At 42.6% G+C, this 72,089-nt stretch overlaps 1 long non-coding RNA gene across 2 annotated transcripts; it reads right to left on the reverse strand.

The window, feature by feature from the left end:
• Window positions 1–24,974: 24,974 nt before the first annotated feature.
• Window positions 24,975–46,497, reverse strand: LOC142826716 (uncharacterized). Of its 2 annotated transcripts, none has more exons than XR_012900925.1 (3): window positions 46,359–46,497; window positions 28,079–28,212; window positions 24,975–26,612 (listed from the first exon to the last, which is right to left on the reverse strand). It is a non-coding gene; the product is annotated as an uncharacterized LOC142826716 (long non-coding RNA). The 2 variants fall into 2 exon arrangements; XR_012900924.1 differs by lacking the exon at window positions 46,359–46,497 and adding an exon at window positions 28,557–28,697.
• Between the last annotated feature and the right edge of the window lie 25,592 nt (window positions 46,498–72,089).

Below are 72,089 nucleotides of genomic sequence, written 5' to 3' on the forward strand. Positions count from 1 at the left end.
AAAGAATCCAGTTATTCAACCTAGTCAAGGTAATAGAAACTGCACGTCCATACTGGGCTTTTGCTTTATTTTTAAAAACAAAAATGAGGCCTTTTGTCTCTAGCAAAAGCCAGAAAGAACCTTGATTAGAAATTCCAGAAAAAAGGGCTGTAAATACTCAGAACTGGATATGGGTGAACTTTTTTGGTAGAATGGTACATTTACTGAAAAAAAAATGAAGATTTGAGGCAACTAAAACCGTTAATGAATTTAGGATTGAACGCGGCAAATAGTTTTGTCCCAATGAATACAAAATAAAAAAGTTTACATGCTGCCTTTAGATATTTTCAGAAAAAAAATTCATGTTTTCTTTTTTAAACAATCTTTCATTTCGATATTAAGCTATATTTGTTGAAAATTTACAATAGAGTAAAAAACACCCCAAACCTAATGAAATGAAAAACTGGTGAAGAGAATTATTCTGGGTTAAACAAAATGTTTTGTGTGTCCAAAATGATTTGGGGTTATTTTTAGTTTCAGAAAAAAAAAAAAAACCACAACCAAAAAAAACAAACAAAAAAACAAACAATTTCTAGTAAACACAAGTCATTTTTTTCTGATTTTTCAGTGCTTCACAAACAATAATTAACACATTTTTACAACGCCCCAGTGAGATAAGATCATATTATTACTCCCACATTACAGATGGGGAGCTGAAACACAAAAGAAATGAAAGTCAAAAGTCCACTAATTTTGGGTGCACAGTTTGAGATGCCTACCACCTGCTTTTTCAGAGTATTAATGTGGCTTGATATGGTACATTATATGTTGAAAGCGCAGCTTCCATTGACTTCAATTGCAAGTGTGCATCGTTCCTCAAATCAAATGCTAGAAAGGCACCCAGAAAAATCAGGAAAGCAACAATTAGTGACTACCTGAGAAAAGTTTAGTTGAAGTGACTTGAATAGCATCATACAGGGATGAGATTTCCCTTTCTCTTCCTGCAGTCCCCTGCCTCATTCACCACACCTCTTCCAACTTCTGCAACAAACGAGGCTGAGGGACTACAGACAACAGCTCTGTTCACTGCATAATCCTTATTCATCCCCAGAGTATAGATATGCAGTGCACTGAACGAGTCAGAATTACTTTGGAATAAATGTGTTCATGTAATTAAAGGCTGTATCATAATGCATCCACACAGGGGAGGCAAATTAAGATTGCACAGACACATCAGAGCTGTGTGAAGCTAGACATGCTGCTCTGTAAAGGTGGAATCCTTGGAGAATATTCCTGCTAAACTCTAAGTCTCATCTGAGCCTGTACAAACTGAGATTTTTCAAAGGTGTGTTATATATCTTGACTCAGTTTAGATGGGTTTTTTTCTCCAGAGGAATAGAAAAGGCAAAAACCCTGACCTCCACTTTGCCCAATGCCTGGCACTTCTGAAAGTGTGTAGATACTAGTGTGTCCCAATCAAACAGCCAAAAGACAGTTTTTAACATGGGAGAGGAAAATTTCCGCTAATCACATTTTTGGAAATAGCTGATCCATTTTTGTTAAAAATTTCCAAACAAAATTCAGCCTGGAGCAGAAACCCAGCAAGGAAAATTTAGTCCAAACTGTTACAGTTTAGCAAAGTTATAAGCAACTGAAAACAGAGTCTTAATGGGAAGTATCAGCATTAGCTAACAGTAACTCTCCCGCATATAATGAACATATAAACTAGAGCTTTTTTTTTTTTTTTTTTTTTTAAACAAATGGTACAATTATAGAACAACCTCTGAGGTGAAGGAACAGCAACAACTAGTCAGGGGAGAATTTTTGTATGAGACAACGATGGCAAGTTTCAGCTCTCATGAAGAATGACGTAAAGTCTTCATTGTTCACAGTACCTCAGATTATCAAAATCTCATCTGAAAGAGCCCACATAATGCAGTAGATGCAATTAATTAGCACTTTTTCATGTGTCTATCTGAACAAGGTTTCAGAAGGCCTAGGTATATTGCACCCATAGTTAGACAACTAAGCTGCTCCCAATGGGGATGATGTGTTTCTCTAGATGAAAACAAGCTCACAGAAGGAAGGATGGTGTGCTTACATATGTTGCGTGTCCAAAAATCCTCATTCTACTGGAAAATGATCTACTGTGGCTATCACACATGACTGAGTTTTATGAAAAGATAAAGAAGGTGACAAAGAGCTTTAAAGAAAACTATATTTAAATCAAATATCAGGAATGAGTCCACTATTTACATACCTCATTACTTGTTTATTCATTTATTATTGTATGTTGTTGAATGAGACTGTGGCGGGGTCCTCCCCACCCCGTTCCCTTCTCCCAAGATTAAAGCAGTGGCAACAGGCCCAGAGGCCGAGTCCAGCCTCCGCAACAGGCCCAGAGGCCTAGTCCACAGTCACCGCAGGCCCTGAGGCCTAGTCCACGCCCTGAGGGGTTGAGGTAGGGGGGTCCGGGCCCTCCCTCTCCACCAGACCCCAACCCAGGGCCCTAATGGTGGTGGGTGGTTCCCACCACTGGTTCAGCGGGGGGGAAGAGTCCCACTGGGGACTTCCCTGTCCCTTGCCCTGGGTTGCTTCCTACCCCGGCCATGTGGCCGACGGAGGTCCCACCTGGCGATGCTGGGCTGGCGGCAACGTCAGCTGGTCCTGTCTCTGGGGCAGCAGTGCAGGGGGTGTCCACTGCAGCGGGGTGGGCGGCCCCCCAGAGTTGGAGTTGGCGTTGGGGGTGTGCTCGCCCCGGGGATAGTAGCTGCAATAGCGGCGGCCCCTCCGGCTCTAAATCTGGCAGCAGGTCCGGCGGCGGGCCTGCAGCTTGGGCTGGAGCTCCTTCCTCCCCGGCGGTCTGCCCCAACTGAGCAGCCCGGCAGCCTTTTATAGTGAGGCTGCACTTCGAGCATGCCCAGTAGGGCTGTGGGGGAGGGGCGTGCTCTACCCAATAAACGGGCTCCTCTCCCTCCTGCTCAGTGTGGGGCAGGTTAGCCCCGTCACACACCTCCCCCCCTTAAAAGGTTTCTTCCCGGTAGTCTCTCCTCCCCCTCTTCCGGACCTATGCGTGAAAAAAAATCTACGTTTCTGTGTGCCTTCCCTGGCCTATGTGCCACTTGAAATGAATACGGCTGCAATGCTAGGTACCAGCACATGATACGAGCATTGGTGTCCTTCATTGTTTGCAACCACCTCAGAGGGGCGTGATCCGTCACTATCAAAAAGGTACTACCTAGTAAATAATACCTCAGCGTGTCCACAGCCCACTTCACTGCCAACGCTTCCCTCTCTATGGTGGAATACTTAGTTTCCCTAGGGTATAACTTGCGGCTAAGGTACAGTAGAGGGTGTTCTACCTCTCCCCACCTCCTGGGATAGCAAGGCCCTGAGGCCTACCTCAGAGGCGTCTGTCTGTAGGGTGAAGGGCTTGGAAAAGTCCGGCTGGGCCAATACCGGACCCTGGATAAGGTGGTCTCTCAAGGTCTGAAACACCCTCTCGCATGCTGCTGACCACTCCACCCGCCATGGGTGTTGGTTTTTGGTCAAGTCCGTTAGGGGGGCCGCTATGGTGGAAAAGTTAGGGATAAAGCGCCGGTAATATCCCACCAACCCCAGGAACTGTCTCACCTGTCGTTTCGTGGTGGGAGTGGGGTATTCTCGGAGGGCCTGAATTTTGTCTATTACGGGCTTCACCCACCCCTTCCCCACCGTATACCCCAAGTAGGTTACCTCTTCCTTCCCTGGATGACACTTGGCCGGGTTTGCGGTCAACCTGGCTTCCCCTAGGGCCCTTAACACCTTCTCTAAGTGGGTTAGATGTTCCTCCCAACCTTCGCTGTACACAGTGATGTCATCGATGTATGCTGCTGCATACTCATCGTGGGGTGCCAAGACTAGGTTCATCAGCCACTGAAATGTAGCGGCGGCCCCATGTAATCCGAAGGGCGTCATTGTGAATTGATAGAGCCCAAAAGGGGTTGGAAATGCTGTTTTGGCTTTCGCCATGGGTGTCAATGGGATCTGCCAATAGCCTTTTGTGAGAGCCAGTGTTGAGATGTACATGGCCCTCCCCAGGCGTTCCAGTAGTACGTCTACCCTGGGCATGGGGTAGGCGTCGAACTGGGAGATGGCGTTCACTTTGCGGAAATCGACACAAAACCTCACTGAGCGATGGGACTCCTCCATTCGCTTCGGGATTCTTCCACCACCCCTAGGGCCAACATTTCTTTTAGTTCTTGGCGCACGATGTCCCACATTTTCCTGGGCAGGGGTCGATGATTATCCCATACTTTCTGCCCTGGTATTGTGGCAATGTGGTGACTAATTAACGGGGTCCTTCCTGGTTTATCGGACAACACATGCGGGAACTGCGCTATGAGTTCTTGTAGCTGTTGCTGTTGTCCCTTCTCCAGATCTTGCCCAACATTCATCTGGGGGCGCTCCGTCGAGGTTCCCACTTGCGGTCCCAACTCGTCCTCTGGGGGAAAGGGGATGATCATCATTGCCTCCCTCTCCTTCCAGGCCTTCAGAAGGTTTACATGGTACACTCGTAAGTCTTTCCGCCGCCCTGGTAGCCTCACCTCATAGTCAACTGGCCCGACCTTCTGCATGACTTCGAATGGTCCTTGCCACTTTGCTAATAGCTTGGACTCCGAGGAGGGCAATAAGAGTAACACCCGGTCTCCAGGTTGAAAAGTCCGCACCTTCGCCTTCTGGTTGTAGTGGCGTGCTTGTGTTTCCTGCGCCGTCCGTAGGTTCTCCTGGGCTAGCCAGCCCAATTCTTCTAGCCGCTCCCGTAGTTGTAACACATAGTGGATGGCCCCCTGGGCGCGTCTTTCTTGTCCCTCCCAAGTCTCTCACTAGGTCCAGAATCCCCCGCGGTCGTCGCCCATACAATAATTCAAAAGGAGAAAATCCCGTGGAGGCTTGGGGGACCTCCCTTACAGCGAAGAGAAGAGCTGGCAGCCACCTGTCCCACTGCTGCGGGTCGTCATCAACGAATTTATGCAGCATCAACTTCAGCGTCCTGTTGAACCATTCCACCAGCCCATCCGTCTGGGGGTGGCACACGGAGGTTCTCAGGGACCGAATATTCAGTAGGCGACACAATTCCGTTATCAGCTTGGATGTTACATTAGTTTCCTGGTCTGTTAGGATTGTCTTCGGGAGGCCCACCCTGGCAAACACTTTTAAAAGTTCATCGGCAATGGCGTGGGCAGTCATGACCCAGAGGGGAATTGCCTCCAGGTATCGGATGGTGTAGTCCACAATGACCAAAATGTATTTGTTCTTATTGGCGCTTCACTCCAGCGGCCTGACCAGGTCCAGCCCTATTCGTTCAAAAGGCGTCCCTACCACGGGCAGAGGGACCAACGGGGCTCGGGGAACCCCACTGGGGTTAGCACGCTGGCATTCGGAGCATGATGCACAATAGTCCCTCATAGCATGGTGTATTCCCGGCCAGAAAAACCGCTGGGCTAGTCTGCATAACGTCTTTTCCCGGCCTAGGTGGCCCGCCCAGGGCACATCGTGGGCCAACCGCATCACCGTCATCCGAAGCCGTTGGGGTACCAGCAGCTGACAGATCTCGGCTTGGGTTTGCGGGTCTTGGGTCAGGCGGTACAACAGATCACCCTGTATCTCAAACCTTGGGCCTTGGGGCCTCTCTTGGGGTGGCCGGTCCATTGGCACCGGTCCTCCCGCCTGCTCCCAAGCCTGGCTGAGGGTCAGGTCGTTCCTTTGCTCTTCTAGGAAATCCCCGTCCAGGGCGAAGTCTGTTTCTTGGGAGTCTATGGGGGGTGTCGATTCTAGGGGGTCGTGGGGCTCCCCTCCTGGCCCCCCCTGAGGTCCCTTCCCCGGGGTCTTCTTCCGTCGGCTGTTCTGTTAACGCTGCTTGTGGCTGTTCTGGGCCTCCCTCACCAGGGTCCCCTCGCCTGTGGCCCTGCAGTAGGGCCCAAAAGTGGGGCCAATCCCGCCCTAACACCACAGGGTAAGCCAGTCAGGGGACTACCTCTACGCTGCACATCTCTCCGTGCGCCCCGATCGCTAACTTCACCTTAGCTGTGGGGTACGTCCTCACCTCCCCGTGAATACACTGCATTCTCACCGGGGGCCCCCATTGCTCTGGGTCGCCGACTAGGTCTTCCTCTATCAGAGTCTGCCCACAGCACGTATCCACCAAGGCTGTGGTCTCTTCCCCTTGCACCTTAACTGGGATCACTATCTTTGTCCCGTCTTCTGTCTGCGGTTGCACCCCAGCCGCTAGTACTTGCCCATAGCTACAGGCCCTGGGGGTGCCCCTATCTTTACCCGGGTCTCCCTGTCGGCTTCCTGGGCGACCGGTCCCCCTCCGGTCTCCTCCGACAGCCCAGTGCCCTTCCAATAGGGCTACAGTCTGTCCCAAGGTCTTGGGCCCCTGTCGCCGGATCCACTCCTGGTCCTCCTTGGGCAAAATCCTCAAGAGCTGCCCCATGGCCTCTCTACTACCTTTCCAGGGGGCCATTTTCCCCTAGGCCCCCTCGAGCACCAGCCCAACTAAATCCCGCTTTTCACCCCCGCTCTAAGCACCAAAAAAAAAACCTCTCTGCGCCCCTTTTTAATCGGGGGGGGGGATCACCATGCCCGCATTCTCCACCAGCTGTGGCGGGGTCCTCCCCGCCCTGTTCCCTTCTCCCCGAGATTAAAGCAGTGGCAACAGGCCCGGAGGCCTAGTCTAGTAGCCGCAACAGGCCCTGAGGCCTAGTCCACAGTCACAGCAGGCCCTGAGGCCTAGTCCACACCCTGAGGGGTTGGGGTAGGGGGGTCCGGGCCCTCCCTCTCCACCGGACCCCAACCCAGGGCCCTAATGGTGGTGGGTGGTTCTCACCACTGGCTCAGCAGGGGGGGGGGTTCTCCCCGAAACACACTGAGCCCACTGGGGACTTCCCTGCCCCTTGCCCTGGGTTGCTTCCTACCCCAGCCTTGTGGCCGACGGAGGTCCCACCTGGCGATGCTGGGCTGGCGGCGGCGGCAATGTCTGCTGGTCCCATCTCTGGGGCAGCAGTGCAGGGGGTGTCCACTGCAGCGGGGCGGGCGGCCCCCCAGAGTTGGAGTTGGCGTTGGGGGCGTGCTCGCCCCGGGGATAGTAGCTGCAATAGCGGCGGTCCCTCCGGCTCTGAATCTGGCAGCAGGTCCGGCGGCGGGCCTGCAGCTTGGGCCGGAGTTCCTTCCTCCCCGGCGGTTTGCCCCAACTGAGCAGCCTGGCAGCCTTTTATAGTGAGGCTGCACTTCGAGCATGCCCAGTAGGGCTGTGGGGGTGGGGCGTGCTCTACCCAATAAACAGGCTCTTCTCCCTCCTGCTCAGTGCGGGGCAGGTTAGCCCCGTCACACAGACCTAGATGAAATATGAAAGCCTTGAGGAATACTTTGCCCCCAGGAGAATCATCTTAGTGGTTGGCATTCTATGTGTCTGTGTGCGTCCATCTCCACATGTTCATGGAATGCTAATGCGACAAAAGGAAAGCAAGGGAGATCACATAACAACATACACAACAGTGCATCAGAAATGGCAGCAGACCCCACCTCTAAAACGTCATGCTTGGCCAAATTTCTGAGCAGCTTCAACTCAATGAAAAGTAAAATGAGAGAAGGAGGGAGTCTGGATGAATGCCTAGAAATTGATTTTCCCATTAATGCATGAGAGATTTAAGCCGATAGCTGCTATTAATGTTAATGCAAGTTATGCACATAGATCTCCATGCCTGTCATTGGAGGAATGTACCACATAATGTACTAAGATTCCAAACAAGAGGAATTTTCTATTGATTATATTAATATGAGGCCAGGTCTTTAGTGGGAAAAATAATGAGAAAAACCACAGAAGGAGTGATTAGGCAAGCGGTACATTTTTTTAACTGCACATCCTCGGTCCCACAAGATCCATAGGGAAAGACTACTAGCAATCCATAGAAAAGACCAGTTCCTCTTCTTCCTGGAGACACAGATCCTGCTGAAGGTACTCTAGCACTGGCTGTGTCCCCTGTAGCTTCTCAGCAAAAACCCAGCATGGTTTCCAGTAGAATTTCCTTCCACCTGGATTTCTATACAGAAATTAACACCAGGTGCAGAGCAGGACACAATAGTGCAGACAGCAGCAATTCCTCCCCACCTGAATAAGATCCTCCGGAAAAGGGCGCTTTTTCCGGAGGATCGGGGCCAGTGTAGACGCTCTTTTTCGGCTTTTCTAAAAGCCGGAAAAAAGCGGCGGACATTTTTATTTAAATGCGGCGGGGGATATTTAAATCCCCCGTGGATTTCCCTATTACGATAGCTGAAATTAACATGCCCCTTCCGGAAAAGGGGCCAGTGTAGACGTAGCCATACAGAGTTATATCATGTAACTCTAGGTGTTATAAACAGTGTTTTTATCCAGTAGCAGCATTTCAAAGTTGTACATCTTAGTATACTACAATATAAACATTCCAAAAGAGTTAATGTACTGGATAGCCCCATGATGTGATATGATAGAAGAGGGAACCAGGGCTACAAATTAGGCCCAGGTCAATCATGACCAAAATTTGTTACCATCTGAAGGTAATGAATGGGAATATAATTAGAATTTAGAAATGAGAAGAGACACACCGTATGATGCTCAGAGAGGGCTTAATGTGGTTTGTGAATTATGTGAGTTTCTTGATGTGACTCCATTTATTTCAAAAGGATTAAGCCTGAGATGAATCTGGCCCTTTGTATTTAAATATTTTCCTGAGCTTGACTATGATACACAACATCATTCTTACCCCCGCACTAGCCCACTTGTACTACTAATTCAATAATTCACCTAGAAAAGTAAAAAGTCACAGGTACGGTTCTAATGTAAGCCATAAGAGTGCTGACTAGGGAAGAGACCATAACTGATATCAGTAAATGGAGTGGATTTTTCACTTTATTCAGTGCTTTCTGCCTTGAGTATCTCCAAGGCAAGGACAGAGATCTACACTGGTAAGATATATCACATACTTGCCATATTGAATGATAGAAGGAATGAAGACTTGTTCCAGTCAAACAGACATTTCAGACAGACACAGAGACTTTTGAAAAGCCTCTCATGTTACATGTGAATATAGAGCATTGTGTTTATGTTTTACATTCAGTGGTGCTGGAACTATTTTTAGGGTGAGGATGCTAAATGGTGCCCTTTCCCATCTGCTTGTGCTTTTACCACCCCAGGTTGAGATTACAGCTAGGGTGAACAACTCTCCTAGACCAGACAGAAATGGTGCCTGGTCCATCTACTGTGGAAGATTTGGTAACTTAGCCGCAGCTAGAGGCAGCTCCGAAGCCCTGGGCCAGTGGCAGGACCCTGAGGGGCAGTAGAGCCTGCAGGGACAGTGGCCTGGACCTGGGAGATGGCAGGCTGCAGAGCTCTCAGGGATGGTGAGTGGCAAGACCCCAAGAGGTGCTGAAGCCACTGAGGCTGGCAGGGCTACAGAGGAGCCACTCGGAGGCCAGAAGCCAGTGCTGATGGAACTGATGGTCGATTGGCAGTGGGACCAGCACCTGAGTGTGGAGAAATCAGGTGTAAAACCTGGGAGTGCTGCAGCCTCTGCTTCCCGCACTTATTACATCAATGCAATGATCCCAGAATAATGAATTAGGTTTGTTTGTGACACAATGCTGAAGTTTTATGCAATTTCTTAGAACTCATGTGCACAAGTCAAAGCAGAATAGTTATTTATAGCCATTCATAGTGTTTATGATATTGCAACTTCAGCATAAAAAGTATAAACCGGGATATCAGTACATGAAGAAATGCAAATCATGAGTCCTAATGCACACAGTGACTGCATCTGAAATATTATAATTAACATGTTTATAAGTATAAAATACTTAATTGTCAAAGCCATCCAGAACAATTGTTCTAATGGACAGTTCTTTCTCATATGGATTGAGAAGTTTTTGATTTTATAGTATAAGTCCAACTAATTCTCTCTCTGATCTGCAATGTTATGATATAGGGTTGCTTGCTGGAAAAATGGCTATCGCTTCCCATGAAAGGCAACAGCTTAGCTTCCCGACTTTGCTATTTTCATCCATCAGATGAGAATCATGCATAAGGGAGCTCAAAGTGACCTTTCAACATATTTTATTGAAAAATGTCCCACAGTCTGCTATTTTTCACATGTATCATTAATGCTCCTTTTTTAGAAAATATGCAGAAAGTTAAACCCTTGCCATACAAACTGCAGAGCATGTGGTAACATTACTTTTTTCCTTAATATAGCTGTCGTCTTAGCTTATTATGCACAAACTTTTTGCTTCTTGATGTCTGCTATTAGTATTGTGTTTCTCTATGTTTTCGGACACTTGGGTGCACGGTTTCATATGACAAGGGAAAGATAGGGCTTGGGAAACAATAGTATAAATGTTTAATGCTCTAGGAACAGCTTCCACTATTTACATGGCTAAGAGCTAGGAGGTAAAGAACAAGAATAGAAGGTGTTCGGTTACTACTATAAAGAAGTCATGATCACAGCAGTGTAGAAAACACAAGTATTGTATCTCCAAATATGAGGATAGTATAATAGGGCATACATTTTGATTCGATTAATTAAATATTGGGATTCAAAGGGCAGTCTGCAGATGTCCATCTGGCATCATGAAGAAACTACAGACTTGTCTACATGGCAGTTTAGAATGTGATAAATCAGGCTGTGAATGAATAGCATACTAACTTGCTACACATTGACTGGCTCCATGGACTCGGCTACAATGCACAACAAGCTGCGTAGTGTGTCTTGAGGTACTTCCTTTTAAACAACAGAGTAACAAAGCACACTACAGACCTTTCAGTTCATGGTAGCAGGCTCCACATGGCAATTTAGGGCACAGCAAGCTAGAGCAATGTAGATTTACACCCAGACTTGCCATAAATTAAATCACCATGTAGATTTGAAATGCTGTAATTATAAGAAGGGATTAGCAATGCCAGAAATGATGATCCATTGTCAGCTGGAGCAAGAATTGTGTCACTTTTTTTTGGCGTGGCATATGAACTCTTTAGGTATTTTAATACACCTATACTGAGTGTATGCACATGGTCCAAAGCTCACTGATGTCATGGGTATCTTTCCTTTAACATAAAAGGGCTTCAGGATCAGACCTTATCTAGTCAGCACAATCACAGTATATTCTGCTGCAAAGAAAATGGAAACAGAGCAAGTGAATAAAATTATCTTGTGAAGTTTTCTGATTACAGAAAGAAAACAAAATACCCCTTTGTCATTAAAATGCAATAAACATCCATAGGTGATAACAGTTAGGGCTGTGCAGTGTTTTCAGGAAACTTCCAAGCCCTCACAACTTGTGGTTTTCATATTCGATTTTAATTTCCCAAATGAAGTTTTTTGGGTGTTTGTTAGAAATTGTAACATTAGTATTTTCACTAAAATGGTCCAACTTTCAGAGTATGAATGTAGGGGTAGGGAGGGATTTGCAAAATTCACAAGTGACTGTACACGAAGTTTCATTTTCTTAGGGTGTGTCTAGACTACATGCCTCCGTCGACGGAGGCATGTAGATTAGCCAGATCGGCAGAGGGAAATGAAGCCGCGATTAAAATAATCGCGGCTTCATTTAAATTTAAATGGCTGCCTTGCTCTGCCGATCAGCTGTTTGTCGGCAGATCGGGGCAGTCTGGACGCGACGCGCTGACAAAAAAGCCTTTCTTGATCGGCACAGGTAAACCTGGTTTCACGAGGCATACCTGTGCCGATCAAGAAAGGCTTCTTTGTCGGCGCGTCACGTCCAGACTGCCCCGATCTGCCGACAAACAGCTGATCGGCAGAGCGGGGCAGCCATTTAAATTTAAATGAAGCCGCGATTATTTTAATCGCGGCTTCATTTCCGTCTGCCGATCTGGCTAATCTACATGCCTCCGTTGACGGAGGCATGTAGTTTAGCCAGATCGGCAGACGGAAATGAGCAAGTTTTCAGTATGAAAAATCTTTTTTTTTTTTTTTGGTGAAAATGCCAAGTAAAAGGAAATTTTGGGCCACAAAATGTACTCAGAATGCAATTATGAACAGTTTCTTGAAGAATTACATGCCATTTTCACATAGCCCTCATAACTCATCTACCAGCTGGCCCAAAAATTAAATCTGGATAAAATCAACTCTAAATAAAGAGAAAATACATTAAAGAAGGTCTTTTGAATATACTCTGGTTCTCAGACCACTAGTGCACAAGTTGGCAGGTAGGCTGAAGGGTTGGGGCTTGCCCCTCTATCCCCATGCTGATGCTCCTGCACAGGGGTGGGGGTATATGGAAAGAAAACCTTGTGGGCCAGATCTGGGCTGTGGGGGAAGGAAGCAGCTCCACACACCACCTCTCCGCCTTCCTCCCCAGCTGGGGAAACAGCAGCACAGGAAATCACTCGCCTGGAGGCTTTCCCTGCTGGTCCCATTGGCTGGAATCATGGCCATGGGAGCAGCAGCGGGGTGTGCCTGGGAGCAGTGGGAGGCACGGAGCCAGGCAAGCACCTCCCATTCTCCTCATGACCACCCCCTGTACTCACATTTCCCTTATGCACATCCCTCCCGCTGAGACCCCACACTCCCATCCCGCTCCTACACCCTCTTACCCAGACCCCCCATCCTTAGATCGCTCCTGCACCCAAGCTCCTAGCCAGACCCTGAACCCTCACCCCTTCCTGCACCCATTTTTGTCATCCTGGGTGGTTGGCTGGTGGTCCACAGAAAGATCTGCATTGAGTGGGGTGGGCCATGGGCCAAAAAGTCTGGGAACCACTGCTCTAGAGCTAGGTGGAAAACAGTGGAGTTACTCCAGATTTGCCCTGTTTAATTGAAATCAAGATCCAACAAATTTAAAAAGTCTTAACAAAAAAGAATCTTCTTGTCTTTAATTCTGTCCTCATGAAATTATTTCTCTGTGATAATGGCATTGGAATTCTCTCCAGTCACCAGCTTAGAGCGATCACTGCAGGGAGATCAGGCTTAGGCAATTAGGAGCGTTTGCCTTTTATTGCTGCTACTTTTTCCCTGTTTTTGTCATCTTTCAGAGGCAATATTTTTGTGTACATGCACTCCAATACGTGTTGGGAAGTTATGATGACTGAATGTAATATACTCTTCTCACAATTGTGGTCACCCATGTTAAGTATTGCATTTGCTGATGGTAAGCTTTGTCTTGAGCAGCTACGAAAACTGTCAGGTTCAGGATATATGGCTGTTTTACAATAGCAACATGTAGGAGTTACTATCACAGGACAATACCAGAATGTTCCAAATGAAAAGGACCTGGTCCAAAACTTTGAGTTGCTTTCATGCCTCTTGATAACTAGAATACAGTGTAAAGAATCAAGAGATATGGGGTAACCGGGGAAAAAAAAGTTGGCAGCTGACTGGTTAAATCTAGTTTCAAATGAGGTGCACAGCATCTTTCTAGTTGCAAACAGGATGGTTATAAAAAGGATTGCTTTAGGGGTGTAATTTTGGGAGCACACTTTCCATATGAGGTGAAGATAACACTACATGAGGCGGCTTCCCAGAAACTGCTATCAGATTGAATCTTCTTCCTGTACTATATTATTAACTTGCAGCAATAAACATGAGTGATATTGGTTATTTGATCTCTTGAATATATTTCATAACAAACATATGGTCAAGCAACTGACTATACAGTTTATGCTGTATGGATACAGGACCAGAGAGGGAACAAAGTGTGGCTATATGTTCTTGTAAATACTATTTTGTTATCAGTCTTTTGTGACTGACATTTAACCTTTTTGTTCAATGTCACACAGTACAAACCTGTGTCTTTGCCACAGAGGCATCCTCCAGAAAATCAAGGAAGCTGACTGCACAGCTCTTTTCATGTTTCTCCTTTAGCCACCCACACAAACAAGCAGCATTTCTGCCCGCACTTTCCAAAATAGAAAATATCTAACTCTAAAGATTGTCTCATTACAGCTGAGCCTCATGTGGGCTAGGAAGAAATGAGCATCTCTGATATAACAGTACAGCAGCCAAATTCCTTGTATAAGTGTATGCAGCTTCCAATCACAATCAAAGGAATTACTAGTCTTTGTGTATTGAGAGGTGAAGGACTACAGGTCAGATTCTGTTCTCACTTCTATCTGTAGGCATTAAAGCACTGGGCACTGGGGTACCTAAATTCTAACATCATGGAGTTTTGTGAATTTACATCAGTGTAACCAAGAGCGGAATTTGGCCCTTGTGTATTCAAAGAAGTGCTAATAAAACAGATTATATGTGAATGAGGGGATTTGCTAGTAAGAATTGCAAGCTGTGACTAGGGTAAATTAATTCTTAGTGGGGAATGTGAGTTTTATTTTTTTCTTTGTTTGACATCCGCACAGTGGTGTTGACTTGTTTGTCAGATCACAAGAATAATGGAATAGTGTGATTGACCAATGAGCAAACGGCTCCACAGGTTTTAAACAAAGGATTCAGAGGAAACCATCCTGACTGCTAAGATATTGAGGGGTCCATAAAAAACAACTGGCCAGATTGAAACTGAGCACAGAGCAATAAAGAACTCAATCATCTCAAAATATGTCTGATCTTCTAAAGAAGTAGTCAAAGCTCACTAAAGAGCTGACTTCCTAATAAGAACATTGGGAGCTGTGTCATACAGTATAAATCACTAGGCTCAAAACTTGCAAGCCACATACATATATGTATATACAGAGTTGACAACTGTAATATAACATTTTATGATGACAAAGAGGCAAGAAATGTGTCACAACCATTCACGCTTAGCTTCATTAATGGCACTTAGCCACCAGCCTCATGCTTCTCATACCAGCACACCAGAGTTGGCTGAATTAATACATCCAATTAAGTCTTGCTGCTTAATAAAAACACACTAGTTAAACTTTTCTAATTTGTTAGCCACATCCATCTTTAATAACTTAACTAAGTGGCTTGATTTTCAGAAGGCCAGCACTGACAAGTGTTAGGGTGTGTCTAGACTACAGGGTTTTGTCGACAAAAGTGGACTTTTGTCTACAAAACTACACCTGCATCTACACTGCTGCTGAGTTCTGTCGACATAACGTTGACAGAACTCAGCAGTTTTGTCAACGGCTGCAAACCTCATTCTACGAGGAATAACGCCTTTTGTCGACAGAACTCTGTTGACAGAAGGCGTTATTGCATCTACACTGTCCTTTGCATCTACACCATCATGTCAACAAAGTGGCTTGCTTTGTCGACAGAACTGGATGTAGTCTAGATGCTCTTTGTCGACAGAAGCTTTGTCGACAGCATCTCTTGACAAAACTTCTGTTGACAAAAGCCTGTAGTCAAGACGTACCCTTACTGACTCAAAAGACCTGTGGTAGTGAGGAAAAATAATTCTGTAGCTAGTGTCTAAGACAGAGACCCAAGAACTATGGCAGACCGACTTTGTGATCTTTGAGGAATCACTTAAGCCTATCTAAGAAGGCTGAATAACCGCACTCCAACTGATGATACTCAGCACCTTTAGAAGTCCAAGACTAGACTAATACAGACACAGACAAAAAGCAAGACAGACATATGTATGGAATTAAGTGACAGGCTGTAATGTTAGTTAAATTTTACCACAGGGGAGAAGTGCTATATTTTCCTATACTGGGCATTTAATTGGTTCTGGGGAGAGGGAGGATCCTTGCCATAAAACCCATAGGCTACGTCTACACTGGCCCCTCTTCCGGAAGGGGCATGTAAATTTCACGAGTCGTCGTAGGGAAATCCGCGGGGGATTTAAATATCCCCCGCGGCATTTAAATAAAAATGTCCGCCGCTTTTTTCCGGCTTTTAAAAAAGCCGGAAAAGAGCGTCTAGACTGGCCCCGATCCTCCGGAAAAAGTGCCCTTTTCCGGAGGCTCTTATTCCTACTTCAAAGTAGGAATAAGAACCTCCGGAAAAGGGCACTTTTTCCGGAGGATCGGGGCCAGTCTAGACGCTCTTTTCCGGCTTTTTTAAAAGCCGGAAAAAAGCGGCGGACATTTTTATTTAAATGCCGCGGGGGATATTTAAATCCCCCGTGGATTTCCCTACGACGACTCGTGAAATTTACATGCCCCTTCCGGAAAAGGGGCCAGTGTAGACGTAGCCATAAATGAGGGTAGGATGTCCTCCGCTTATCCCCTTAGGTTTCAGCTTTCTCTAATCTAGTAACATCCCCCTCCTTTCAATGAGGGAGACAGAGTTGCAGAAGGGTGGGGATCTCAGCCAGCAAAGGCAACAAGGTTTTACCTTATTCCACGAGCCGAAGGCCCATCACCAAAATCCCAGGTCTTTTACCTCTGGGAACTGTTTGTTTTATCCTTTTAAACACATTGGAAACAGGCTACAAGTTGTGATGAATTAACAACTCAACCCAAGTACTTTGGTTAGGTACTATACCTATTACTACTTCACCTACTGTGGCTTCAAGGTGCTGTGAGGAAGGTGGAAAACTCTGTGGTTCTAATCGATTCTAAGGAGGAAAACTTCCTTTCTAGCCCTCCCAAATTGGCATTCAGCTAGACCTACAGCATCAGTCAGGCTTAGTTCAATATGGGTAATGTAGGGTTGGGTTGCTAGAATGGACATTAAAGAGTTTCTACTTCAAGACCCTACTGCAGGTTAAATCCTGGGGAATGGTGGCCAAACAGCACCTCTCTTCCCTCAGCTGGCTACTGGGCACCAGAGTCTCCCAGGGAGGGGACTGGAGGACCTGCCTGGTGTCCCTTAATGAATGTTTTCTTCCCTCTCTTACTTGCTTCTGGGACTGTTACCCTTCATGGTAGGATCCATCAAGTTCCCCCATGTGCTGAGGCAGGAGGGTGGCATGTGTTCAAAAACTGAAGTACTGAAAATTACAACCTGCTTTTGAAAACATTTGTTCCCACTGTAAAAATGGGGATAATAAATCACTCCTTCCACACAGGGGCGATACAAGGGCCACGTTACTAGTGGTGGTTAATGATGGTGGCAGGAATCAGAGTGATTCAGCCCCAGCCTGCTCCACTCCCCCAATTCCCAGCCATGCCACTTGTGAGAGGGAATTGGGGGGGGAGAGGTAGAGCCGCGCCCCACACTCACTGGCAGTGGGAAGTGAAGCGGGAAGTGGAGAGATGTGGCTGGAAGTCAGCACTGTGGAACAGGCTGGGGCTGGGTTGCTTTACTTCCGAACACCACCGGCGAGTGCTGTGGTGGACCCAATCCCTGCTGCCAGTGCCAGGCCTCCCAATAGCCCCACAGATTATGTCACTCAGGGGAAGGGATGAAATAGGAGTGTGGAGGGGGCAGAACAGGTAAGAAGAGGTGAGGTGGGGCCTGGGCTGAGGGCACAATGGGCAGCTGTCCATCTTGTGGACAGCCCTGCTGGATGAAGCCTATGGAGGTGGGCAGCCACTGGGCCTGCAAAGTCTAGAGCACCATGACATTTGGGGCAATTTGGACCCCAAATTTCATGGTACTCTGAGTGGCTGGGTATTAGTAGGGATGACCTTGCCTCACACGTTTTACCAATGTGGAAATTAAGGTACAGAAACATACAGGGATTTTCTGAAGGTTACATAGGAACACTATTGCAGACCCATCTAGACTTCTGGTCCTGCCTTAGTCACAAGATTAGCCCACACTAGATACACACTTGAATTAATCAAAGGTTTACTGACAAGTTAAACCAAAACAATATTAGTTCCACTGCTGTCAAAACAGCCTAAGTATTAGATATCAGACCACTCTGACTCCTTGAGATGAATCTCTACTAGGAAATGGGATGAGAAGGTAAACATGTGGTATGGTCACCATAAATATCTGTATTGTTAATGAAACAAAGAGGTCTTCTGTAAAGGAGAAAGCATAAGCCCATCATGAACTGGAAGCAGCAAGTTTATATATTCTTCCTGCTGTCAGTTTGGTTGTTCTAAAATTCAGCTGGGGATTAATAATTGAATTTCAACCTTTGTTCAAAACTTCTTTGCTTTTTTGTCAGTGTAAACAAGATCAGATCATGGGGGATTTCAGAAGTTAATTCAAATGTATTTTCCCTTTTAAAGTTATAATGACTAAGTACACCTGCTCACTTAAAAATTATCACCTAGTTAGACAGTTTTCAATAGCATAATCATCTTTTGATTGTCTCTCCTTGTAATACATGCCGTTCATCTGTTCTGCATCTTAACTTAAATGTTTCCTGTTTACACATCTGAAAATACAGAAAAATGATAATATTTAGAAAACAAAGAAAAACTGAAACCTACATTCAAGTGCATTATTTATATAATTATCCTGTAATTAAAGTAATTACAGTTTGTGGAAAAAGTAGTTTTTATTTTCATTTGCAGGTTTCTTGGGGGTATTTTGGTGATCACCACCCAGAAAGCACACGGACAAAAAGTTGAAGATTCTCCCATTTAGAAAAATGATGAAAGTTTTACAGGAATTAGAGCAATCACCTGTGTATGCTCTTCATGAAGCAAATATGTATCTTAAAAGCTGACCTGCATCTATTCATTGAATTAATCCTATAAAGTGGTATTGCCTAGATTGAACTTTAACTAAATCTTTTATTCTTTATCATTTTAACATCAATCACAGTTATCCTTGCTGCGTCAGACACTATTTTGCTGGTTAAGAGGCTAAATCTGACAAATGGCATGTCTCAAGGTACACGGCCGTAATTTTGGAAAAACAATACTAGCGTCCACGCTGCCATTTCGACAGAAAGTCAAAATAATGGATGGCTTTTTCCGATGGCTATAAACCTCATTCGACGAGGAAGAACCCTTTTTCCAAAAAAGCTTTTACAGAAAAAAGGTGTATGTGGATGCAGAAGAGGGAGTTATTTCGAAAAAAGAGGCCCTCAGGAAATAACACAGGTGCCCTGCTAGCTATTCCATCCACACTCATCACAACTATATAGTTCCTGTCTCCTGGCAGCTCTTAAACCTGCAGACACAGGGGACAGGGCTTGTGGCAGGAAGCAGACCTTGGGAGCTTCCAGACACCACAAGGCTGCCAGTGCTTGATATCTAGGCACTAATATCGCAGCCACAACCCCCCAAGAGCCCACTGGCCCTCCCAGGGAGTATTCACAGGGCTCCCAGAAGCCTGCCAGGGGCTGGAAAAGGTGTGTGCCCTCCTGGAGGTATGGGGCAATGAGGAGAATCTCCAGGATCTCCACTCCAGATGGCACAATATGGATATCTACAGCCAGATGGCTGAGAGCCTGGCCACGAGGGGCCACAACAGGAGCCTTAAGCAGGTGCAGAGCAAAGTCAAAGAGCTCTAGCAGAACTACACCACGGCGAGGGAGTACAGCTCACGATCCAGGGCAGGACCCCGCTCCTGCCCCTATTATAATGAACTCCACCACATCATGGGGGGTGGTGCAGCCCCTTCCTCACCCCTGGTGGTGGACTCGGGGTTAAGACACTCATCATCGCCTGCCCGAGGCTCCCAGCCCACTAGGAGGAGGAGGAAGAAACAGCCAGCACTATCACCCTGGAGCCGGTACCCCAGGGCCTGGATGTCTCCCTAACAAAAGGGTGTCTTTAAAAAAGACACAAAGGCTGTGTCTAGACTACATGCCTCTGTCGGCAGAGGCATGTAGATTAGACAGATCGGCAGAGGGAAATGAAGCCGTGATTTAAATATTCGCAACTTCATTTAAATTTAAATGGCTGCCCCGCTCTGCCGATCAGCTGTTTGTCGGCAGAGCGGAGCAGTCTAGACGTTCCCCTGTCGACAGAAAACCCTTTTGTCGACTGCCCCATTATGTAAAGAAATGTATTTAACTGAATCACTTTATAAAATCTTATGATGAAGAAACAAATAATGGTCTAAATTTTACAACAGAACATAGCTATTTTATAACACAGAGGCATTATTTTCACAGTTACAATAAACATAAAATAATTTAAAAAAATTAAATTGTGAACAGTTCATTCCACACAGAACACAGTAAGAAAAAAACTGAGAGATCCCAAAAGTTTAGGTTTAGTTCACCTAAGTCTCAGTGAATGTCTTTAATCACCAAATCTGCACAGTTTGAGTCTGAAACCTCTTCCCTCCACTTGCTTGTCAGGATCTTCAGTTGGAATGCAGGCAGAATTTTCCTCTGCTGTGGATCACCTGGGAGCCAGTCAGCTAACTGATTCACCCATCACTCCATTAAATCACAAGCATATAGATTTAAAGAAAACCATGCTGCAAAGTGTTTCAGAGAAAGGGACAACAGCCTGCTTTCTGCTCCTGAGCTCAGCTTCTCAGCTCATACAGGGAAGGTGGCCCTTTGAAAAACAGCTGCTCTGTTTGCTTGTCCTCATGGAGTCTGACCCAAGCCACAGAGATAGAACCTATTGGAGCAGATCACCAAACTACCATTCTCAATTCCAGATGCTTCTGGGTGTGGAGTGCTAAATCTGCCTAGCAACAATGACCCAGACACAACTCACACCTACTTCCCCAGTATGGGCCTCTTAAAGAGATAACTCTCCATTAGGTACCTGGGTTACGTGAGCATCCCAGTTTGAAAGACAATTGGAGACTAATAATTTTGCACTGGATAGCTCAAAGACAGGTGTCTCATCCAACATATTCAAAGATGGGAATTCTTATGAAGTATGCAATTATGCATTTCTTCCAATGGCATCGTTCTTCTCAGCAAGATGCGCTCAAAGGCTGGTCTCATGAGCCCAAAGTAGGACAAGCATGTAGTGTAAAAAAATTGACTACATCCTAAAACTTCTTTTATTGTGGAATGTGGGCAAATAAACGAGTGTACGGTAGGTTCTTACTTCTGTTGTGACAAATCTTCCCCCAACCTTCTCCAATAAGTTAATTTGAAGGATTGTATTTGCAGTGCAATTTCTGACACTGACAAATTGTTTTCCTATTGTCTCCTTTATTTTTTTAATGTGGCATTTGTTTGCAGGCAAAAAGAAGCCATAGCTGAGTGGCAGGATCATCAAAGAGCTTCTTCAACAGCTTGGCATTTATCTTGAGAAAAAAAATACACTTTAAGACAATCAAAAAAAATCCTGTATATTGCTGGTCCCAGGGAGAAGAATCATGTGTTGCCATGCTCTAGAAACTTGATATGCTCGATTTTGACAAATTGACAGAAGGCTTTCAGCTCTTCAAAATGCACTGCACATACATGAAGGTATTTGCAAGCCTTTTCATCAAAGCTCTCCTCCTCTGACGGAAAAATATTGACTGCAGTTTGGAGGTAGTTATTTAGCACATGCACCACTACCTAAGATCTCTTTCCCTAAGTTGGCCTGCAACTTTTGCCAAAGTTAGTACAGTTGTCTGCACGAATTCCAACAATCTTGTTACTAAGGGTACGTCTACATAGCAGAGCTAAAGTTGAATTAAGCTATGCAACTTGCGTCAATTGCATAGCTGAAGTTGAAATAGCTTAATTTGGCTTTTGGCACTGGTGTACACAGCAGGAAGTTGAAGGAAGAACTCTCTCCCTTTGCCTTCCCTTACTCCTCGTGAAATGAGGGTTACCATGAGTCAGAGTAAGAAGTCCTCCAGCTCAACATTATTTTGAAATAAAGGCTGTTAGTGTAGACGCGCACTATGTTATTTCAGAATAACGTCAGTTATTCCGAAATAATGCTGCTGTGTAGACGTAGCCTAAGAGATTATTTCCCAATCAATTACTGGATGAGTGCATGCTACAAATCAGGGCTGTGTCTACATTGGCACCCCTTTCCGTAAAAGGGATGCTAATGTAGACTTCGGAATTGCAAATTCCCCCGCGGCATTTGCATTTACATGGCTGCCGCGTTTTTCCGGCTTGGGGATAAGCCGGAGAAAAGCGCCAGTCTAGACGTGATTCTCCGGAAAATAAGCCCTTTTCCGGAGGATTTCTTATTCCTACTTTCAAGGAATAAGAAATCCTCCGGAAAAGGGCTTATTTTCCGGAGAATTACATCTAGACTGGCGCTTTTCTCCAGCTTATCCCCAAGCCGGAAAAAAGCGGCAGCCATGTAAATGCAAATGCCGTAGGGGATATTTAAATCCCCCGCGGAATTTGCAATTCCGAAGTCTACATTAGCATCCCTTTTCCGGAAAGGGGTGCCAATGTAGACACAGCCCAGATGTTTCTCCGAGTAGAGATGAAAACTCAATTTTTGTGCAAAATCCACTCCTGAGGAGAAGATACTGTACAAAAACAGGAAATAGTTTTTGCTCCTTTTTATTTGATGCATCTATACTAAGCACAATAAAGAAACACTTGTCCAAGTCAAGCTGCCATTCTGCAATGGATAAAGGGTCTAAAATGTTGCAATGATTGCCTCAGATTTTGGGCAAACTTAGAAACTGTGCAAGGCTAAGTTTCAATTAATTGTGATGTAGAATTTCATTAGACTGAAAACTGTCCATAACGCAATGCATGGTAAACAAACACTTCCTCACTGAGAGAAGGTTTCATCTTCTGTGTCTTGCCTCAGAAAAAACCCTGGGACACTTAGTACAGGCAGTCCCCGAGTTACACGGATCCGACTTACGTCGAATCCGCAGTTACGAACGGGGCACTTCCTCTCCCTGGTCTCGAGCAGACCAGGGAGAGGAAGCAAAGCGGCGGAGGAACGCGCGGCCAGCAGACAGCCCAGACGCGTCTGGGCTGTCAGCTGGCCGCGCGCTCCGCTCTGCTCCCCCCCCCCCTGCAGACCAGGGGGAGGGGGAGCAGAGCGGAGCAGAGCAGAGCGGCGGAACGCGCAGCCAGCTGACAGCCCAGACGCGTCTGGGCTGTCAGCTGGCCGCGCGTTCCGCCGCTCTGCTGTGCTCCGCTCTGCTCCCCCTCCCCCTCCCCCTGATCTGCATGGGGGGGGGAGCAGAGCGGAGCACGCAACCAGCTGACAGCCCAGATGCGTCTGGGCTGTCAGCTGGCCGCGCGTTCTGCCGCTCTGCTCTGCTCCGCTCTGCTCCCCCTCCCCCTGGTCTGAAAACCATGGGGGGTGGGGGAGGTAAGCAGAGCGGAGCACGCGGCCAGCTGACAGCCCAGACGCGTCTGGGCTGTCAGCTGGCCGCGCGTTCCGCCGCTCTGCTCTACTCTGCTCCCCCTCCCCCTGGTCTGCAGACCTGGGGGACGGGGAGCAGAGCAGAGCAAAGCCGCGGAGCCCGAGGGCAGCAGGATAGCCACGGCACGTCTGGGCTGTCCCGCTGCCCGCGTGTTCCGCCGCTTTGCTCCCCGTCCCCCTGGTCTGCCGACCAGGGGGACGGGGAGCAAAGCAGAGCAAAGCCACGGAGCCCGAGGGCAGCAAGATAGCCACGGCGCGTCTGGGCTGTCCCGCTGCCCCCGTGCTCCGCGGCTTTGCTCCGGACGCCTGTGGTACAGCAGCTGGGGCGCTGCCGGTTGGTCCCGTAGCGCCACTCTGGGTGCCACTGGACCAACCCAGCAGCACCCCAGCTGCTCTGCCCCAGGTGTCCCCTAGTCAGCAGCTGCTGAAAATGACCAGTGGCTGACTACAGGAAGCCCCTGCTCCGGGCTTCCTGGAATCAGCCGCTGATCAGTTTCAGCAGCAGCTGACTTGGGGATGCCTGGGGTTCTTAAGTTGAATCTGTATGTAAGTCAGAACTGGCGTCCAGATTCAGCCACTGTTGAAACTGATCAGTTTCAGCAGCGGCTGAATCTGGACGCCAGTTCCGACTTACATACAGATTCAACTTAAGAACAAACCTACAGTCCCTATCTTGTACATAACCCGGGGACTGCCTGTAATGAACACTTACTTTCCATCAGCAACGCTGTGTTTCTTGCTTTGAAGGTGCTGGGTACTGTCATTTTGGCCACTGTGAGCAATCAATAAATGTGGTCTACACATCTCATACACAATTCTGCTGTTGAAGTGTCTTTTTAAAAACTTGACCTGTTTTTGGAGGTCTTCATTAAGATTACATGGGCATTTCCAAGACATTTTGTTGCAATAAATAACTGCACACAAATTACTGATTCTGATAGACACAAGCCCAACAAAAGGCACAAAAGCCTCACATGTACATGTGATTATTATTGCTGGCAGTGGCACTGTTTTCTAAGCTGGACAGCCATAGAGCAGTGTTTGCTGGCTGGACATTCAGCAGCAGTGCAGAAGTAAGGATAATATGGTATTACCCACCATGACTCCTGGGCTGCTGCTGGCAGCCATGCAGCCTGCACAAGTCACCACTAGGGACAAATGCCCAGTTTTGGCAAAAAAAAAGTGAAGATGTTCAGGACAGAGCTGGAAAAGGGGACTGTCCGTATCAAAATGGTCACCATATGTTTAAATCAATTATGGGTAACCTGTGGCCTGATATCCATATGCAGCCCATCAGGGTTCTATCTGTGGCCCACGAGACATTTTTTTTTTACTATTGCCCAGGTGCAGGGTTGCCAGATTCTGCTGGCTTCTGTCCATGTCATTTTTTTCCTAACGTGTATACCAAAGTGACATGCACGGAAAGCAAGGGCAAGTGAAGTGAGGTACATGCTGATTGCACACAACATTGTGAGTACTGTGTGCTCCCTCCGCATCCAATCAAAGCGCTGCTACAGGTCAGTCTGCACCCCCTGCAAATTCTAGGTATGCAAGTGCAGTTAGCAAAACTACCCTATCCTGGGAGACCGTCTGGGTTACAGGAGTCTTGCGGCCCACTGAGATGAAGGCAAGCCACTCATCTGGCCCACTCACTTGCCTAGATTGCCCTTTGCTGCTTTAAATCATGTTTTATGTCCTCAGAAGATTCCTAAGTAAATTGTTCAACTGAATAATCCCAGGAAGTAAACTGACCCATCCAAACACACAAATTGGAACATTACATACATACAACAACAAAAAATACAAGTCATCTTCAAAGTTTGTTTTATGTCACGCTAAAGTATAAAAATTGATAAGTGCACGATCAATGTGGAAATTAATATTTTTATAACAGCAAGATTTTTGATGCTCTATTATAATCAGATATCTTAAGAAAAGCTAATATACAACTAAAACTCTTTTCTGGAGCATCTATGCATTTTTTTGAAATGAGACATCAAAAAGAGAAGGTTGTTATTTTATAATAGCCAAAGTATGACCTGTATCTCTTTTATTATTTTCCTTTAAATGTGACCTACAAAGGAAACATCAAAACTGAGTTATGTCCTTAATGACCTCACTAACCTGGCTTTAGGAGGCACTCAGTAAATATTTTTACACAAAGCTTTGGAGGAAAATTCTTCCTTCATGAATTCCTACAAATACTTTGCTCAGCTCCAGATTCAATATAGCTAAGTAGTTACATGGTCCACATCACCATATGCCTGAGCACTCTGAATAGAAATTCATTAAAGGCTCTCTCATGAATGCATAATTCTGTGATGTCAGATTCTGAAAAAAAAAATCTGTTGCAATTAGACTACCTCTGCAGCTCCAAGAAAATCACGTTTCTCTCACCTTTGAAAACAAAGGTGTGTTGAAATTACCCCACCAGATTAGCTTTATAGCATCTTCTGTGAACCTAGATCTAGTCACTTTCCTACAGCTGAGGCCAGAATTCCCTCATGCATCTATCACAGTTCAAATGAGCAATGACCTTTCTGGGAAGCCTGCTGATTCATTTCCCCCATAATATGTAGGACTTCGAAATTATTAGGCTTCCCATTTTCACATACCAAACCAGCCAGTTTGCTACTCTGGTACTCATATATTCTCAAGTTTCTTGGAGTTTCAGATTTGTACAAAACCCTAAATTCCACTTCAACCTGAAGTGGTTACTATATGATGCTTTTATCAGTCAATCCAGGCTTCTGCAGCATTGAAGACACTGGGACATTAGGAATCGGGATTCTCTTGTGCTGAATTAGTACATGGAAACATCACCTCCTTCACCCAAGTGATTTATCCTTTTTTAGCAGCAGAGATTCATTTGCTGTCTTACCAACAAGCGCAAGATTAGGAGAACAGTGCTTCTCGTGATGGCCAGGTGATCCAGAACAAGGTAAGAAGTTTTAGGGCTAGTGGGCTGAAAAGACCATTAATTTAGGTGAATGTTGGATTCATGAAACACAAACCAGATGAGTTTCACTGAGTTTTGCTATGATCATTTTACTTTCCTCATAATAATTTGTTTATAATACCTTTTAAATCCTCTATCCCCAGAAGAGTTCCTCATTTCCTCATCAATAGTGACATTACAGTGTTTGAAAAAAACTCAAATCGGGCTTATTAAAAGCCCATAAAATTGACTTATGCAAGCACCTACCTTCCCAACATTCAGAAGTACATATTCATTACCATTTTTGCACATAGTAATGGGTCAGAGACGCCCAGTCCTGAGGATAACAGATCGTTTTGTGGGCTACCAAATTCAGGAACTGATAGCACATCTGTCTTCTCGCCACAGAGAGCTATTTTTATGATCATGTTCTTTATTAGACAAAGTAGTTCAGACTGGCAGTTGTGTCAAAATTGGCAATTTACACCTTTAGAAAAGGATTTAATAGCAATATATTGTTTTGATGTTTCCTTCACTTTTCCTCTTCATTCAGATTTATGGATTCACTCATTTGTTTAATCTTGACACTCCAGAAGAGTTTTAAGATGCACTTTCTTAAAATGTTTGTTTTGCTGTTGTCACCAGGAGAATCTCAGAAAAAAGAGAAAGTTTGATTAAAGCCATTTACTAGCTGTTAAAGCCATATAGTAGCTGTTTTAAGAGTACTTTGTTTGAATGAAAATTAGTTTTGCAGCCAGCAGTCCCATTCTGTCACTTTTCATAGGACTTTTAATTCCAGTGGTTGGCCAATGTATGGAGAGGTACATACAGACTAGTAGGAGAGACTGGAGAATCCTGACTCTAGGGGTACGTCTAGACTACAGGGTTTTGTCGACAGAAGTTTTGTCGACAGATACTGTTGACAAAGCTTCTGACGACAAAGAGCGTCTAGACTACAGCCAGTTCTGTCGACAAAGCAAGCCGCTTTGTCAACATAACAGTGTGGACGCAAAGGACAGTGTAGATGCAATAACGCCTTATGTCGACAGAACTGTCAACAAAAGGCGTTATTCCTCGTAGAATGAGGTTTACATACGTCGACAAAACTGCTGAGTTTTGTTGATGTTATGTCGACATAACTCAAAGGCAGTGTGGACGCAGGTATAGTTTTGTCGACAAAAGTCCACTTTTGTCGACAAAACCCTGAAGTCTAGATACACCCTAGTAGATATAGGAGACAAGAGCAGTTAGCAACTTGCTAGATTAAACCTGGATTCAGATGCCCAAATTTGACCACATAATAACCAATCTGGCCATTTTAACTCTAAAATCTGTGCAGAGGGCACCAAACAAAATGTAATCATTGTTTCCAATTTGCAGCATCAAAATGGGAGGAGGAGACAATTCCATATCAATTTTTCTTTGCACCATCAACTTAGTGGACTGACAACCTGAGATCACTTGGGATATTATTAGGGAAACTAAATGAAGTAGTTTTCTTATATCCATGTTAGAAGAGAAACTGTAGAAATGTCCAGAGTGGCAGTAAAATTATGGCTAAAATCCTTTGGAGGATCTACCCAAGTTGTTTCAACTAGTAATGGGAATTTGAAAGTTAATAGGACCCAGACAGTAGTTGCAAGCAAAAACTATCTGTCTTTTCCATAGCTGTTGTGGTTAATGAAGCTGCAGTCTTTTTTTTTTTTTCACCATTATAACTGTTCCTTATTAAGTTAATCCTTTATCTGCATAATAAATTTATCTACCAATGATAATTGAGTCTCTCCTTTTTATTCATGGTTTAGCATCACCAGTGCTCCATAAAACATGTTTAAACTTTAAAAACAATCCTCTCACTGTGTTTTGCATTAGATAAACCTGAGGTTTTTTGAGTAATGCAACTGTACACTGAAGCAAGGACTTTGTTTAAACTTGAAATAAGAAAGGTACAGCTTCAAAACAACCTCTCAGTTTCACACTGCATTTTTTATCCCACTAACTTCTAAGTTATTAGTTATCTTCCTTCATTCCCCTCTCCATTTTGTTTCCTGAGTTTGTATTCCATTCATAGAATGCACAGTCTTAGTTACAATGAACGCATCATACAATATGCTTACTTTTTGTCCAGGTTTTTTTTAATTACTATCCAGTTGCTTGTTGTTTACAATACCATAATGATTTTGTTGGTCACCTGTTCTTCTGATTCTTATTCATGTTGTTTCAGAAGTTCTCTCTTTCTCGTGCCCTCCAACTGAAACAAAATTGGTTTTGATTAAGGGTGAGCAGGCCTGCCAATGGGAAGAGAGCAAAGGGGGAAATTGCCCTGGGGCCCATTGATTCCAAAGGGCTGGGGCTCCCAGCCACCACTGATACAGTGGCAGTGGCAGCAGCAGCAGCTAGAGGCCCAGACCCTTTAAATCCCTGCTGGGTCCACAGGCAACACACTCCAGGTGGCGCTAAGGGCTTGCTGGGGACAGGGGGCCCAACAGAGTTTGGGTGGTTCTGAGGGCTGGTTGCCTCAGCCCTGCCCTTTCCACCAAAGATCCCACCTCTCCCGGAAGCCTAGAACCAACTCCCCCCCCCCCACACACACACCTGGCCCAGTGGCTCAGCAATTCTGTTGCCCTCCCACCCCGAGGGTGAGATACTCAAAAGCACGATTGTGACGTGGTGAATCCATCCCCTCTCACACACCCAAGTAATCCCGAGACCTTAGGTTCAGAGAGAGAGGCAGGCGGTCCCCCACCCCCCCCAGCAGTGCTGCGCATGCGTGGTCCACATTTAAAAGAAACGTCGGCTCAGCTGGAGGCTAGAGGTAAGGTGGAAGCGGCCGGAGACAGGGAGCGGAGGGCGGAAGTGGTGGGGGATGCTGGGCGGAGGGCGGAAGAGCCGGAGGACCGGCAGAGGGAGGCGGGAGATGCTGGAGGAAGGGCAGAGGCAGCGAAAGAGCCGAAGGTCCGGTGGAGAGAGGCTGGAGACACGGGAATGGGGGCACAGGTGGCCAAAGACTCTGAGGGCCGGATGGGAGAGTACAAAGAGGTGAGGGCAGCTGCAAGGGTGGCCGAGGACGCGGAGACCGAGGGAGCAGCCACCCATAGGGCCGGACAGGTAGCCCGAGTCTCAGACCGTGAGCATTGCACACAGCATACCCCTTCGCCCAACAAGGGACGTGGCCAACAGCTGAGCATGTGAGAGCCAGCAGGGGCAGTACCGTATGAGGGCACCCACATGGACAGCATCCACAACACCCTCCTGAGAAGCATGGTGAGTAAGTCGCACTTGAAACCCCCCCAGTGAACCAACGCTAGAAGGCTGCAGTGGGGTAACCCCGAGACGAGGGCCAAGCTATGGATTAGGGACGGAAGGCCTTCCCCAAACGGGCTCTTCTCCAACCCCTAGGGAGACCCACGGCTTGTGGGGCGGTAGGCTGGCCTATTTCAGGATCACCTTCATAGGCATGCACCTACCCCCTTGACTTTACAAGCCCAGAGCAAATTCAGGGACCGGAACCTCCGTGACATTAACGCGAGGACCCACTCCCACATGATCGGGGGGGGGGGGGAATTAGGGGTGTGTGTGACAACGATGTTCTGGCTAAACTCCACTACCATTCAACTCAATGATAATACTCCCATGGACTCCTGTAAGAGCTGAGTTAGGCCAACACTGAACATTTTTGAAAAATGGGTCATTCTAAATTATATTTTATTTGTCATCTTCTTACAGAGGTCTCTTTCTAATTTATCCTGTTTTTACTTACTTATAATTGCTTAATTACATATCCCATTTTTAAAAGTATTTTTATTTATTACATATCCTTTTCTTTACTTCCTCTGGGCTATCCTTATTTTCCCAATGATTCTATGCGGCGAGTTACCCTGCAATCATTTGTTTCCATTGTTTAAACCATTTCATTTTCATTGATCTGCCTTCTGATGCATACATATGCATATGATACGTCTTGGAAGATCAGCTGTGACTCATGTGTACAAGTAGACTAGCTATGTGTTTTTTTGGCCTCCTCCAGTGATGTGTATATCATTTATCAGAGGATAAATATTTTAGATACAAACACTTTATTGTGTCAAATAAATAATTAAAATATTGATTTTTTTAAATCAAGAAATCATAAAATGAAACAGGAACTTCACATTTCCAGATGGGTCTAGATTCTAGAACCAAAGCAGTAACCAAGACAGAGAACGTCATAATGTAGGATTTTAAGTTTAGAGTTACTGCTCCTGTTTACATGTCCATCATTCTATCAATATGGTAAAGAACATGGATGTTACAACCACTGATAGGATTTCACCTCATCTACTATAAGAAAAGTTCTCTCAACAAAGTGGAATGTATATGGCCGGAGGAGGTGCTAGCACATTTGGGGTCCTAAACAGATATATTCTCCCCAACACATTTTAAAAGGTGAATACGGGATCCTCTTGACTGTTTGGACCCCTAAGCAAATCTTAGTTTGCTTATGTCTAGCAGGCTATGTACAAGGCTTTCTGCAAAAACGGGTACATCACCCACTGTTTCCAAGTATCTTTGATGAATATTTTAATTTAGAACTGTTTTAGCAATCAACAACTATAGTAAGAGTTTCTAGCAGTTTGTCACCTACAACATCCTTAGGTATCTGTGGATCATACAAAAATAGATTATCCCATTCACAAAATGGTTCAGGCCCTACATTTTTTTGAAAGAACTGGAACACAAAATGGTACTTGTTTTAGGCCTCTCCAAAGCCTTTTGAGTCTCTCTACATTTGAGTGGGATGTGAATGGTATTCCAACCTTTAAGCAATGGGTAACATTTTCTCTTCACTTTCTTGGATAGTAGAATTTGCACGGATGACTGATATCTACTCTTCATTGACACTATTTCTGTCAAGCCAGATTCTTTCCTCAGCTACGCTACTTTTCCCACGGACGTAACCCCCCAGATGACACCTTGTAGAGTCACTGGACACAAATGTAAATGAAAGGAGAGTCAGGATGTAAGCTTACAGGCTGAAATCCTGGTCTCACTAAAGTCAATGGCACTTTTCCTATTGATTTCAATGGGTCTAGAATGTCACCTGAAATTGAATTATAGTTTGAAGATCCTCCATTTTTTATTGTTCAATAATGTTGTATTATTTAAGAAAAACATTTGAAAAAGTTTGGGCTATCCCATCTCTGACTAGAAACCAAGCACCTTCGTTATATCCAGGCACTCTAATGGTTGATTTGCAGATGTGCACAATCTAATCAGAGCAATAGGAATTTATTTTGATTCAAGAGTTTACAAGAAAGCATCCAATACAATTTCCAAGACAATACCAAAGTCTTTTCCAGGTAACCAACACCAACATACACAGCTGTACTTACTTCCAAAGTGGCTCAGTGCAACAAGAACAGCATGGCAAACCTGCCTTCACTCTAGTTACTGTCTCTGAAGTTTATTGGTTCAAGAACTGCTTTAAGGATCTTGCTACCTGATTCTTCCTATATCTTCTCAGAACTCAAAAGTGAAACCAATGGAGATTAAGCATCAGGTATCTGCTAATATCCATACAGAAAATGCTGAAGATCAAGGGAAGAGTTTTCATATAAAAGTGATGAACAAGGACTCATCCATGAATCCATCATCTTGCTCGATTCCTTTTGCTTTGTAATTTCCTCAATTCATCTCAACCTCTTAAGTAAATGTGGTCTAGAGAAATGAATGAGGATTTGAGAATCAGGAGCTCAAGAGAGAGGCTCTGCCACTAATATAGTGTTTGACATTGGGCAGGTCATTGACGCAGAAAGCTACAGTGTCTCCACTGGAAAATGAATATGCAAATTGCATATCAAATTTTGAAACTTTTTCAAAATAGCTTATTTTTTAAATTTGGCACATCTACATAGATACCATGATAGCCAATGAATTAGCAGGATTAATAAAAAGAACAACAAGAACATCGAGATTTACAATAAAGACAAAAAAAAATGCAAGACTTATGGAAAGGACTTAAAGTGCTTATAGAGTCAGAGTTTGAGGTTAGAAGGAACCACCGAATCATGTAGTCTGACCTCTGTATTTCAAAGGACACTAACATCACCCACACACCAAACCCATCTACCAGAATTAGACCAAAGTGATGCAACTCTCAGGAAATCAAGGTATTGTGAGCCACAAGGAGAGAACAAGAGAGATTCAAATACACCTATGCCTTAGGTCCCTGTGTAACCCACACACCTAGGCTATGTCTACACTCGCGGCTTCTTGCGCAAGAATCTGCAGAGCGTCCACACTGCCCTCCCGCTCTTGTGCAAGAAAATTTACAGTACGGCGTGGTAAGAGAGGGTTCCTTGTGTAAAAGCTACACTCTTTTTTAACAGGTGTAAGCCCTCTTGCGCAGGAGCTCTTGTGCAAGAGGGCAGTGTGGACGCTCAGCAGGGATTTCTTGCACAAGAGAGCGTCCACACTGCCATGGGTGCTCTTGCGCAAAAGCACAGCTCGCACATGGCAGTGTGGACATTTTCTTCCACAATACTTCTTGCGCAAGAAGCCGCGAGTGTAGACATAGCCCTAGTGTGGTTACTGAGTACTGCCAATGGTACCTATACCACTGCAACAGTTAAGATCAAGAGATCTCTACAGCAGGGGCTGGGAGCCAGCTGGCTTTTAGCTCAGAGAGTAGAGGCTCCTATAGTCAGCTCCCGAGGTCCCAGGTTCAAATCTGCCTTAGTGGTGGTTATACCTGCAATGGCAGAGAATGAATTAAGTAATGCTTCAGGGCCATAGCCACCATCAGTTGATGGATGTGAGAAACAAATCTTCGAGGACAAGTTATGCTTGAAATGCCTGTTAGAGGGCTTCTCATATCTTCCTCTGAAGAGTACTCACCCCTGGTGGAAATACTGGATTAGATGGACCACAGCTCTGAAACAGGATGGCAATTCCTATGATAGCCAATTAGATTACAAAGTATAGCCAGTTCTGTGTCTGATGCTGTTTTCAGAACCAGGCCCTAAAGCACCTACAAACATTTCTGCACACGTTTAGTGCCATTACTCATCTGGGTATGGTTAAGCATCTCTAAGTGTTTGCAAGATCAAGGAATTAGATGATCATTTCTTCTGAACAGGGTATATGACCAGTATTATGAGTACTACGCACTTACCTATATACAGTAAAACTATATATTATCAATGTAATTCTATACGAACATATCTACCAAAGGTTCAGTGTTATTAATTTTTAAGAATGTTTTTAAACACATCTGGGAATAGTTTCTATTCCTATAGAAGGAATCATTTAGACTGACATTGTCTCTAGTCCCACACTCTTTGAAGGTTGATATCAATAGCTGGAGGCTGGCTTGACTGGTTCCTTTCAGTAATCACAGATTTGACCTGTCCAACACAGGTCACTTGGCCTATACTGAAAAAGCAGCAGAACAAAAATAGATAATGAACGTTTCAGAACCGAATTCCTATTGTGGTGCACAGAAGGTGCACATAAAAATCCATTTATTTCCTAGCATGCTTTGTATTCTTATGTCTCAGTCACCTCTTTGAAAATTTACTTTGAGTCATCTAGAAGCAAGATAATGTGAGACACTTTCAGGACTGAGTCTTTAGAGTACAAGAGTCTCAATCTGTTAACATATATAAAATACTATTATAAGCAGAAAAATATTGCTTATGGTTTAGAAGATGAAACCTATGAAGAACATGAAACATTTTCCTTTCAAGTTTGCTTTACCCATGTGTGACCACGATGAGTAATTCACTAAATAAATACAGGTGTACATTTCTCTTACAGTTCATTTGCAATTGTTTACACAGGAACTTCCATTTTTCAGAATTGCAAAGTTTATTTTAAAAATAAGGCTATGTTGCAAGGGACTTCAGATTGTGCAGTCAGAAAATTTGAACATACACTCCTGTGCCAAATCAAAGCATGCTTGTACATCTGCTTGTTGGCACATTTACATTTCTGATTTAGGTAAGTGACTGATCCTCAAGTGTTGTAAATCAGCATAGATCCATTGACCACAGTAGATTTTAAAGTCAAATGTGGGCAGAGTATTCTGTTGTGGGCAAGAAATAACTTGGGTAGAAGAAATGACATTACATGGACTCCATGGAGCAAGCCTAAAAGTGCTCTCTTATATCTTTCAGCAGTAAGCATTTTTTCCCCCAGGGGGGTATGTTTACACTATAGGACAAAGTTGAGTTAAGATACGCAGATATGTTAATTGCATAGCTGAAGTCCAAGTACCTTAACTCAGCTTTTGGCGCTGTCCACACTGCAGGAAGTGGAAGGAAGAACTCTGTTCCTTTGATTTACCTTACTTCTTGTGAAAGCAGGGTTACCAGCATCTACCGGAGTGCCCCTCTCACTTCAAATTAGCTGCCTTAACTGGACCACTAATTCAAACCTCTGAAGATCAACAGTAGCAGCTTTGATCTTCCTCTGAGGTGTAGACGAACCCCAGATGAGATCAGACAGCCAATGTTAGCTCACTGATGAGCCATTAAAGGTTTAATTAGTCCAAGATCAGCAAAGAGATGCTTGCATTTTAAATCTTAACATTTCACCATGTTATAGGATAAGGAGCTCACCACATTGACATACAAGGACCTGAAATACCAATGCATGGCAGAGATTACATTTTAAAACATGATCACTTTAAGACAAAGAATGCTAATGCCAAGCTTTCCAATGCAAAGGAGGCATTTATTTCATGTCAGGAAGCCTAGTAGAGCTTTCCTAGAGTTCTGTACGTATGCCAAGTTCATTCCACAATGCTCACCCAAAGTACCTGTGATGGAGTTAATGCATTCTCTCCCCAAAATGCATCTCCCTATAAACTGAGTCAGTTTTTTAAATCCCCTTGAATCAAGCTTGATTTACTGCTGGTGGAATAGAACTCGTTACTGATGCATTCTTTCTAAGAAGCTCTCCACTTCTACAAAAGTCTTTGCTCCCAGAGCTCCCTGTTCTTGGCAAATCAGCTGGCTATGGATCATCTCCCCCATTCTACAGAGACCATAAAAAAGAGAAAGCTAACAGAGCACTGATTGGTTGGTAAAGAACAAGTCACAAGTTTTGCCAGAATAGTTAGATACATTCAAAACTATTTAAATATTCAGTGCTTTCTCCACTATTCCCATTTTCCCCTACAAGTACCGAGTGGATTAAACTATCCTGTCATAAGGTCCCCTCACCACTAGAGTGTTTGCTCCTGATTGCTCTGGGGTTTAACTGGTTCTAGGTCTGATGCTCACGCCTTTTGGTTCCTCATCCTATGGTCTCTCTTTCTCTAGGACTCAAAGTGCTCCTTCTTTATGACACAGCCATCCAGCCAGGGCACTGTGGTCCTCCTCATCAAGGATACAAAATCCCTCCAAAATGACAATCTTCCCTTCACTGCCCTGATTGTGCCACCCCTCCAGTGACTGGTAGGATAATTGTGGCCCACCCGCTACTCTGGATTCCAATCCAGGGACCTTATCTCTAGTCACAGTGGCTTGCTTTCACCAAGATCATGTAGTTCTTTCCTTGGATTCCTCCCAATCTCTCAACTCTACCTTCTGGTTCACCCCTACGTTTCCCAGCCCAGATTCCCAGGGAGTAAGTGCAGGCTACTTGGCACTACCACCTCCAAACACACCACCCTTCCCCAAAGCAATGACTGCAGACTTCCCCCACAGTCTCTTTCTGCTGTCAACTTCCTGTCTTTATAGACCCAGCCCAGCTCTTTCCCCAGTTGGATTTCATCATCAATTAAGCCTTCACACTGGTTTCCCTCCAGGTGCAGTCTATTGGTTAATTGGCCTAAATGACAACTTCAGGCCTCGTGTGGAGTGGACATTCCATCACATAACCTTTGCAAATGAGATGGTTTGGATACCTAGGAGAGCTCTGTCACTTTTGGCCTGATCGAAAGTTCTCTGAAGTCAATAGAAAGACTCTCACTGATGTCAACAGACATTGGACCAGGCTCTTTGTCATTAATCCTTTGATTAATATTTATTATTTATAGGGCATGACTACACAGCAGCATTATTTCGAAATAACAAAGGGAGTGTCTACACAGCAAGCCTGTTATTTCAATATAATGTCTAATTCCAAAATCTGTAACCCTCATTTCCACAAAGAATAACGCCTGTTTTGAAACAGTTATTTTTGAAATAGGGCATGTGTTGACAGTGCAGCTGTGCTTATTTCAAAATATGTTGCCTCCAGGGCTTCCCACAGGTGCCCTGGTAGCAACTCTGTTCACACTCACCAGAACTCTATAGTTCCCCTTCCCCTGCAGCCCTTAAAGCTGCAGCCATAGGGGAAAGAGCTTGTGGCACAATGCAGGCCCTGCCAGCCCTGTGCCACACACCAGCAGCCATCAGAGCTTTCCCTACACAGATGTGATGGGAGGCAATGGGCGGCAAAGGGCTGCACACGCCTTGCCCAGCCTTCTCACCCTGGGGTTCCCACAGCAGTCTGTGCACGAGGGTACACATGGAGTGCCAGTCCAGAGCATGCGGCCAAAATGAGTCCGCCACACAGGAATCTTGCACTCATGCTCACAGGGTTTCTGAAGAGGCCTGTCTTACTCTCAACCCCATGGTGGGAAATCTTTCCACCATAAGCCACCACTACGTTCTCTCCCTGTCGGGTGCCACCACTGCCAGACCCAGCATGTGTGTGGCTCAGAGGGAAGCTGAGCTGCCCCATTGCCCCACTCCCACTCATAGGCCCAATGCACCTTCCTATGCCTGCTTGTCTCCAGAACATGGGGGAAGCGAGGCTCCCCTAGGACATCCATGCTTCTGCAGGAAAGTACCTGCTGTCTAGGCCACGGATGGCTTTGCTCGAAGCACTTTGCCTCTGTCTGAACCGAGACCTTTTGTTGTTGGCCCACACATTAGGGCTAGAATTCATGCACTCCTGGGATGACTGCCCTTCTCACTTTTGTACACGGCTGGACCAGCTGTGAATGAGGCACATCCACCACCTTCCGTGCCTGCCTCCTGACCCCATGAGACCTGCAGGCACCAGCAACCCCAGGAAGACCTGCAGGGGGAACAGGTTGCCTGTCTGTGTGCCCTGCAGTGGTCACTCGAGCGGCAGGACCACAGACTGGATGCTGACCTGGAGCTGCGCTACACCACCTGGCAGGAGCTGTTGCAGGAGGCCCAGAGCAGGTGCACAGCTTACACCGCTGCACTTGACTGCCCGCTGTCCACCATTGAGTTTTCCAACAGCCACCACCCCACTCCTACTCCTGCCCCAGCTCCTGCTCCCGCTCCCATACTCACCCTCGTCCCTCTGGTTTTTCCCCCTAAATCCTCCATGGGCACCGAGGGCTCCAGACATAAGGTGGTAGGATCACCCAAGGCAGGTGCCAGTCCTAGCCCCAGCCCTGAGCCTCTCCTCCTCCCTCCTCCCCCTTCTACCTCCCTCCTTCACCCTCCCAGGTTCTTTCCCCAGCATCTCCCCACTTACATTTACCCCAATTAAAAAAACCAATTTATTGGTTCAAAACAAACGTGTGGTTTATTGTGTCTGAAGGAGAGGAGAGAGGTGGGGGTTGGAGAATGTGAGAAGGGAGGGAAGGGGCACTGCAGAGGCCCCTTGTAAGGAGGCCCGGGAGAGAGTGTCACAGCTGGCCTTGGCTGAAACTCTCCTTCAGGGTCTCCCAGATGTGCACAGACCCCTGATGGGCTTGCCAGATGGCAGTGGTGCATGGCTGCTCAAAGGCCCTTGTGAACTGCTCAGCCTCTGCCCCCCATCCTGGCAGGAATGTCTCCCCCTTGTTCTCACACAGGTTGCGCAGGACCAGGTGGGTGAGGAAACAGAGGAACCTCCCTTTCAAATGCTCAAAAGTGCCCTCCACCACGATGCAGGCCCTGCTCAACCTACCACTGAAAAGTTTCTTTGTGGGGCTTCATGAGCCAGAGGATCAAAGGGTAGGCTGCATCCCCCACGATGCACATGGGCATGTCCACGTCCCCGACCCTGATGGCGTGCTTGGGGAAAAAAGTGCCAACATGCATCTTCTGGAACAGGCTGGAATTGCAGAAGACGTGCTGTGGTGTCCGCAAGGGCAACCAGAGCACTCAGTGAGATGAGTTTGCTGACCCTCAAGGAGGTAGGCAAAAGAGAAGAGCCTGAGACACGGCTGTACAGGGAGGTATCTTTAAGCATGAACCTCAGATAGCCTCAGGCTGTAGCTTCAGGAAGTGTCTGCTGTCCTGATGCCCTAGTCCGGAGTGTGGATGCTCTATTTCGAAATAGCTCAATGCTATTTCAATGGGCATTTGTAGTGTGCACGTGCTATATTGATATAAGCTATTTAAGAGTTTTTATTCCGAAATAGCTTATTTCAAAATAAGCATGTAGTATAGACATATCCTATAATATTGATCTATAAGCCTTAAGTCATGGACTAGTGCTAGGCACTGTACAAACAGACAACAAAAAGAAACTCCTGCCCTGGAAAGCTGAGAGAGAGAGATTTGATAGTAGTTTCATATGTTACCAGTGAATGAATGGAACGGGTGGATTTTTAAATTTCAAGCAAATTAAATCAATGTAACTAATTTTAGTCAGAATCCATCTCTAGCTGAATGAATCTGACTACTCAGATACAAGACTAAAGGTATGATTCTCATTTACACTACGGCCCATCTATAGTGCTTTGAAATGAAAAACAAGCCTTTAGCTGTTAGCTTTTTGATGACATTTTATTGGACACTTTCAGTATTTTAGCTGAGAATTTGATAGTTTGAATACTTCTTCATAATGATTAGCCACCACAAATCTTTATTCAGGTAATTGGGTCTGCTGTAATTGCCATTTACCATCTCCACAGATCTATTACAAAGAAAATGTGAGAGAGAGTGCACACCTTTTCAAAAATCCTTTCCAATCACAAATTATTCTTTGATTCTACTTACAATTTTGACCACTGACAGTTACATTCAGTCTCCTAGGCCTTTGAAATAATCCATTCATTTTAATGACATTAAACATTGAATGTATATAATTGTAGTATAACCGATAAACTTGAAAGCAGCTAATCAATATAGTTTATATAGACTATGACATATTTTCCTTTCCCTCTCTCTGTTCTCAAGAAAACTGCTAGCATCTCCCCCCTCTCTCTCCCCACCCTACCCCAAAGTCCTAGCTTCAGTACTTGGTGGCAGCCCTAGCTATGTCTCAGTCAAACATAGATTTGCCTGGGTGTAGGATTTTCACAGTACAGTGTTAATAAAGAAGGCCTGCATTTCCACTTTATCACAAACTGTTTCCAGAGTATTCTTGTGTGTTTTACTAAAGTTAAAAAGTCAAGACATTCAGATTTGCCTTCACAGGACTGCTTGACAGTTGTTCTTTTCCCTTAGCAGATTCTTCCCAAGATACATTGGTTATGAAATGGGGTATTTTTTAATTGCTAGCTTTAGAAATATTTAAATACACAAATATTTTTTAACAAAAAATACAATCTTACAAAAAGAAAGAAAAGTTAAAAAATAGTTAGGGCAATGACCGGAAAAGGTTTATGAGCTGAACTTAAGAAGCACTGAGCTGCTGATGAAATACATACAAAATGAATAATATACTTTAAAAAGTCTGTCTCTCTATTCATGGCACCTATGTTCATTTCATTCCAGCAAATCAGTGAAGGACAGATAAATTGGTGTCCAAGTCTATGAAGTGATTTTTGATTAATGAATGTATGCACACAAATCAACTATTTCAATCATGAGTGTACAGTTAGATTAGACATCAATGTATATACAGTATGCATGAGCAAAGATACATTTTTTTATATGAACAACATGTATTTGGACACCTCCGTTATTTGCATACAAATGTATATGTGCAATTGTGTGTGTCTAATTTGGAAAAATTGTGTCTGAATCCATGTAGGATGATTAACGAAGATGGGTGAACTTGCAAAAATAAATCCAGTTAGTTTTTCACATGTATGCTTTGGTCATGCTAGTGTCCTTTATATTTACTTTCCATTAGTGTCAGGGCAATTTAGCTTGGCTGACAAATATTTGCAAAAATGAATTTCAAAATCAAACCCATATCTTCACAAAAACTGGGTTTTGTATTTATATCAGCTAGAGACAGATTTTCACATTAAAGATGCAAATAGGTGCCTTATAGGTTTTTCAAAAGTCCCTAAAAAGATTAGGCACCTAATTTCCTTTAGGTGTTTTTAAAAATCCCACTAAGGCTAGGTCTACACTGTGGAGCTATTTCAGGATACCAGAAGTATCCTGAAATAGCTATTCCACGTCTTTAACGGAGCCCATTATTTCAAAATAGATTTTAAAATAATGGGTATGCCATTTTGGCATCCCTGTAGCCCTCATTCCACGATGGGTAAAGGATGTTTTGAAATAAGCTATTTCGAAATTACCTCATAAGCTTTGCATAGCTTATTTCTAATGATTTCAAAATAGGTTATTTGGAAATTTGATGCTGTCTACACATAGAGAGCTATTAAAAGAGTGCTACTTCAAAACATCCCTTACTCCTTGTGGAATGAGGTTTACAGGGATGTCACAATAGTGAGACTGTTATATTTTGAAATAACAGGGGCTTGCTCAAAAGGCAGGGATTAGCTATTTTGGGATACCAGAAGTATCCTGAAATAGCACCGAAGTGTAGACATACCCTAGGTGCCTTTCTGCATTTTAACACACCTAAATATGTTTGAAAATCTGGCCCAAAGTGCAAGTGTATTAATCAAAGTAGGAAACAGAATTCTATGTTAATTATATGATCAGTCAACTAACCAACCCAATTCAAATGGCAAATACTGTGTGCTTGTGGAAAAGTATTCTAGATCATTCCATAGACTGTTGGGAATGTTTTTGAAAAATCACAGAAATATTCACCAAATAGCAAATACAGTGGTGATATTTTGTTGTTAATTATTCACTCAGTTTTCATTATTTATAGATTGCTATAGGGAGTGCCTCCCAAAAATTTGTTACTGGACTAATACAGAATCAATTCCTATATTTTGTGTGTACATTGCAGCCTCTCACACATCAATCATTATAATTATGATTATAGTTATGTTTTATGATTGATTGTTGATAATTAGTACTATTCCTGATCCATCTGTAGTACTTGCCACTTGATTGAATTACTGTGGAACAGTTGAAGTGGATCCATTGGAGGAAGTCTACAGTAGTACTACGAATAACATATTCAATGGCTTTCTTTTACTTTTTTTAATTAATATCTGTTGACCAAATTCAGAACAAAAAACATTGTATCACTGATGCCATGAAATAGTCATTCTTTGTCAATAGTTCCCACATATATTTTCTATTCTAAGATTCAGGCAAACCACAGCAGTCCCAGATACCATTGTGTGGTAACTGCTGGCCAGGTATGACTTTGGTATTGAGGATTGCCACAGATTGGCTTGTGCTACATACTGAGGTAGCAGAAAGATGGAGATGAGGGCATAAGGAGTAACATAAAACTAGGATAAGGCAAGCATTGTTCTTACCACAATCAAAATGTCATGGATATCATCATTCAAACAAAAAATATGTAAGGAATTTATTTCTCAAAGCTGTTAATTACAACTATGTTGTCACCATTTTAAAAGACAATTTTTTTTCTATTGTGATATTGCTTAAGCAGCTCACACCGGAATTGTGCCAGGTATTGTACAAACAAGAAACACAGACACACAAAACTTAGGATGGGCCTTGCCAGGCTGGGCCTCACTGACCTGCTGTAGGCTAAGTCACTTCACCTCTGTGTCCCTCGATTTGCCCTCTCCTCCTTTGTCTGTCATGTCTATGAATTCATTCAGTGCCCACTGCTCTGTGGCCATTGATCATGTTTCGGGCCTCTAGATTACCAGAGCACAAATAAGTAAACAGCAAGAGATGACTAAGCAGACCAGACAAATACTTTCACTTTCCACTACAGGTCTTCGTCAGTAACAAAACAGACATATGCAATGTATAATATTCATAGAGCAAAGCCAATATATAGTAAAAATGTCCAGGTTTAAAAAAATCCGACTTCTTACAATCTATGACCAAGATTTTGTGACTCCCTAAAGAGAAAGAGAGTAAAAAGCAAAAAAGGAACAGAAAATCATAATATAAATTCCTAGTAAATACTCCACCACTGAACTACATTTAACCTTTATCTAGGTAAATATTTCTTTCACCCTTAACGTCCATATCTAGCTCATTAACTCTGTTGTACATGATGATATTTATACCAATGTCATTATTATACTCTATGTAATGTTTTCAAGATTTCTCCTTTAATATATTAAAATAGAACAATGAGAAACTAGAAAAGGCTAGGAGTGATAACTCTTGATAGTAGCTTTTCTGTTCAACAACCTGTGTAATGTCTTAGACAATATTTATTTTTTAAGAAACTCTGCTGTATCAAGCTGGGTTATCAGCCATTTGGTAAAGTTGTACAGTCTTCCATTTCCACATCAGAAAAAATACTCCTAAAATAACTATCACTTGCCTTTCAATTGTAGTGGTAAAATGCTGCATAGCATCCTTGTAATGAAAAGGTAGATACTGTGTGCTACAAGAATGACAACATTTTGTTACTTCAGCTGACCTGATTTTGTGGTCAATGTCCAAAATAATTCCCAGGAAAAGAAATATAACAGATGGGAGGTAAGAAAGTTAATGAACAAGGTATTTTATAAGTGAAATCCTTAAAGAAATTTATATCAGAATTAGGGGTAGGAACAGTAAACATGTTTCATGAAACATTTACAAAAAAAGAATCTCTCAAAATATTTACAAAATATTTCAACATTTTAAGGGTTTGTTTTTTTTATCAAAAACAGAAAACCATAAAACCAAAATGAATTGAATATTGGTCACTTTATTCCCTTCTCTACTAAACGTTTTTGCTCCCCCTTCCCATGTTCCTTTTCTTTTATTCCCCCTTTTTCCATTCTTTCCAAATGGTTAAAGGGAGACAAAACTGGGGGAAATAATAACTGATGCAACAATATTTTTAATTTATTTTTCTTCCATTAAAAATCAGAAACATAAGAACATTAAGAATGGCCATACTGGGTCAGACCAAACATTCATCCAGCCCAGTATCCCATCTTCCAACAGTGGCCAATGCCAAATGCCCCAGAGGGAGTGAACAGAACAGGTAACCAAGTGATCTCTCTCCTGTCATCCATTTCAAATCTCTGGCAAACAGGCTAGGAACACCATTCTTACCCATCCTGGCTACTAAGTATTGGAGGGAAATGAATTTTGGGACAATTTGTGAACAAGGCTATTTTTGTTAAGAGATTTTAATACAAAAATCTATCACCTCTAATCTTTGTAGTGATGAGCAAAATCCAAAACATTTGGTAGTTCAGGGTAGATGTTTATCTGAAATTATGAGGCCAAATTGTGTCATCTTTCCACTAGCCCAGTGATATGCCAATGCTAAAGATACACTGCCCCAGACAGAGGTCAGAGAAGGATTCTGCAAGGGAACTGGAAGTTTCTGGAAGGTGCCTTAGAGTAGCATGTTTCCTGCCTGGTCTTTTGGAGCAGCAGCCATCCTTAAAAAGGCAGAAGGGGCTCAGTCCAATGTCTGGTCAAGTCTAGTAATACAAATGTAGCCGTGTTAGTCTGGTGTACTCACTGCTGCTAAAGAAGTGCCCTCAACATAAGTCCCCATTTTCAACAGCCTAAATTTCTCAGACAATTAATTGCACTCTGTTAGAAATGTTCCTATTTCTTCTTGACCCAAAGGTCAATTTCTTGTGGCAAGTTTAATAAAACTCTTTTCAGCTCCTTTTAAGATATGAGCATGAGAAGATGATATTTTTACCAGATAACAGATTTTAGCAGCCTTTTTTGCACCTAGATAACTTTAAAAAATTCTCTCTTTTTATGGATTATCCTCAATGTGAGCTAGTGCACTCAACACATTGCTGGTTAAATTCATGAAAGCCTCTAGTCTGAAGGGGAAAATGCTTTTGAGGCCTGACCCCTCTATGAAGATCTCAGCAACCGATAACACAAGTCACAATTCTTTACCACATGTTCAGTCTGGAAAACCTCAAGGACACAGGACTTTAGGCTACATAGTTAATTACTAACACAGAATGCCAAATAAAAGTGCTGCTGTTAAATGTTCATAATCTTTCTCTGGTTTTCTCTTAAGCAAGCATCATAATAGTATCTAAGCATTGCCCAGATTAACTACACTAAGTGGTAGCACTGGGAGCTGAAAAAAAGCAGAAAATAATACTTATTATTAGCAGGAGGAGTCAGAATTTGGAAAACATAGAAGCTCTTTGAAGCTGTGAGATTATGGCAGCTCCACAGGAATAAGAAAAAAGGGAACTAAAAATACTTATTCAGCTGGACCAGCAGCAAGATGCCACCATTTACAAAATGGGCACCTTAGGTCTATGGCTTCTTGCCTCTGCTGAATGTAAACAGCCTGCTCCAGAAAGCCATGCTCAGGAAAAGTTCCTACAAAAGGACATCCTTACATAGCAAGGTTTTAGAAGAGACCATCACATTGCAAAGGACGATGCTGGTTTTGTGTTTCATGGTAGCACTACTGCTGTATGATATAAAAGCAGCTAGTTTATGTTTCCATTGGAAGCTGAGATAATTCCCCATGAGAAAATACATGGATAGTGAATATCCATTCCGTAGTTATTTTCCTTTACCTTTAACTGTATCATACTATGTGTCTTGTTTTTTTCTGAACAGCTATATTTTTGTATTGAATAAACTTATACATTTTAGTGATATAATTTTCCCCATATTTTTGCTTAGAACAATCTTAACATAGTCTAATACTTCAAAAGTATTTTAGTATTTTATATGGTGTGTGTATGTGTAGTATTCTAGTATATATACACAATTAAGGTCTAGAGTCCTTCTGTTCAATTCTAACAATAAATGTTAAGTGATGTGGTTGAATCATGATCAACAGAGATTTCAAACATTACCTTTCAGCTCACATACCAATGGAACTCTCTTTACAAAACCTATGTTCTTGTCTATATTTTTTAAGTGTGCTCTCAGCCAGCCTTTGTCAGCTGTATAAGCAGCGGGGCTTTTGGTTCAGCAGCACTGATTTTCCAGTTAAATGTATAATGTGCCAGATGGAAGGATGGACACCTTGGAGACATCATTATTCTTCACCTATCAGTCAAAAACTACAGAGAAACTAGCTGGTTCAATCACAATTCTTTTATCCTGATTCTTGCAATATTTTCAAACAGATCCAGGTGCTAAGGCATTTATCCTTCGTACTATGACCAGCAGTTTCAATTCTAGCACTGCCAGTTATGTAAGATCTGAGTTTAGTAAACTAATTTCTCCTGATTTCAGTCATGTAAAGCTATGGAGGTGGAAAGGCTGCTCTCATTAATGATGAGATATACTACTGTCCTTGTGGCCAACTGACTTCACACACTTTTAGGCAGCTCCTACCAACTGATTTGGGACTATTCAGAAACAGGGAATGGCTGCAGGGAAAAATGCAGCAAACTCTTCTCTAGGTCTCCCAGGAAAGCTACCAATGGTTTTCTTCTATAGTCTGGATATCTCCTATGGGTAATTAAGATTATAAAGATGAAATAAATGGAAAAGTGATTAATTTACATTGAACTCCACTGGCCAAATGTTTCAGTTAAACTAAATCTATGTCTGAGAGAAAGTTTTCTTTAGTAAGATGGCATCAGGTCAAATTTGGCCTAAATTTTAATTTTGGGGAAAATAAAACTTTATAAAATCAAAGATCAATCAAAGGTTGTTTTCCATCAATATTATTTTAGGCTCTCTTCCTACAAGTTACTATAATAGCCCAGGTGTGTTGCCCACAAACAGACAATTGCAGGATGGATCCATAAATCCCACTAAAAAAGTCTGGTTTAACAAATAGACGTGTTCTACCATCCATTTGTTGCAGCTCTACATGCATGTATTAGACCTTAAAAATGAAATTGACCATTGTTGTGGGCAATCATTGGGGCACAAAGTCATTTTCATGCTTGCCCCCTTTCAATGTCGTGATGTTAAAGCTGTTCCACTGTGGATAAACTAGTGAAAGAACCACTGGGCCAGAGAGAGCCTGTATGAGAATGACTCTGTAGCCTAGTGGTTAGGGTGCTCAAGTGGGGGGCCAAGGATCCAGTCCTCTGCTCCTTTGTTTATTATTAATATTCATGCACAGGAGAACAACTTCAACAGGAGAAACTAAGCAGAACATCCCATTCAAATGTCCCATAACTCAGTTGCTAAGACACAGGCCTAAGAGGCAGCAAAGCCTGGTTCAAATCCCTTCTTCCCTCAGGCAGTGAGAGGACTTGAAGTGAGGATGTCCCACCTCCCAGATGATGAGTACTCTTACCATGAGGTTAAACATTCCAAATGAGGACCTCCAGCATGGCTTCTTGCTAAATAGCATTGGCATCTCATTCCAGGAGGGGGTTTGCAAATGAGAAATCCATGTAGATGCAGATGTCTCTCTATAGCCTTTATTTTGGTACCTAAATCAAAAAGAGGGGCAGGGTTAGCACACACTCCTCAGACTGGCATCTCCTATTGGCTACTTAGGCAGGAAGCATACTGACTTTTATTAATCCCATTCTACGGAGTTATCTGTCCTCATTCACTCTATAGGGAGCCAAACTCAGTCTTTGTTAATCCCAATGATTTTCTAAGCACCTAAAAGTTGGCTGTGGTTACACTCAACATCACCATGACTAAGTTTCTTTGTTAATCTAGTCCTAGATAGTTTTTACAAGTTGCTTATCTGTAGTTACTTGCTTAAGGTATGTCTACACTACAGGGAAGACCGAAGCTGTTATTGTCGATCTTCCAAGGTTCAAATTAGCAGGTCTAGTGAAAGACATAGAAAAGTCGTAGGTGGGGTTATTTAATCCTTAGAATAAGTACTGCAGTATATTGTCAGGCACATACCTAGCACAAGAGGCTTTCTGCCCTGCAGACGGAATAGCTCACAAAAAATTGTTGCATCAAGTTTTCAAACCTTGCTCACAATTGCATTGAGTCAAATTAGTTCAGGTAATGTTTCTGTGGCTTGACATGGGCTAGACAGAAAACAGGACAATTTTTCAATAATATTTTACCAAAAATATATATCACTTTTTTCCACAGAGAAATTTCTCAATTTGAATTTTTTGGCCTTGCCCTGCTTAGAATTGATGGCTACCCTTTTATGCATTCCTGTTAATTTATAAGGCAATCACAGAGTTCAATGATTGAAAGGCTGAACTTTCCAAAACGATTGATGGTGCTCTCTTATTTGTGTTGTGTAATATTCACACACTGGCTCATGGACCATTTGTGGTCTTCAGTAGACTTGTGAGTGGTTTGCAGTGGCTAGTCACAGGGTGATGGCTCTCCTCCATGTTTCCAGCTGTTAAATCATACTAACGGTAGCCAGAAATACATTACATATTTTACAGAGACAACTTATCCATGAAAGCAATTCTGTGAGGAAAGATTATTTTTGCATCTGAAGAGACACGCTTTTATAAATAAATACATTGTAATTAATTTATGTATAAAGCTCCATCATCATGAAGACGTAGGTGCTTGAGGCACTGCACACATCAGAAAAACATGATCCAAAAAACCAAAGTTCACTTCCAGTAACTTTGAGCCAAATACAATATTGCAGATGATCATACCCATGGTCTTGCATATATATTTTTAAACATAATGTGATTCAAACTATGCAGTAGTCAGTCTAAACCTACAACTTGTGTGTGCACAGGCACGTGTGTATGTATATAGTCTGTCTCACACACACACACCCCTATGTAGAATATATTTTGGCCAAAGTGTATCAAGACATAACGAATATATTTCCCACTTGAAATCATCGCAGACCTTAATCACTTTGTCTTGGATCCTGTGACTTGTCTTGCAGATCCCTGTGCCTATATGGGCACCCTACTGAACCTGCATGGAACAAACAGCTGAACTGAAATCTTAAGGTTTTGCAGACAGCTGCATTCCATCCTCTGAATTTCAATGGCTTTATGCCAAAGCATTGCCAGGCAGCTGACATATTAATAAATAGCAAAAAGAAATAATAAATCATGAGAATTATTATACTGTAATCATATAATCACAAAAATTCCATCTGATCCATACTGCAGTTAAACTCTAACTACTTTTTTTAATCCAGCTAAACACTATTACTTTCACAGTGTAGGCTTTTAAATATTTAAGATGGGCATAGAAAACAAATGAGTAATAAGACCCCCTCAGGCAACAGCGACATCATCACCTCTTATAAATAGGTTAAATAGGTTAAAAGAGAAAAATACAAGGGAAAAATAATGGAAAATGCATAGCAAATGTTAGAACTGTCATTAGTACCAGCTGTTTCTGATAAGGTTCAGCTCTTAAACTAGTGAAAGAGAGGAAAACAGATTAAAGCTGTTGCTTTGATGCCTTAATACAGTATCTATTTAACTTGAGATTACATAGCTCATGAGGCATAAATCCCCAAATATTTTTGTGAAATCCTTTAACAGCCTTCAAAAATATCACAGAATAATTTGCAGAATTCACTCCCATGTTTAGACATATACCAATAAGATGCTTGTAAATGGGAAAGAATTTGAGCATGGCTTTGGATTTGTACCTCTAGTAACAACATTTACTCAGAGATTCAAGCACACTTTTCTGGAACAAAGGACACACTGTAATGAGAAAGTTTGCAGTAGCCAGGAGGGGCATGAGGTAGATAGGTATGAACATATTCCATTACCAAATGGTTAAATTGGATTCACATGTTTGTGTCACTCACTCTCTGCTTTGCAAGTGTATATTCTAATATGCCATCTGACTAATTATACTCTGCATCATTCACAGAAGCAAAATACTGACCAAAGATTGGAGAGACATGGGCCTGATCCAAAGTCCACTGAAGTTAATTGAAATACAATGGAATGCAATGGAAAGATCCTGGGTATTTTTAATGTGGCCAGAAGTGGAACTTATGTCACTGGCATCCTTCAGTGATTCATTATAATCCTATCTTAGCACAGAATGGATCTTAGATCTCTACTTCTAATTGCCTAGTTTTTAAATCATCTCCTGTTTCTGACCCCCATACTGGGTGTGAATGTAAGAACCCCAATGTCAATAGTCAAAGGTTCCCTGTTGTGTAACAACTCCTCCTAACAGACCTGAGAAACTCATTACACCTAGCACACTAGTTCCATGGCATTTATCCATCAGTGATGTCATTCACTACTAAAAGTTTGTCATTCTGAGTGGTGTAATCATCTCAAGATGTATGGATGGATGACTTTCAAGGAGCTGTGTATATGTACTAAAAGTATGTTATAAAGTCTCTCAGCAACTACAGAGAAAAACAGGTTTCTTCCTGACAAGATATAAGATTTGTATCTCTGTCAAAATGTAAATTAAGCATTGAAAACCAACACAATAGAATCCGCATTTACATACTGATTCAAACTTGACAAGAGCACACCAGACAATTAACCGCTGGGAATTACCATGAGTCTGGGGGCAGACAAAGAACTTTGGGGAATACAAGTAGAAGGCAAAAAGACACCCTTTTACCCTATATCCCTTTTATTGCCCTTATATAAATCCATGGTACACCCACATCTTGAATACTATGTACAGATGTGGTCTCCTCATCTCAAAAAAGATATACTGGCATTAGAAAAGGTTCAGAGAAGGGCAACTAAAATGATTAGGGGTTTGGAACAGGTACCATATGAGGAGAGATTAACGAGACTAGGACTTTTCAGCTTGGAAAAGAGGAGACTACGGAGGGATATGATAGAGATATATAAAATCATGAGTGGTATGGAGAAAATGAATAAGGAAAAGTTATTTACTTATTCCCATAACCTAAGAACTAGGGGCCACCAAATGAAATCAATGGGCAGCAGGTTTAAAACAAATAAAAGGAAGTTCTTCACACAGTGCACAATCAACTTATGGAACTCCTTGCCTGAGGAAATTGTGAAGGCTAGGACTATAAAAGGGTCTAAAAGAGAACTAGATAAATTCATGGAGGTTAAGTCCATTAATGGCTATTAGCCAGGATGGGTAAGGAATGGTGTCCCTAGCCTCTGTTTGTCAGAGAGTGCAGGTGGATGGCAGGAGAGAGATCACTTGATCATTACCTGTTCGGTTCACTCCCTCTGGGGTATCTGGCATTGGCCACTGTCGGCAGACAGGATGCTGGGCTGGATGGACCTTTGGTCTGACCCAGTATGGCCATTCTTATGTTTTTATGTTCTTATATCCAAGCAGTCTGTTTACAGTCATGACAATGGTATCTCAATCTGCCATGGATGGAAGCACTGTAAAGGACACCTGGATGAGACAGACTTCCTTGGACAGAAAGGTTAGCCTGTTAAATCTCTAGAAAGCATGCCATGAGCATGTTTTAAAAGCAACCTTTCTGTTTCCATTATCCTTGTTACTTCAGTTATGAACCTGTGATTGTGTGCACTGTAAATATGACTCAGTGCTGTGGTATTATACAAAGACCTGATCCTGAGCTGAGTCACTCAAACTGGTATGCATAATGACCACTTGGGGTTAGCTCACCTGGTACTTCTGTGAGTGTTCATTGAATAAAGGACTGAACACTACAGGGGACATTTAACAGGGGCTAAGGGACTGGGATGTACCTATTTTTAACCTGCAAGCCAAAGTAAGGGCTGACTTAGCCCTGAGGACAATGCCTGGGTGCCTAATAGATTGGAGAGGTCAGGAAACTGACACTCAGCACAAACAAGTCTTCCTCTTGCTGGAGGCAAGTGGATAGCCAGGTGACTCTCACTCCTGGGCATTCCAAGATCCATCATTCTGGGTACAAATAGTACATCAGATCCTTTTCTATTTTGAAAATGACTTTTACAATAGCAAAGAATATGGCACATCTGCAACTGCTAATACTGAATCATGCTTTCAGATCCAACCACGCAAGCTCATAAATTAATTCTCAAATAGATTGTACAACCAAGAAATAGTATAGCACAATGAAGGAAAGCTACCTTTCCAATCACATAGTATGAACTTCAACTCATAGGATGAGCTCTAGCAAGAAGAAAACCGTAGAGTAAGAACCTCCTTTTTGCCCAGGTCCAGAATAAAAGTCCAGTAATGTAAAGCAGTTTAAAAGCCTGAGAAATCACATCCTTATTTCAAAAAGCACCTAAGCAGATACTTAATTAAAAGCCTGTGAATGGCTCCTTTGAACTTTCAGTGTGACCTATAGTTAAGCATCTGCTTAAGTACTCTGATGAATAGGGGTGGAGTTACCTTTTTGCTTAAAGTCATCCTTTGCTTAAGAGATTTGCCTAGGTGGTCATGTCTCATGCTACACGTATGTCTTCCCGCCTGTGGCCCCACACCCACAAGCACAGACTTTACAAATATGCTAGCCAGGATTTTCATACTGGAGGGGAAAATTGCATAACAGCAACTTACATAATTTTTAATGCAACTGAATCTTCCTTTGCGTTTAAAAGCTCCGGTAACTTTTAATGTATAAATAAGAATCATCAGAATGTGTGGTAATTGTTTGAGAGAGAGTTTGCTCAACTGGCCCGTGGCACTATTTGTTTGCCCACACACAGGAATTTTGCTTTATTCTTGATCTTTTTTTAAAATCTGCCTGTGTAAGGATAAATTGCAGAGAACCAGCAGGATGTGGCAGACAAATGTACAATCATATTTTTCTTTTCAATTTGATATAGAAACCAGTGGAGCATGAGCACAAGGACAAGAGAGAAAATAAAAGACAGGTCGTCATGTTTTCAGGGGGAAGCAGAAAAAAAATAGCTAGATGTTATTTAAAATAATAATTCTGGTTGTTATCTTTTTAAAGTAAATTTTTAAGCATTGTTACAATGAGGGATATGAAGTTTTCTACTCACTAAGGCAAAATGTTAACCTTTTTAGCCTGCTGCAGTCAACAGAAATTGTGGGGCATTGGGCACTTTTGAAAACAAGGCATAAAAGGCATGGATCTTGCATAGTACTGAGTATCCTCTCAACACAAGTTGCCCAGCAACCTTAGACCCAATCCGTGTTTAGAATTTAGAGCCAGAAGGCAAAAAGGATGATTATCTAGTCTGACCTCCTGCCTAGAATAGGCTATAGAATTTCAGCTACTGAGTCTTGCATCGAGCCCGTAACTTCTGGCTAAATCATCTGTTTTGGAAAGACATCTAATCTTGATGTAAAGACTGCTCGTGATAGAGGTATCATAATGATGCCCCCGTGGCTAAATATCCTCTTTGTTAAAAGTTTTCACTTTGGCCAATGGGAGCTGAAGGCATGCAACGCCTCCCAAAAGGTGATCAGCCCTTTACTGGACAGTTCCTAAAGGTGCAGTTCCCTTTTAAACCAAACATCTCTGGAGTCTTAAACCAAAGAACTAGCTGAATACTCAATGTTAGGACAACTTCAGTTTTGTCCAGATCTATATAATAAGATAGGGATTTTAATCCCATTTCAAAATTGCTCCCATTCTGCACTGCCACTGACTCACAGTAAATAATAAAGTCTTAGGTTGGTTGCATAAATTTTCTGTGCCAAGTTTCCCCATAGATAAAATGGTGGCAGTCATCTCTAGCCACTTCAGTAAACCATAGGATCTGCACTCCTGGCTTGCATTACGTCAGTAGGACTCCCCAGAGGAATGCCGTCCCCCACACAGATAAGCATTTCACAAATCAGGTCCTTGGAATGAAAGGCACTAGACATACATTTGTAAGTGAAGTGCAGTAAGATGCTGATATTGCAGAAAGCAAATGAAGATAGAGTGTACTGAATAGTTCCAACGCTATATCAAGTAGGTTGGGATGATGCCTATATGGTACCTAAAGCAGTGTGTTCACATATTGAGAAAAGAAAGAGACTCTTTTTTTGTACCAATTAAGAAGGAGGCTACAAAGACACATCCAGTAAATTACTATTGTCCAGAATCATCTGAACAAGCATGTCTAAAAGGGGAATTTGATATAACGGACAAATACTGCAATGATTGCTATATAATAATTGACTAGCAAGAAAGGGACTGTCTGTGGAATTGGGGAGTGTACATCAGTCTGGGTAAAGCTTTTCATGCTTTGTCAAAAAGCCTAAGGCTTTACTCTCTATTGGAATTTACTCTTCCAGATGGCTCAGAATGAAGGCTCTAATCTTGGCTTGTTCTGTTGGCATGTTCTGTTTTCTACCCTTATAGAAAACACAGCAATGAACTGAAAGTTTTATAAGGAATAGAATTTGGGGGAGGGGGAGAGAAGCAGCAACTCCTATTAAAGAACAAAGTCTGCAACTAGCTAAAAATGAAACTGAAGAGGAAGGCATTGGCAGTGAAAACAGGGAGCGAGCATGTGCAGAACAGCATAAATAATTGCATTTTTGTCCTTTGTAGTTACCTTGATGCTTTAGTCAAACACACACACACACACACACACACACACACACACACACACACACACACTTATTTTTAGCACCCAGAAAGTCTAAAAATGCTCCAGACAGCTATGCCCTTTACTACCCTCAAAAATCATTGTTATCGATGTGATGCTTAGCCAAAAAGAAATGGAAATTTGCATTCATTTTTGTCTTCTCTCTGTCTGTTCCAGCTTTCTGGAGCCTGTTGTTTCAAGAGGAGAATCGTACCATAAAACACATTCATCCTCAAAGTGTTTTTCCCCTCAAGATGGGCAGGTGTTTGATATAGCTGATCACCCTAAGGGTGTGTCTAGACAACACTTCTCTGTCGACACAGAGATGTAGATTAGGCACTGTAAACTAGTTCATTCCTCGGAGTCCATTCACGGCTGACCCGACACAGAAGGCTAAGCCTGGGTAGCCGCCATCTAGGCCGGTGGCCCTTTTTATTACACAAAGGCGCGTTTACACCCGAGCCGGATCGGCCTGCCGGCGGAGTAGGGGGGTTCGGGCCCGCCCCCTCTCCGAACCCCGGCCCAGGGCCCTAAAGGCAGGGACCCGCGGTCCCTCCCTAGCGGATGGGGGAATGCCCCAAAACACACCCGCTCACGGGCTCCACGACCCTGCCCTGGGCCGCTTCCTACTCCACCAGGCCTCCCGGCCCCCTTCTCTTAACCCCTCCTGTCTCACCTCTCCCTCCGTTTCTCCTCCCCTTGCTCCGTCCACCGTCCTCCCCCCTGCCGTGTCAGCCCCGAGTTTAAATCCCCCGCCGGCTCCTTCCCCCCTCTGCGTCACTTCCCGAGTGACCCCTTCCGGCCACCATTCCCCCGTGATGTCATCACCCTGCGCCTCCCCGACACCTCCCTCTAGGGCCCTGCTGGGCGGCGCCCGCTGCCTCCCGACGCTCTCCGCGCCGGCAGCCGGCGCGGTCCGGGAGTCCACCGCAGCGGGCCGGGTCGTATTCTCCGCCCCCCCGTGTGGCTGCTCGGCGCCTCCCGGCAAGTTCCCAGTGCGGGGCCCGAGTGCCCCGTCACAGGCACATCAAAACTGCTAATGAAGCAGGGATTTAAATATCCTGTGCCTCATTAGCATAAACATGGCTGCCGCTTTTTTTTTTTAACTGAGTTTTTAAAAAAAAACAGCAGTCTAGATGTGGATCTGTCGAAAATAAAGCCTTTTTTGACAGATCCTGTAAACCTCATTTTTTGAGGAATACAGAATCTGTTGAAAAAGGCTTTATTTTCAACAGATCTGAGTGTAGACTGCTGTTGTCTTTTCGAAAAAACTCCATTTAGAAAAAAAGCGGTGGCCATGTTTATGCTAATGAGGCACAGGATATTTAAATCCCTGCTTCATTAGTAATTTTGATGTGATTGATTTGCATCCCTCTGTCGACGGAAGGATGCAGTCTAGACATAACCCAAGGGTTAGACTGCGTCCTGCCTTATGCAGCAGAGTAAGGGAGAGCAGGCCCCTGGTACTGCATCATTGTTCAACTTGCTCAGATCTGAGGTTGGTGAAAAGTACAGCTCCTCCTTTCTAGATGCCCATCTCCACAGGAGCAAAGTGGGCAGTGATGGTATGGAGAAGTACAGTGAGGAGGTGGAAAGGGACAAACAGTATATGGAGCTTTGACCATTCTCCCTTTCCCACATACACCAAGAATAGCTAGTCAGTCACCAATGATGAAATGAGCTGTCCCCTTTTAAAAGCTGCAGTAACTTACATGCCCCTTGAGCAAGCAGGGGAAAGAAAAGGAGTATGATTCTGATTTGCATTTCTCTGAGGCATGCTCCTTGTGAGGAGCAGTTATATGCCATTCTTACTCAAAGGTAGTCTACAAGGCTTGGTCTAACTCTAATTTTAAAATAGGCAATCTACCTATGAACAGGTCATGAGTTTGCCAGGTGTTATCATGAATGACATCATCCCAGGAAACATTCCTAAACTGCTCAGCAGCCAGTCAACTCTATTGAATGTCACATCTAGTTATGGCTTCCTGCACTGATGTAATTCAAAATGGCCTCATAAATTGTTTCAGGGGGAATCCAGGTAATAAACACCCAAACAACTCTCTGGTCCATGTGTTCAGTGACATTCAAACTTTTTCTAGGCCCAGGAGCTCCATCTCCACTCTCTGCCAGGAAAAAACACACAAAAGACTGAGAAAATGAACATGAAATGTAGTTCTAATCACCTCTGAACCTTGTTATTGCCATCTCAGAATCTTTTCTTCTCCCTATTTCTCATGCTAGGTCACGCAGACAGAGACAAGTGAAAATGGTTTTACTGCTGCTGTGTATACAGAAAGGATTGCTTCCAAGCAAACACAGTATGCTGAAATCCTACCCTACTAATGGCAATGGGAGTTTTCCCTTTGATTTCAAAGGGGCCAGGATTTTAACTCCCCATTTTGTAGCTAATATCGTGGGTTTTCATTTTTTCCAAGACTGATTGGTTAGATAATGATATCACATGTCCATGAGATCTATGGTAATAGAAATAAAGGAGTAATAAACTTTTCTCAATATTTTATTTGGGTTGTACACCCACATTCCCAGAGAGGTGCAAACAAACTCTAAGGGTTAAAATCCTTCTTCTACCCCTGGATGGGAAACCCATATCTTGGGTCTGGGCATAAAGAAGTAAGTAGGAGTTGTGAAATTGCTAATTCCCCTTCCAAAATATGTGAGTGGAAAATGGGCAAATAGGAGCAGGATCTTCCCCCTGCATTGAATCTGACCCTCTTCCACTCCTCGGTGTGCTGGAATATTTGCTTTTGGTATATATCTGCAGTGTGGAAATAGTGTGTGGGGAGCAAGGAGAGAAATGTGACCACATTTCCTTACTGGGATGGTACAGCAACATGCTGCTACCTAATATGGCCTACATGGTACAATCCAGCTCTAAATAAATAACTATGGAATAGATTTTACCATTCTTACTTACAGCGAATAGTACCTTACTTCACAAGTTCTTTCCATTGATTTCAATGGGACTACTCTTGAGCAAAACAGTAGTCAACATAATGCCTTGTGTCTTTAATTTGATTCTCCTAGAATTAGACAGAAATTACAACTAAAATCAGGACTAATGAAAGTAATCTTTATTTGGGTTCAGACGGGGCTAGTATAAGTAAATCATAATTCTTGCCTATATGAAAAGCATGTATTCTGACACAATTTTTAAGCCTATATTTTCAGAATTAGCATGCTTGTCCAAATTCCACTAGGCTAAGAGCATAAATGACAGGAGTTGACAAAAAATAATGCAGGCTGTTGCTATATATATATGATCTTAATCTTTAAGCTTTGCAAGCAAAGGATTGTTGGGATTCAGCGAATGCTACTTAAACTAGACAATACGGACAAACTTGTTTCTTATAACAATGACAGCTAATGCCTTCAACCATTTGGATAAAAAGCAAACAGATCTGCCGGCCTCTTTCTTATACAATCTTTATACCATATACCAAATGCAATACTGAATTATTTTAAAATATTATGATGTTACTAACTCAAGTACATACCTTCACCTAGTTTGGTCTCTGTTTACAGACAGGTAAATACCCTGTAGAGGTTGTCTATATATAAAGAACTTAACCAACATCAACTTACATATTTCTCAAATTAGGATAGAAGCTGACATGATTCTGCAATTCGTAGATACCACAAAATAGGGGACCAATTTAGCAAGGTATTAAAACACACTTGTAACTTGAAGTACACGATTACTTCTTATTAACTTCAATAGCCCGGATTCAAGCAAAACATCCTCATTTAGGATAGTAGCTAAATACATTTTTGTTATCCTGGATGCAGAATGACTTAAGCAAGTACTTAAAAACCAGATTTCAAAGGAATGTAAATGCTGCTACTCTCTGTAGCACTGAAATGCCTACCTGATCTACAAGTCTACATTTCATTTTCAGAAGTGATTCATGCACTTGGGAGCCAAAATCACATTGTCTAAATCACTTCTGAAAGTGAGAGTTAGGCTCTTAATCAATTAGTCATTGCAACACTAAGAAGCAGCAATGCCCAAATATCATTACAATGTAGACCTAACTACTTTCCTTAACTGAGACCAATATAACTACTCAGACACATTTGATTTGATTTGTGTGATTTGATGAAATAGGACTTTAGAGACAGATTTTCCAATGTGAAGATGGACACTTTATGGGATTTTCAAACTGCCTATGTAGATAAACACTTAATTCCCATTGAAATCAATGGGATTAAGTGGACTAACCTGTTTAGACTCTTTTGAAAATCATGCTAGGCTCTGTATATTTGAAAGCCTAAATACCATTGAAAACTTGGCTTTTAGTTACTATGGCTGCATCTATATAGCACCCTAAACTCCAAATGCGATACTCAATTTGTGCTTGCAAATCACATATCTTATTTTGAATACATTTCAAAATAGCTTATTTTGAAATTTGGCGCATCTACACAGTGCCAAATTTCAAAATAACATGGTATTTCGAGTCATCCCTTATACCTAGTGCAACGAGGTTTACTGGGATGGCGAAATAGCTGTGCAGTATAGATGTACCCTATGATCCTAAGAAGGAAAAAAGCATAAAGGGGCTAATAGAAGCCACAAAAGCCATCAATACAAGACATATATGTGGAATAATCAGAATGTGTAGGGTTTTGTTAAGTTTGTATGTTTTAAAAATGTTCATAAATCACTTGTGGCTTGGATTATCTATAATAACTCTGGCCAATTGAGGACAAGAGTATTATTGTTTGCTGTTTCACAGAGCCAAATGTGATGACTATCTTCTCCAGAGTATTGCCATTGCTACAATTCCAAGTACTTAAATAATATTGTGTGCTTCAGACTATCTAGCTCTGCTGTCAATACTGAAGTTATTGCAATAGGTCTGACTATGAAGGGCTCAACAGCAATAAAAATAAACAAATAAGAACATCACTGCTCTCTGTATTCCTCTTGTTATTGAAGACACAAATTATACTGTAAATTAAATCTTATTTATGATACTTTGCATGCAGATAGATTTTGGTATGAACTCAAGGGAACATACTTTATGTGAGCTCTGTAGTCCTTACACTTTTTAATTAATTATTCTTTGTAATTCAGTATAAGTTCCTAATGGATTCATGGAACACTATGGGGTCACTTGAGGGTGATTTTAATACCTGCAATTCCCATGGTTGTTCATCAAAGACTTTTTAGTCTTTTAGATAAATTATCTGCCTTATGTTTAGGAGATTGGAATTGGGACTGCAAGAGAAAGTCTGCCTATTTAGCATTTTCGAGATCTCACATACAAAAATATTTTCAAGATCCTAAGATTTTTCATGTTCCATCATAGAAACAATATGCCATAAAAATAATAAAGATTCTCTACAGGAGCAGTGAGAGGCCCACCTGTTTTTAACTCAGGAAAATATGGCCATGTTCTCAACAAAAGCTATTCTTACTTGCAGAAGTAGCCAAACTCTGCCTTATTTATAATATCCAAGTTCTTGAGAATGGTCACAAAAATCTCAGGTTTTACATGCAGAATAAATCGGAAGCACAAATTGTTAATTGTGTGTGAGTTTGGTTTTAGGTTCAGAATTAAAAACATACTTGATTAAATCTTAACCCTTCAAGCTCAATAGCAAAACTCACAGGCTACATCTAGACTACAGGATTATTGCACAAGCATCTTTTTTTGGAAGAGATCTTACAAAAAAACTTCTTGTGAAAGAGAGTGTCCACACTGCAAAAGCACATCAAAAAAGCAATGTGCTTTTTCAAAAGATAGTGTCCAGACTGGCTGGAAACTCTCTCGCATGTAAGCAGTGATTGCTATGGACAGAATGGCCACCAGGGCACCTGTGCTTTTTCCTCTTCCCTCTTTTTCTGAAAAAACTCCCTCCCCCTGCCCACAAACTCCTTTTTGAGAAAGAGCTCTTTCACAAAAAGGCTTCTTCCTCGTAGAATGAGAACTACCAATTGCGCAAAAAGCCCTCTGTTCTTTCAATTTACTGTCGAAAGAACACGCTTGCAGTGGGGACATAACTCAAGTTTTGTCAGAAAAATGGCTATTTTTCCAACAAAACTCTGTAGTCTAGACGTAACCTCATTGACTTGGCTGGGCCCAGAAATTTAGATCCACTATGTCTGAGAGAGTCTATTGTTTCCTATTGTGTTCTTTCTTCCTTTCTGCAGAACTTACAGTTGCAGGTTCAAGCAAAAGGAAAGCAACATTTCCCCTTCACATTTCTTCTCCCCGCTTCTGGACTCCTTTCCTGAACTTTCTGCTGACTTTAGGACATTACATGTGTCAGGTGCATATTTGCAGAACAATTGGGATCCTGAAAATGGCAATAACAGCATAATCTAAATTTTCCATAATTCAGCCATTGGCTTTGTTCTGGGGCACGATTGGAAAAAACAGCTCTCTCTCAAATGAGAGACAGCATGAGTCAGACCAGATGGCTGTTGACCTTGAGGCAAGAAAGAAATGGGTGGGGGAGATGATTCCCAACTGTTCTACTTATTGCTCCAAACACTGACCGTATCTGAAACTCATCTAATTCTCCCTCCCTCTTTGTGTGCAAGCTGGAAAACTTATCTTTTTGCCTTTAATATTAGATTATTTTCTATGATACATAGACTGAGATTTTATACAGGCAAATATGTAATATGACAAAGGGAGGAACGATTCACTGTATTTACTCGTACTGGCTAAAAGCTTAATACAAATACCACTGCAATGAAGTTATGAGTGGCTTTGTAAGTAGTTTTTGTTATTTCCCTATCCTGCAAACATTTCCTATTTAACAATCCATTAGAGCCTCTTTAGAAAAAATGCAGATAGCAGACAGAATTTTTTATTAAATTGAAATTCTATATGAAATCATGTCAATTTCAGCAAAAATTCATTTAGGAAAGAAATTCCAACAATTAAAAAAAAAACGGATTTCAACATGCCTGGGATGACAGGTTTCAAGTTTTTCATTTTGAAACCATTTTTTATTTCAACTTTTAAAAAAATGCATTTATTTATATTTTAATATAATATAAAAATTAAAAGATCAAATTGAAACAAAATGTCAAAGAAAAAGAAAAACATTTTGACAACTTTAAAACAACGGACTTTTTAAATTTTTCTTTTGCAGAGAATTTTGAAATATTTGGGTTTAAATTAATTTGAAACAAAGCCAGATTTCCAATCTCAAAATCCTTTGTCAGTTGAAATAGTCATCTTCTAGCCAACTCTGTCATTGATTCATTCATATTGGTGAGAGATCAGATTTAGTTCTGATCCAAAGACCACTGAAATCTATGGGAGTCATTTCTCTGACCTCAGTGTGCTCTGGATTTGCTGAATCTGCTCACCTTTAGTTGAGCAAGTAATCACAATGAAGTCAAGGAGGCTGACTCACAGCAACTCAGAATTATACCCAGCGATGCTTTGATGAAATTTTTCAGCAATTGACTGTTCACTTCTATATCAGTCCACTTGCATGAATCAAACAATTACAGTCAAAGTCAAGAAAATAATAAGCAACACCTCACACATACACATTTGAAAATAAAGTTTAGGATCATAACATACATAAGATTAATGTATTTCTAATTTTTTGGCCACAAAATAGCTGCAAATTTTAACTTGATTGGGTATTTTAGCTTTGGCTGTAGTAGCAAGGTCATCAGTTTCTCCTGTCAGTTTTGAAGCAGGTTTGGTACATTCTGTTCTTTATCTGCAGTAGTAGTTCTGACAAAATGTCAAGACATTTATTATTCTTGAGAAAAAGTATTGTTGCAGCATGTTACAACACTTACACGTAGAACAAAATTTTTTTGAGACAGCGTTACTTTAACCAGCATCAATATGTTATATTAATATACCATAGTACTGGTTAATGACTAGTTCTAGCTGTACTCCCTTGTTTAAATAATTCTGTCCAGGATTTGGAATACATTGTCAACAGGGCTTTGGACCTCTATTACATGATTTCTACTAACACTGGTATATATTACCGGACACCATATTCATTTAGCATATATGCTATACAGAAATGAAATAATCAGCCCAGAGATTTTGTACATTTACTGAATCATAATTGTGCAGTTCTCTTCCCCAATTACTTAGTGTTCTGATAGACTGTGCCCAAATTTTTCTTCTGAGCTAATTTACCAGTACCCACAATTGGTACCTGGGCAGAATTTAGTGGGTAACAAACAAAACAAACTTTCCTCTCTATAGTTAAAAATGGCAATATTTTCTACCTCTCAAAAACTGGTGAAGTTGAGTTCCTCGGGCTATACAATCAGATAGTACCTGAGGATCCCTCTGTACATGCCCCCTGAAAATGTTGTGTGTTTGTTACATAAGAATCTCAGTAAATCACTTTCCATTTATAGGGACCTTTATTATCTTATGAGCTTTGCATAGTGGCAAAATCTTCTTCCAAAGAAATCCCAATCTATTGATTCTCAATATAGAGCCTGATATTGAGTCTAGACCAGATCTGCACTGAAAGCTGCATTATGGCCTGTATGACAGATATGGACAGAGGTGTGCCATTCTTAATTGTTACTCTTTCTTTCATTATTTTTCTGCACTGACATACCACCAACTCATCCAATATCTGTTTTTTGTTAGAAATCACATTAAAAAAAAGGAATAGAGAATATCTTACTGCCTCTATATAAAATCTACTTACAGATGTGGTCACCTCATCTCAAAAAAGATAAATTGGCATTGAAGAAAGGGGCAACAAAAATTATTAGGGGCTTGCAACAGTTGCCATATGAAGAGATTAAGAAGGAGACAAAGGGGATATATGATAGAGATCTATAAAATCCTGACAGGTACAGAGAAAGTGAATAAGGAAATAATATTTACTTGTTCCCATAACCTAAGAACTAGGGGTCACCAAATGAAATTAATAGGTAGCAGGTTTAAAACAAACAAAAGGAAGTTTTTCTTTATGCACCGGTGGAACTCTTTGCCAGATTATGCTGTGAAGACCACAACTTTTACAGTGTTGAAAAAAGAACTAGATAAATTCATGGAGGTTAGGTCCATCGATACTTATTAGCCAGGATGTATGGGAATGGTATTGCTAGCCGCTGTTTGTCAGAGGCTGGAAATGGATGACAGGAGAGAGATCACTTGATGATTACCTGTTGTGTTCACTCCCTCTGGGGCATCTGGCATTGGCCAGTGCTGGAAGACAGGATATTGGGCTAGATGGACCTTTTGGTCTGATCCAGTATAGCTGTTCTTATGTTCAAAACCATAAACAAAACCAGCTAGCACTAACCAGGTCTTCACGCCTCAATATTTGCAGATTATACTGAATTGAGAATAATATTAAATAATGAAAAACACTTCAGTCCAATATAGGAGGACTCAGAACATTTAAGTGCCTTGGCTAACAGATGGCAAACATGTATGGTTCAATATGGATAAATGCAAAATAATGAGCTTTAAAGCAAAGAATAAGAAAGGGGAACTATCTGCTAACTGGAAAGGTGCTGAGGCATACTGATCAGAAAAGAGATTTGGGAGTTACTACAAAATAATATCCCTTGTCTGTAAAGACAAACAAGATACTGAGTTGCATTTTTTAGAGAAATGCATTGCAAATAAAAGCACAAATTATGCTCTCATAAGGCAGGAAAACATCTGCTGAGGGCATGGAACCATACTGGCCAGGATATTTCAGAACAGGAACAAATGCATCTGAAATATATTCATCCCATGATATGTAAAACAACAGCAGAGTGCAAAATCAGATTGCAGAAAAATGAAAAACAAATGATCTTTGGGAAAAACCAGCTAATTACACTTGCAAAGAATGCAACAATGGGAACATCCAATGTTGCTATTAGAAAATTGGAAAAAAAATATAAGGAATGTTGTTTATGAAATTTTATACTATGAATAAATTTTTCCTTAAAAAGCACAATGGACAAGAAACATACCTGAATTCATATAGTAACTAAATGTCTTTCTAAGAAAAGAATGCTAAAATAACAAAATCAGGCAAGGGAAAAAAAAGAAGCAGGGATGAAAGATAATTAAAAATAATACAGTACCATTTAAAGGCATCAACTGAGACTGGATATCCTTTGAAGCAGGTGCAGTATATACACAAAACAAGAGTCAGATTTTCAAAAACAAGAAACTAAAGTTCGAAATCTAATTTTAGCAGTTATTTAGAATGCTAGAAATGTGACCTTTGATTTTAAATGTACTAACCACCAAAAACAGTTCTTACTGAAGTCAATGGAACCTGCTGGGGGCTCAGAATTTTTTTGAAAATATGGCCTACATTTAGGTGTCCAATACAGGTTGAACCTCTCTAGTCCAGCATTCTCTGGTCCGGCAACATCCGTGGTCTGGCATGATTTTAGTTAGCTGGATGTCCACTTGGGGTATGGCCATTTCCTGTGTTCCCATAAAGTTTCCTTGCAGCCAACAGTCCTGGCTCTCAGACTAGATCTACAGCTTTTTCCAATTTTTTTTTTCAGAAGAGGCTTTTCCAAAGCTTTTCCAAAATTTGTCCAGTCTACACTGGGCCATATTTCAGAAAATCCCCCTCTTTCGGAAGATCCCTTCTTCCTCATGGAATGAGGAAGACAGGGTTTCTGAAAGAGCACATTTGCACTTTCGCAAAAAAAAATCGGAAAAGCAAACACGTTCCCTGGACCCTGCAGTGTAGATGTACCCTTAGTGTTCTGTGCTGTTATATACCTCTAAATTACCCCTAATTGTCTTCTAAGAGCCCAGTAAGCAGTGGAAGTTTTGGCAATGCTGCTAGACAACACTGACCTCCTCTAGTTCAACAAATTCTCTGGTTCAGCACTGATCAGGTCCCAAGGGTGCCGGACTAGGGAGGTTCAACTTGTATTGCAAATATGCATTTATCTACCTAACTTATAAGGATGTGAGCAGTAGACTACTTTTGTGCTTAGAGTTAAATTCATGTGCACATGTTTCCAGGACTGGGTGGGGCCTTAAATTTAGAAGCCTAACTTTTGAAACTCTTGTTTTGTCTATATGTTTTCAAGAAGTTGGAAAATTGCCATAAAGATGGAAAATTTCCTACATCTTAAAAAAACCTCAAGGTTTTTTTATGCAGAATTATTACTCTATAACTTTATCTATCTGCATAGACTTTGCATTTAAATTTGGCTTCAAATTATTATAGAAGAAGGCACAATTGAATACATTTTTAAAACACCATGCACCTGAATGTTAGAGACGCCCAGATATAAACCTCTTTTCCAGGGCCATCCTTAGGATTCATGGTGCCCTAGGTGGGATTATTAAACTGGTGCCCCTATGCCTGACTTGCTCTTCCACCCCTACCCAACCCCTTCCCAGAGACCTCAGCAGCCAATCCCCTCCCTCAGATTGTGCTGCAGGCAGCGCATTCGGCTCTCTCTAGGACCCAGCCCTGCTGTTACATGCTCCACTGCAGTGTTTCCCAATTTTATTTGGCCATGGAACCCTTTTCAGCTTTTCAGAATTTCAAAGAACCTCTAGCATTATTAAGCAAAAAAAAAAAAAAAAGGAACCCGCCAATACATTAATATCCCCATCCTCCTCTATTCCCCTCCTCTCCATCACTTGCTGTCCTCAGCCCTCTCAGTGGGTTGAGAGAGGAGGTGTGGGCTCTGGGATGGGAATGAGGGATTTGGGATGGGAATGAGGGGTGAGAAGCATAAACTCTGGGAGGGAATTTGGATGCAGGAGAAAGGGATGTTGGCTCAGGGAGGGGGCTTACATTTAGGGTCACAGGCTTGTGGATGTGAAGGTGCAGGAGTTTGTGTTGGATATGTGAGGGGCTCAGAGCAAAGAGGTTGTGAGTACGGTGGGCTCAGGACACACATTTGCCATGTATGAATGATGCAGGAATGTTGTGGCAGGACTGAGGATGTGGGGGTGCAGGAGTTTGGGGATGTAAGAGGCTCAGGACAGGGGGTTCCAGTGTATGACAGGCTCAGGTTTGCGGTCAGGTGGTGCAGGAGTGTTATGATGCTGCAATGAGATGGGGGTTTGGCCCCAATTGGGGGCATGTTGGCCAGGCTTCATTTTTAAATAAAATATTACGTTAAACTCAAAAGGTTCTAGCATTGTCTTTATATATGAGAGGGGTAGGGAACCTGTTTTGAGTCAAAGGTCACTGACCAACAGAAAAGTCAGTTGAGTGGCAGGGTGCTGGGGATGGGGACAGTGTTGGTGGGGGCCGGGGACAGGGTACTTGTGGGGGCTCTGAGCAAGGGACAGGGGCAGCTGGGACCAGTACCTGGCAATCCTACAGCACCTCTGGGAAGTGTGCGACTGCACTCCCCCTCCCCAAACAGCTGGCGTGCGCGCTGCCTGAGAGGCAAGGGCTGTTGCACCCCAGCAACTTACCTCCACGATGCCGTCCTGCGAGGGGGGGAGGGCGGCATGGGGAGTCCCAGGGTAGAGTACGCTGCCAGCAGTCGGAGCTGTGCAGACCCGGGTCTCCTGATCTCCCCGCTCCACGCAGAAAGGCCCCGGAACTAAGTTGCCGGGTGCTACAGCCCAAGCTGTTCAGGCAGCGCGCGCTGGCTCCTGTGGAGAGAGGAAGTACTTCCCTCCCCACTGTGGGTCACGTGGAGTCACTCCTGTCCGGCACCCCCTGGTATGCCGGCCGGGAGCATTTGTTCCCTCTGCCCCTGGCTCCCTATGCCTCTGTGTTGCCTGGGAGGAACGGGAAACAAATCTGCTGCTTCTTTAAGCAGCTGGCTAGCTGGCACTTTCTCTTTCAGAGGGGATAGGGGAGTGCCGGCTTTTCGCACTGCTCCACTGCTCCACTGCTTCTCAACCGTCCCGGCAGAGCGGTGCCCCAGAAATACTGGTGCCCTAGGCAACTGCCTATTCTGCCTGTGCCTAAGGAAGGCCCTGCTCTTGCCTAGCCTTTCCCTCTGAAGACATCCAGAACTCTGGAGATCCCAGAGTGACCAGTTCTTGGTCTATGCTATTTAATACTTATTAATGACAAACTTGGAAGAAAGCATAAAGTGATAATTGATAACATTTGCAGATGACACAAAAATTGGGGAAGTAATAAATAATGAAGAGGATACATCATTGATATAGAATGATCTGAACTGGTTGGTGAGCTCAGGGCAAGCAAACACTATGCATTTCGATATGCTCAAATATAAACATATACATATAGGGGGAAATGAAATAATATAGGCCATAGTTACAGGGTAGGGAAATCCAATCTGGGGGAACTGTGATACTGAAATACGTGGGGATCAGGGTGGATAATTACCTGAAAAAAAACTCCCAGTGTAATGCTCTGGCCAAAAGGTCTAATGCAATCTTTGGATGAATAAACACATCGGCTACGTCTAGACTACATCCCTTTTTCATAAAAAGGATGTAAATTAGACGTATCGCAATTGATAATGAAGCGGGGATTTAAATCTCCCCAGCTTCATTAGCATAAAAATAGCTGCCACTTTTTTTCCACACGGAGCTTTGTCGGAAAAAAGTGCCAGTCTAGACGCTGATCTTGTGGAAAATAAAGCCTTTTCCAAAAGATCCCTTATCCCTCTATGAAATAAGTCTAAGGCACAAGGCAGCGGTGTCCAACAAGGCAGAGGGCAACCACAAGTAGAACTGCTACGGCTGTCGGTCCCTGCAAGAGGTCCTGAAGCTCACAGTAGGAGAGAAACGGCTGTCTGGGGAGATCCCTTTAAGCACGTGTCTCAAAGGAGCTCCAGCCCCCGCCTCCGGAAAGGGCTGGTGCCCTTTTGCCCTCTTCAAAATGGTTCCGGGCTTCTGCTTTTGCACAAAAGCGTCCCGCCAATATAGAGGCACTTTTGTGCAAAAGTGCATCATTCTTACGATGAGTCCCAGACCAATATAGACGCTCTCTTGCACAAATACTCTAACGCAAAAACTCTTGCGTTAAAGAGTATTTGCACAAAATAATGCCAATGTAGACATAGCCCCAATGTATGAGCCAGTGATGGCAGAAGTCAAGTTCTTGGCAGACTTCTCCGTGCTCTGCCATATAGGAAAAGATTCCCTGTGTTCCACATCATACTACCATTTGTCCCAGATGCTTTTGGGTGAAAGGGAGGCTGGATCAAATTTCAGAGGCATCAAGATGATGGCCAGAGGCAGACAGAGTGATGCTTTAGACCATTCTGGCAGTGGCTAGGACCCTGGCTCCTCTGGTTGTGCAGTCTATGGAACTTTGAGCAAGGGCAATCACCCTCACCCAACTACGCCTCAGGTGGGCAGCTGAATCTGTGGGGTGCTCAAGGATTGGAATCTGTCACCAGCTCACTTTATGCTGTTTCTGACTATTCTATCTGCAATAACTCAAATGTCCTTACACGCAACCATTGCTGTATTCATCACAACTTGTAGCCACCACTGCGGCGTTTTTGATTCTGCAATATTTCCTCCCTGGATGCAAACTCTTAAGAAGGTAAAAGAACAATTAGACCCTACAGGGTTACAGTAGATTAATATAATAAAGTTTCTGGAACAAGATTGATTTTTCTTCTTGGCATACACCTTTTTGTTACATTTTTTTTTTTTTTAAGCAAAGGAATAGCAATTTGACAATGGGTCTCATCACATTGTACTTCCCAACATTGCTGAGAGGAAAAACACATTCTTTTAAAGTAATACTAGTGAGAAATAATACAAATGCTAAACACTTTCTACAATGGTTTCGATATAGCTGTGTTTTTATAGGTTTAATTAAGAAAAGCAACAGTGATTTCTTTAAAGGTGGAACAAATATTTGCATTAGAATTGGAGATATGAAAAGAACAACTTTTTGTCTACAGCATAGTTATCTCCTTGTCAATGCTAGTAAAGCAGATCTAGCATATACCTTTTCAAGTAGCAAAATTACCCATTTTACAACTGTTAAGCGTCCTTGATTTTCAGCAAATCCTTCTTTTATTTATTTATTATTAATGTGGTGCTAGTGTAACATGCCCATTAACAGCACTTACATCTTATCCATTAAACAGCTGAAATGGAGGTGTATCTGTTGCACTGCTGCTAGCTCGGCTGTATACAGGCAGTTGAAGTGTTCCCATGCTGGCCATTCAATTAGTTTCAACGACGACCTACAGGAATTGGATATGAGGATAGCAACTGAATAAGATGTGGAAGAGTAATTCAGTCTCCAGGCACATTCAGTTCTTGGCCTCTCAGCTGGTACTTCAGGAAGGATCCCCATTAGAGACAATTATGATGTGCAAAACTTTACTGTATACTGGACAATACTCTGAATCTACCCCTTCATTTGATATAGGCTAGAAAACAGCTATTGTGGGTAACAACTTTTCATCACTACTGATCTGGGCCAAATATAAACTTATCACCTAGAAGTAAAAAATTCCCATATCTCATTACTACTTCCCTGAATGATCCAGTCTCTCTCCTCTATGCCTTTCTTCAAATTATTTTTACACCATTTCTTCTATCAAAGGGGTATAAATGGCAACAAACATCTTTCCACATATGAAGAAAGAGGGTGAAATCCTGGGTACCCTGACAACAACAGGAGATTTTCTGCCATTGACATATGAGTAGGGTCTAAATTTCACCCACAGTTTTTTCAAAAATAAAAAAGAGCTACCCATTGCCATACTCTCAGTTTTTATGCGCTATCAGGCAAGGTTCTCTCTAAGATTCAACACCGTTAACATTTTAAGGTTTCTCTTTGCCAGATTCCAGGCATCAGAGTTTCCCTTTCATATCTTCCATAAATATGGGAGTGCACCTTCTATCAACAGATTAATAAAAAAAATGCCTGGTGTCTCCTTAACGTCTAACAATGAGAATTCATTAACTGAAGTGTAGAAAAATGCTGCTATTGTGAAGTGTCAATATCTCTGTCAGTACATGAGATCTGACTTCAGCAGAATTTCCTTGTGTTGTTTCTGTAAATAGCTTTTGTTGATTGGGCTTCTTGTATTTTGAATTCTCTATTGTCTGAGCTAATTACAGGTTGGAAGCATAGCACAATGTAATGCTCGTTAGCTACTGATTTAACTTGAGTTATATTCTGTTTGAGCCACAAAACCAATATCTGTTTTGTTAGCTAGAGGGTTTCTTCAAAGAATCCTTACAGAAGAGAAGTCCAAAACTCCAGTATTTTGGCACTTGAAAGCATAGGGCTTAATCTTTCAAGGTTTGATCGTACAGTATAGCCTTGCAGTAAATGGGAGTTTTGTCATTAGCTTCAGTGTGTGCAGGATAGAAGCCCTAATGACAAGCCAAGGTCAGAGCAAATATCTAGTAAATGTGGAAACAGACCTTCTGAGTTTCATATCAATAGGTTACCCACAAGACCATCTTGTAGTGACTATTGTTCTTGAGGGTGATGTATGTATTTATGTATGTATTAGTAAAGCAGGTTCGACACTTTACTGTGGAAAGTTCTCTCCTTTGTATTCTTTGTCCAAGTTATGACCAATATCACACACATGTCTTTCAACTGTTCCAGGAGATATTTTCCAATATGAGATATTGTCTATTATTTAGATTTTAAAGCCAGGGTGAAAATTAGCATGGCAAATTCCTTTAATGCAATGTTGATCTTTTTGCTATGTAATCTTTAAATCATCCACATAAACACAGTAGTTGTTGTATGATAAAATGACTTAAAATATATCAGCATATCATTTCTTTGTTCTGAGCAATTAGCAGATATTTGGAGACTTGTGTCTGTGCATTAGGAAGGGAAATTGATGATGAAGTCAGGTATTTCTCAGGGCATGTCTACACTGCACCGTTATTCTGGAATAATGGCTTTTATTCTGGAAAAACAGTACTAGTGCCCAGAAGGAAATTTCAAAAGTAAATCAAAATAATGGAGGGCTTTTTCTGACATTGGTAAACCTCATTCCATGAGGAATAACGCCTCTTCTGAAAAAGCTCTTTCAGAAGAGGGGGTGTGTGTACGCTCCACTGCTGCTATGTCAAAATAGAATGGTCCTGGGGTGGAGCAAAATTATTTCTCTCCAGTGCCTCCTGGGGCTCTAAATCAAGGTAGCACATCCACATTAGGGGAGCCTGCCTTGGACTAATTTGGAGGCTTCCCAGTAGTGTGGATGCTCTTTTTCGAGCTATTCCAGAAAATATCTTCCAGAATAGTTTTTTCTGAAATAAGCTTGCAGTGTAGATGTACCCTTAGATGCACTCCTGATTATTTACAAAGAATGTACACAAAGTCGAGTTTCTCTGAACGTAGTATGTGTCAAACAACAGAAGGCAGTTTCTTCACTAAGCCTCTTTTTACAACCAGAACTTTCCCTATCAAGCCTTCTCTGTTGGCTTACTTTCAAAGTTATATGATCTGTGACTATCTCTGGGATGTCTTTGTCGATGTCTTTGTTGTCTTCTTTGTCTGCTTCTGTGCTGTTTCTTGTTGTGTCTGCTCACACACAGCTTCACCAAAACAGTATCCAGCTCCTGAGTGTATATCCAGCCTCCACTGAAACCATTCAGATCATATAGCTCAACTCCTAAGTGGTCTAGCTTGTAGCCTGTGGCTTAGGTGAGGTTCCTATTGGTTCAGCTATATTATTCCAAAATGAGCTTTCTGGTGTCTGACATGTGAAGGAAGGGTGGTTGTCAAACTGAGCAGCTTCAGTGGGGTTTCACCTACCCCTAGAGCAGGGTTTCCCAACCTATGGGTCGGGACCCAAATATGGGTCACCATTACATTTCAAAAGGGTCTCCAGGTGTCTCCCCAGGTGGCTGTTAAGGAGCCATTCACACATTTTTTAATTGCCCTGGGTCACCAAGTCTTCCTGAATTGTCAAAATGGGTCCCCATCTGGAAAAGGTTGGGAACTGCTACCCTAGAGTAACACTAGATTAAATACTGCATTGTGACAAATTCAAAGTGAATCATAACTCAAAATGACCAAAATAAAAGGCTAATTGGGTTCTCTCTGTTATAGAATATTGAAAATTAAACAAAAGCTATTTCCCTGGAAGCTGGCTATTGGCTTGAGCTCCTTTAAGAGCACATTGTAAACTGAAGATATATCTAAATTTGAGGAGAAAAATATTTGTCCATAATGTTAATGGAAAGATTTGATTCTCTCTATAACTGTAAAAGAAAAAAAAATGCAGTGGAATTGTGCTTAAAGACTATGGCAAATGTTATAATGGTAACTCACCCAGCACACTATTACTATCATGAAAATACTGCAAATGCAGTCGACATACAAACACTATCGGAAACAGGCAGGTCTTGTTTTTATGAGCAAGACAAAATGATTCATTTGTAAAGGATTGTCAGGGCTGTTCCCTACTCTAGCACTCTGAGTGCAGAAGGCGGAGGCCCACAAAGACTTTAAATATACCTCGCCACTACAGATTCTGGTTATAAAAACCTTCCCCCAGAATCACAAATGCACAGATTTGCGGGGGGTGGGAGGGGCGGTGACTACCAACATCAAGTGATTTTTATCCCTAAAAACTGAAGCAAGCACTTGAATTCACCCTCAGGGGCATCCCAAGCTCTTTCGCCCCCAAAAAGCCTGAAAAAAAGAAAAGAGAAAAACAGTCTCTGATAGCCAACTTCTCAGTCTGAGGCATCCAGACATACATAGACACACAGACAGACCTCCTATAC

This window comes from Pelodiscus sinensis, chromosome 2 (assembly GCF_049634645.1).
Source record: "Pelodiscus sinensis isolate JC-2024 chromosome 2, ASM4963464v1, whole genome shotgun sequence".
Taxonomy (NCBI): Eukaryota; Metazoa; Chordata; order Testudines; family Trionychidae; genus Pelodiscus; species Pelodiscus sinensis.